Source organism: Falco rusticolus, chromosome 10 (assembly GCF_015220075.1).
Source record: "Falco rusticolus isolate bFalRus1 chromosome 10, bFalRus1.pri, whole genome shotgun sequence".
NCBI lineage: Eukaryota > Metazoa > Chordata > Aves > Falconiformes > Falconidae > Falco > Falco rusticolus.
The window spans coordinates 26,231,970-26,304,058 of record NC_051196.1 but is presented as its reverse complement, the minus strand read 5'-3'; the positions used below and the strand labels follow the sequence as shown (position 1 = coordinate 26,304,058).

General features: G+C 39.8%; 2 protein-coding genes across 2 annotated transcripts in view; both read left to right on the top strand.

Annotated features, from left to right (window-relative positions):
* Positions 1-19,333: 19,333 nt before the first annotated feature.
* ZNF831 (zinc finger protein 831) lies at positions 19,334-34,853 on the top strand. The gene is made up of 6 exons (XM_037403367.1): positions 19,334-19,417; positions 23,897-28,175; positions 29,050-29,192; positions 30,858-31,021; positions 31,697-31,848; positions 33,097-34,853. The coding sequence occupies exons 2-6, from the start codon at positions 23,901-23,903 to the stop codon at positions 33,952-33,954; spliced, it is 5,592 nt and encodes a 1,863-aa protein (XP_037259264.1). The 5' UTR covers positions 19,334-19,417; positions 23,897-23,900; the 3' UTR covers positions 33,955-34,853.
* Positions 34,854-61,285: 26,432 nt separating this feature from the next.
* The window catches only part of EDN3 (endothelin 3), a 16,323-nt gene continuing 5,519 nt past the window's right edge, over positions 61,286-72,089 (top strand). The window contains exons 1-2 of the mRNA XM_037402633.1: positions 61,286-61,596; positions 61,998-62,235. Coding sequence (XP_037258530.1) covers positions 61,545-61,596; positions 61,998-62,235 — 290 coding nt within the window. The 5' untranslated portion in view covers positions 61,286-61,544. The remainder of the gene's footprint in view (positions 61,597-61,997; positions 62,236-72,089) is intronic.

Sequence of the window (72,089 nt, the reverse complement as noted above, 5' to 3'; positions counted from 1 at the left end):
AGCTGAATTTTCTCTCTCCAGTCAAAAAAGAGCCAGTGCTACCAAGGTGATACTTTTTAAAGAGTATTTCTAAGCAGCCAACTTGAACGCATCGTTTGATAATTGTTTTTGAAGAAACATTTACTTTTTTCCCCCTCTATTCATAAGTATATGATTCCTGTCTCAAAGGATTGCCTTAAGCTAAAATAAACACCACTCTCTATGGCGGAATGTGTTGTCTCTGTATTCCACTCTCTATACGCAATGCTTCACGTACTCCAGAACAGTCTTTTAGACTTCAGTTTCCAGAAGCCCTCACCTATGATGACATAGCTTTTCTTTCCTTTGAAGATACTTGTCATAACATATGCAATTCTACTCATAACTCTCCGTGACGTGATTTAAATAAAGCATATACAATGTCTCAGGTAAAGGCAGACTGAGATTTCAAGACAGAAAAACCTGAGAAAAACCTAGAGTACAAGCTTCTACTACAGCATCCTGGTGTAGACCTGTGCATTAAATGTCAGATAAAGAGTGTTTGGTACCTTAAGTATGGAAATAGTGAAGTATGTCTAGATAGCATTCACAGAATGTAATTTAGTAAGTTCTTCACAGAAGGTGATGCATATTTCAAAAAGATTTATAGTCTTTGGTTGAAGAGAAAATGGGCTCTTTGTCTTGACCATGGAATTGGCTTTTTTTTGGAGAAGCTCTGAAAGGCAGAATTGCAGTCAGAAACTGTATATGAAAGAGATATATAGATGTAAAATCTTCCATCAGATTCTACCCTGGATCTCCCACAGTACTCACAGAGGGGATGACACACCCCAGGGAACCCCTTTTTAAATTTACAGGATATTCTGACCAAATGTCACAGGATCAGTAAGCAAATCCATTTACTATTCCACTCACACTTGAAGTCATTCTTGACAAGTGAAAAATGAAAAAAATTGTGATAAGATCTTCAGAAACCTGTGGCCATCTGACTGTGAGAGAATAGTGTGGTACATGAGCAGCCGATTGACGATACTGCTACACCACTGTTAATGGGCAGTCATATTTAGCTAACTGAAGCTAAGAACATCAAGGAGAAACTGAATTTTTGTTACCTAGCATTTAATGTCTCTCCCCAAAATAACCACCACACCTTGAAAAAAAACCACCAAACCCCACCAATATCCCCCACATCACACCAAAAAAAACCCCAACCACCCAAACCAAAAAACCCTCAACAAATCCAGACATTATCTTTGCTTCAGAACATTTACTTTAAGTTAGGGTATATTAAAAATGTGCATTTAATAGAATGATCTGGCACTAGCCCTAGAACAAACATTAGATTTTCAGATCCCTTTTATTTTATTCTTCTGCCATAAAATGTCCTCAGAGGCTCAAAGCTGCACACCTTCAGAGTACTGTTGCCTCATATGCAAAACTGGCCAAACACCTTCCTTATCGAGCACGTGACACATCTCCTGCAGTTGTGAAGCACACTGTCTAACACTGGCTACACTAACCAGCCTCTAATACTGTTTATATAATTTGAATGCAAATAATTATTTTTCTTATCAGCTTTTTCTCCCAGCTGACAGCTACAAAATGTAAAACCCATAAATGCACACACTGGCCATCTCATTGCCTCGTACCGGCTACTCTTCAGGTTAGGTCTTGCACCTGCTGTCTGTAGTGTTTTGTTTTAACATACTCAACTTGCCGTAGTGAAATGATCTACCATTTTATACAGGTGCACTTGTATTTATATTTATGTGTATTTATGTCTTAACAGGTAGTATGTGGCCCTCAAATGCCTTTTGGCTAGTGAATGATTTGCTTTCAATCTAAAACCTGACTCAACATTTGTAACAAGATGACTGTATGACTTGATAGAACCATGGATTTTGACTTTTTTTTTTTAATTTATTTTTTTTTAATTGTGAAATTTCCTTGACTTCCGTAGTTCAGGGAGCTTGATTATGGCTATACAAACAGTTCCATCTCGTCTGTGTCATTAATGGGAGCAGCAGCTGCCACCGGGTGTTTGACTTAAGTGCAGATACACAACGGCGTGCAGTTCATGGATGCAATATGACTATTCTGTTGTCTGGGAAACAGTCTTTTAAGCTCTGCATAATATGACAGTTACCAGCCAGATAATGTTTTTTCTTGCAAGCATCACAAATGTGCATGTGATCAAGTAGGCAGATGATAATCACATGTTATCACCCACAACTCATGAGCAAGCACAGTAACAGCACAATTAAAGACAAAACTACATATTTTAAAGTACTTTGAAATTGCTGGTGATTTTGTGTTGTTTGGAAATAATCATGGTTTTCCCTACATCAGATCCTTGTTTAATTCTAAAGAAGACAGCATTTCTTATAAACACACACCGTGCTATCAAACATTTGTTGAATGCAACTTCCTAATGCAAAACTTTGAAGAACCAGTGGTGACAGGTTGTGGTCATGACATACTACATGTTAAATCACAAACGTAAGTCATGGTCTTCAAACCTTGCTCCTGTATTCAAAATTTGCATAAAGCTCTTTATTTCAGAAATCTTTTACTCAGTCAGCTATCTTTTGACATGGTTTAAAGAAATTGCAACCTGGAAATAAAACTTGAGAACTCTTCATACACAAACTACTGCATGAAAGTGGCTACTTAGTCATCAGTGCTGACATCTTAACTGTCACAGAGACAACTATCAGATCAATTATACATCAAACAGTTTTGAGACACCTCTAGCTGTCAGTGGCTGACCACAGAGCCATAATGAAGGCAAGTCATTAAATATTTTTTTTTTCAGTTTTGTGGGCCAGAGAACAGGTAGATCCTGGATTTAAGGCTACTTACACCGTCCTTAGCACTGGCATTGTATGTGCCATCTCTTGGGGAGGAGCAGGATCCATTCTCAGAGATTAAGAGCACAAGACCTCATCTCCCGGGCTACAGTCCTTGGCTCCTTAATAGTAACCGCAATTGAAGGCTCATTCCCAGTCTTCTCAGCTGGGCTTGACAGCAGGAATTCCCAGCTCCGAGCTGAGCAGACATTCTGGTGTTTTGATGGAACTGACAATCCACAGGGAAACAGCTGGCCCGAAAGTCAAAAACTGCACCAGAAAATGGCCCTTCCCCTTCTGGGGATGAGGGACGAAACAGTTCAGAGGTTTTGCTGTCTTACCAGGCCAGTGGTCGTTTCCCATTTGTAGCTTCATCAAAAAGGCCCACCTTTTCCAAGCAGTCTTTTGAAGGTTTTTCATGAGTTTATTTCATCCAACCTAAAACAAATTTAAAAATATTAATCAAATAGGAGAGTTTAAGATGGAAACATAATGCAAGTATCCTCTATGCAAATAAAGTAATAGAATACGCTTCATGTACAGCTGGGGCACAAGTATTTTCTTTCATGATATTCTCTAATAGACTTTTTAAACTAATAAACAGATCCCATAAAATTATCATTGTTGTAAAAATAATAGATTTCCATTTAGGAAAGACCAAAGGCAACAAGATGGTGTGATCAAAATTAAGTGGCAGAGTCCAGCTAGATAAAATGCCTGAATCTGCACTGTACTGTAACCACTGTCTGACACTACAGGCTATGGATGGTTTTTTATGTACTTAACTGTGAAATATTGTAACACTTAAAGAAAATGAAAGGAATATGTGGAAAAGTTATAATCTTGGAATTCCTGTGAAAGAACTCCACTATATCCTCTAGGACTGACCTCGTGCAAAGCCAAACACATTTAACAGGCTTGTACAAGCCTAGTAAACACACAATAAGAAAATCTGAGTAAAATTTATGCAACAACTTAAAAAGGATCTAAGAATTTAATTAAGTATTACGAGGACATACAAGCTGTTAAAAATACATGTACAGAACAGTACTTGAAGCGTTGCACTTTGTGAAGGACACCAAGTTAATGTTATCACAGCCTTAACTTCTACCCATGTGTCGTTTACCCGAAAAACCATACACTTGGTTTTCTCTGTACTGTTACACGTTACTCTGTACCAAGGATGGAAAGGGTTCAGCACACATGACAAATACGGAATTTAGTCATGGAAACTCAGGCTTTTCTAGGCCTTTCCCCACCCCCGTTACTGTTGTTAATTTGTGCAGCTTCATTAGTGATGATTAGTTAGAGAGCACGTTGGGAGACAAAAGCTTTTTCATCATTGTACTACCTATACAATGTGATGCTGAAACTAAGCTGTATACTAATCTGTCTGCAACTTAGTGCTTCAGCAAAAGCAATAATTAAAGGAATAAACAACATGTAGAAATGAAAAAAGTGTTAAATTCAAAGCACTGAGAAAGCATTAAACTTACCATAGTATGATTAAGCCAACTTGGATTAATGCCATCCATCTCTTCAGGATATACATACATTCTCTGTTATGTGTGTATAGAGTCCAACACATTAACAGCCACAAACTGAAGTTAAAAATATTTTAACAAGGAATAAATATTTGCAAAAAGTCATTTTAACAGTGACTAGTCTTCTCACAAAACAACCATTTAAAATGTAATTTTTCATATCTAGTTCTTGCATAGTGTACATTGAAACACTTCCTTACTAGCTGCCTTAATTTATTTTTCTCTCTAAACTTGAGTCATGTAAGAACTACTTCAAGTTGATGCACAAGTGAATAATATTTATATCAGTTCTGCACTAAATCAATAAGATATGCATTATTTTTCCTGCAGGTTCATAACTAATAAGATGGCAAAACTGGAGCTTGGCCTTCTTGGTTATTGTCAGTGTATGTTTTTTATGCTCAGAAATAAGAATAGTTTTTATATACACTTTCTACTGGTAAATTCTGAGCATACAGCACCTCTCTGAAGTATAAAATACTGTAAATCAGTAATTATTAAAAATTAAGGTTTACAAAAGGGTAAGATGAAGAGTACAAGAGCTACAGCAGCTTTTCTTTTTAATCAAGATATGCATACTATGTATCTTCTAAGTAAGGCGCTCCCAAACGTACAGTGGTATGAGTATCATAGGAACAGAAAAAACAAACACTGTCTGAACAGCTGAACACCCCCCTGAGCATATGGACTCAAACAGGGACGGGTGCTGCCAGATACATTTGCAAGACAAGTTCTAAGTAAAACTATGATATTAATAAAAAAACCTCCACAAAGCTTCGTTAAACACAGAACTTGGAAACAACCCAGTATCAGAAGCAACTAAAACTTACTTAACTTGGTTACTCCAAAATCAGTGTTTGTTCCTTTTATAAATGTGTATATCAGTGTGTCATATACATCTCTCTCTTAATCCTCGCTGATAATACTTAAAATTAGAGGACTGCTTTTGAAACCATCTGAACACTCATACAAGGGATCTGCACAGATTTAAACAAAAGTTAACTACAACTACCTGAAAGACCCTTCTTTAGAAAAGTGATGGTGAACATTCTTTTTAGTTCAATAATTATGAATCTGATCATTTAAATAATTGTGAGGATCAAAAACATGAAAAAAATGTCTGCAGAGCTAGGACTTGGGCGAAACTCGGATGTCGAACCTCTTCTGTGCTCACTTAGAGAAGATTTTCTTCAAAAAGTAATTCCTACCTCATCTGCTTGTAGGCTTTATTTTAAGGCCTATATTGAGAGTATGGGATGTTGTCTGGTTTTAATTGCTGTATTTTATTGTTCCCTTTTAGAGAATCTAGTCAGCATGGGCCTGCATTCCAAAAACTGAAATGCTAATAAATAAATACCAGAGAATATGTTTTCTGAAAAACATGTCTATAAATGGAGAGGAGAACAACTGTTAGCCTCACTAACGCAGAATTTTTGGAAGATCACACCTGTCAGCTTTGTTAGTTAAATTGAGCACATCAATTTATTCTGTCTCTTCAGAAATAACATGAGAAAGCACTGAGAGCTCTGAGGGTTCATAGAGACTCCTTACTGAGCCCACAGGGAATACCAGCACTGCAAAGATAAAATCTTTCACAGGTAACAGTCAGGATAACAAACCCTTCTCTTTGGCAGTTGGGAATATAAGAACAAAATAAATTATGACACATATCCCAAACAACAAAGTGTGCAGAATCTAAACAGTTAAAGAAAATGTTAAGATATTTTTTTTTCCCCCTAGTACTTTATTTTTGCTGTATTGATTTTCCAAGGTAAAAATGTGAAAGTACCTAGCAATTGCTTGTCCTGGAAATAACCGACATTCCTTTTCACTTGACTTAAATCTACTTAAACATTTTCCAGATTTTGGCACATTAATTTACTAATATTAGAGAGGCTGTAAATATTTTGAAGGGGGAAAAAAATATAATTCTCTGTGTTGACATCTTAATTGGCTTGTTACATATCCCAAGAGTGGAATGCCGAGTTTCCCATCGACTGAGGGTTTTAATGTGAGTTTAGCACTGGTCTCTGAGCTGCACCAGCCCTGACAGCCCCTCACCCCTTTGGCTGTGCTCTCGGGCTGCAGAGAGTCACCTCTGTGCCCACAGCAGTGCAAGAGCTGATTTCCAGACCTTTTTTTGGGGATTCAGCAGACTCATTTTTAATGTTCTTTAAGCCAAATTCAAGAACACAGTCTTTAGTGGTCTGGTTTAGGAAAGGAAAAGTGTCTATGGAGTCAAATTCATGGCTAAATTAGAAGGACCTAACAAGAACATTATTGCATTTAAATGATGGTAAGACTATTGCTGAGGTATTATTGCATTACTGGCTTTATGAGGGGAAATTATCTGGGTTTCAAAATTGATGTTTCTGAGTAATTTTTGTTTTCCTGCTTCCCTGAAGCTCAGTGGAGGTACTTGAAATTTTCCAGTGAATCCATTATGCTTGGATGTTTTCTTTATACACGTTAAAATGCTACCTGTAATTAATATTTTTTCAGATTTTCAGTGTTAGGAAATGTTCCCATTACCAGCCTTAGCAACTAGTACTTAGTGCAGGGATATAGAGGTGGGATATAACCTTCTTGGTACAAATGATTTTGATTAAAAAAAAAAAAGACAGAGGTAAAAGTTAAAAGATAAAAAGTGTGCATTTACAGTCTTAATTTACAATAACTAAATAGTATAATCAATATAATTAGCCAGGAAGCTATTTACATCTGATAAATTAAGTGACAAATTACCACTAACTCAAACAAAACATTATAATTGTGTCACAGATTCTTCAATGGCTTTATTCAAGAAAATAAATAAATACTTATACCCGTAGAACTGTAGTAAAGTAAGTAAGTAGTAGTATCTCGGAAGTTACAAATATGAAAATATTGAGAAGATTTTCTCAAAGCTCTAGGATCAGCTAAGGACTCAATTCCCAGGAAGAAATTAGTGGGAGTTGAGCTTCCAACTCACATGTATCTTTTTCAAGATCTGTCTTAAATGGTTTTTCCAAGTCAGAAGAATCGTTCATCTTGGATTAAAATGTAAGAATTCATAGTTCCCGGTTCAGTCAACTAAGGCACATTTTCTCACTGTACCTTCTTATGTTTTTTCTTTCATTTCCATGCATGCATGTACATAGCATGTGTGCACAAAGAAGTCCACAGAAAACAGAACACACAGCTTAAAAATTTGCTTTCCTGAAGTAGTTTTACTAATGATTGTTGGGGAAGACAGACTATCTTTTTCCCCAAATTTTTGCAGACGCTAGAGATTTGGAAAGGCAGGTAATTATTGAAAGGGCACTGTAATTTTAATATACATTTAATAATTTAATATACTTTGTTGTTCCAATGCTGTATTTTTAATTTGGAGCAGCCTTCAGGTATTTATTAAATTGCTAAATACTTCAGAGACATAGTTTTTATTAAAATGAATCCTGAAAGGATAGTTCAGTAATGGATCTTTACAAACACAATAATTGAAATATATAACATGAGGACAGCTGTTAAAGATGACTGTTTCCATAACAGCACACATCTACAGTGAGGTCCACAATGACACAGGATACTGTTTCTATGGTAATAGAATGCCTTAGCCTCAAGGATGCGCCGAAATCCATTATGAAAAGTAGGAACTGCTATTTTAGATTAAAGGGACTTCCTTGTCTGTACTTATTTGTTGTCACCTTTTTCTATACCTAGATTGTAAACTTTTTAGGTTGGTGACTCTCTTTAGCTTGTTTTTCTAAAAAGAGAGGTGATACCTAGCCATTCTGTCTGTCCTCCTCTTACAACATTTTAAAGTGGTAGTTAATTTTAGTCAAGCTAGACTGTGGGACTGCTCTGTGTCTACTGACTGGGACTCAGCAGTCAGAGTGCAGAAGCCCCGAGTGGTGACACCACCGGTGGGAAGTCCGTACGGTGAATTCAGTGGCTTTCTGCCAGGCCCCAACTGGGGATGCCTCCGAGTTAGGGGATGTGGGACAAGCCGTGCTGAGGCTGAGGCCAGGAGGAACTGGAGATACCAGAAATGAAGGGTATAGCACCTGCACTTATGGTGCTTTGTAGACACTTCAAAGAGGCAATTAAGTCAGAAGTGTTAGAAGATGGCGTAGGAACAATTTCAGCACGGTAGCAGCGTGCGCACAGACAGACAGGCACACGGATGAGCCTGTCTAGGAGTTTCAGTTTTTGTCTTAAGAAAATGTGAGTTATGCCCCCTGCTAAGCAATACCCATTCTTAGCAACACTGGTGCTCTCAATTAATTGTGTTTTCTCCGTGTTCCTGTGTCCTGAGTTGGCTACGTATTTAGCTGTAAAAATTCTCCCAGATTATTCTTCTGGGGTCAAATTTAAAAAGGATCAGTAGTATGTTAGATGTTAGGGTTAACACCGAGCAGATTCACAATAGAACCTCTGCACTTCTTTGCAGATGCCCATCAGAAATTAAAACTAACGCAACTAAAAAGCAGAAAGTTTTCGACAATTTCAGCCCATATTGTGTGCCAAGATGAAGATATTTTGGGACAGGTGTTTGGAAATTTAGTTTGTGCCAAACAGATGCTCTTTCAGTAAAGAGTAAAGAGCTCTCTTTGTTACCACCCTATTGCCTGGTACTTTAGAAGAAAAGCATGGTCAGGGAAACTTCCAATTAAAAGTTAACTGTCACATTTCATTGTGGTTATTTAAGGAATCTCTAGTAACTTGTAACAGAAGAACAAACAGACTATATCTTCACAGTTTTGCATTTAACTTAGCATGGACAGAAAAAACATGTTTAAATATAACAACACATTGCCCATTCCTGTTAAGAACTCAATGACTTAAGTTACGGTACCAAGTAGAGTCTGAGCCTGGGTGCAGCGATGCTGTTTGGATGCTGAAGACTTCGCGTGTACCCAGTAGTTCAGGACAAGGAGATAACAAATGTTAATAGCTGAAAAACTGCTGATACAGTTTTGGTGTCTGCTTTTGAAAATCGGAGCCATTAATGGTGTCAATAAATTACAGAAAGTCATGGTAATCCAATTACTGCTATTTTAAAACACTAAGGTTCCTTTGTAGCTATGGAAACAAAAATGCAGACATTAATGAGCAAGGGGGGAAAAAAACCTGGTGTTTCCTTGACAACAGATAAAAAACGTAGCTCCATGAAACCCAAAGGAGAGAATGTCAGAAATACCTTTCCTCATGACATACAACTGAAATACAAGCCCAGTACAATAATATAGCTCACTGCCAGGAAGCTCCACGTACGCTTTCCACGCGACCACATCCCGTCTTTACGCTGAAGTTACCCCGTAGCGTGAGGCGTTCTGTATGTTTCACTGATCATCTGCATGAGGGTAAGAATTAAAATGGCATGTTAAAGCCTGTGATAAGAACTGAAACGCTTTTGTGGCGTGCATGGAGCAGAGTGTTGTATATAGCATGCTGAAAGGACTTGTCAGAGGAGAGGCACGCGAGGTGCAAGGGGACAGGCGCCAGCCCTGAGACTGACCTTGTGCTCTGCAGCGTGGGTGTGAGCAGCGTGCTCCACGGCGAGCTAACCAGCGCAGGGGGGACACTATTCCTACACAGCCAGGTGTTGAAAAGCAGTCGTTTCCTGGAGCGATGCACACATTCTATGTACATACACCTATAATTATACATATAGTACCTCTTTTCCCAGAAAAAAACTGGATAAATATTAGGTGAGATTATGACACAGAAAGGGATAGAAGGAGTGTGCAACTTTCAATTATTATCACTTGAAATTTAGCTGGCATCTCTCACATAAGCCAAAAACATTTTTGTAGAGGAACTCAACATTATTCAATGACAATAAAATGAGAGGAATTGTGATAGAGGGAAAACAGAGGACACCAGTAAGATTACGGGGCTATTTTTCAGTGGATAGCATAGGGCATAATAGAATATTGATATGTAAAGTAATTTATTAAAATTGATAAATAGAAGAGTTAATTGGCAAATTTCCCATAGGCATTTTGGAAGAACTGAATCTTCAAAAAAAGGCTTTCCTTCAGCTCTACCTAGCTGATGGTATCAAGAGCATCCCTTTGTAGTGGGAAGGAAAGTATATCAATCAGTTCAAAATTTTAAATTATTTTGTGTCTATAGCAATAAAGAGCTGGATACTAAGCTACAAGAATGCAGGGTTTCCTTGACAACATGTTGAGAAAAAACATAACTACATAAAAACTTATGGGGAAAATAAAAAAAACCCAAACCATAGATGAGTTGGCTGAATGGTGTGGCACATGGGTTTAGGGATGTGACTGGTACTGGGCTGAGGTCACAGTGACGGGAACGCTGTCTTTCATCAGTTCTAGTTACTGATGCTTCCTTTTACTGTTTTTGACATTGATCTGAAAGTGTGTTCAAGTGATCAGTGACCCTGTCAAATTCCAGTCTCTTCTTCTGTACATTTAAGGTAGTGTAGCTGGAGCTTTTTAGAACATTTCTGAATACTACCAGAAGTTCTGAAGTTACTTGTTTTTCTATGACAAATAAGAAAGAGATGAAAAAATGAGTATGACTATACACTAGTTTGTGCATGTGTAAAAAACACCTAACCTTGCTGACTTGAGCTGAAGCAACTGTTCCTCTGAAAGCTAAATTGCTTTTAAGTGCATCATAATTGTAATTACCCATATTTATGATGCGATATGCCTGAAAATACTATAGCTTATTACTCCAGAAGGATAAAACACCTGGAAAGACCCTTCATATTCCTCCTGCAAAACATCTGTTTTGTAGAAGAGGCACCATAACACCCTCTGCTTTTTAACCTTTCAACTGTCAGCAAAAGAGTGACTTGAGCAAGGAGGAGGAGTTGGAGCTCTCTTCATCACCTCCCTATCACCTGGTACTTCAGAAGCAAAGCTAGAATCGTGTCTGCTTTTTCTCTCAGATGTCTAAGTTTTTTCTTGGGTTGCAGACTATTCTTGTGAATTAATTTATAAAACAGTCTTTCACTAGGCCTGCTTACGGTGAATTAATACTAAAAAGCCAAACCAAATAAAACCCAAAATCAACCCTGTATGATGATTCAGCATTTAGAGTCTTACCTGAAACACATTAAATCTAAATTTGGAAAAAAGATCTGTCGGATTTTAATGGAAGATGGTTTGAGGCTAGCTTTTTCTTTCTTTCTTTTTTTTTTTTTTTTTTTTTTCTCCTCCTTTGGGTGAGTGTCTATGTGTGCAGCTCTGCTGTTGGGGTGTGAAAATAATCCAAGCACTTTAAAGAAGAAAATAAATTCTTAGTGAAACACTTAGGTTGTATGCACAACCAGCTGAACCTTTCAGTTTTTCTGATTACCTTACCATTTTCTCAGCAGCCCTTGAGTCTTTTCCCTATGGGATCCATTAGTTTTGCCTTATGTTTAAGTTTTTTCCCTTGTACTGGGTTTTCTTTGGCAAGTAGATCTGTGTTTGCTTCTAATGAAGCTGTGCCTCTCCCTTTTGTTGTTCAAGCATGTATTTGTCTTTAAGTTCTTTTCTCTTGGACGTTTTTTTTTTCTCAGTATGGCCTAAGGGTTATGCTCTTCTTTAGGGTGGTGGTTCTTGCTGTCTTGAGAAATAGATGAAAATTGCCCTGTGGATCTTCGCAGTTGTTATGTAGTATTGATATGAGGGTAATAGTTGGCTGTCCAATTTACTAGTATGATTTAATTCCTCCTGCTTTGAATATTTTTTTTATATTCAAATTTTTCCAAATTTTTAATACTTGCTTTAAGAAGTCTGTCAATTTACAGAGCTGTGATCTTTGGGGGAAAAAATACCATGTTATGTACCATAGTTGAAATGTGCCTTTGGTTGAATGAAAGTTGTGTAGGCAGCCACGGGTTCTGTACATTCAAACTTAAGAGTTCACATCTATAAAAGAAATATTGGTATTTGTGATAACCAATCGCAATATTATGTAATGATTCTTCATGGGAATTAGTCCTCAGAGGAGCATTAGGTGCGTTTAGAGATTCCAGATGTGACTTTATCTGCACCAAAGTGGCCAGCACCAAGGCAGAAACGCTGAATGCTGCAGTGACTTGGAAACAAGAGCACTGCAGAGTCACTGGACATAGTTGTCCATGACATACTGAGACAAAAATGAGCAACATATATACCTTTCAGAATTACTGCTTCAGGCTATGTGTTTATTACACTTCAAACTGGGTCAAGAAAACTGTCATTTTTTTTAGAAATATGAATTACAGTAACAGATTCAAATGATACCACTCATTAATAATTCACAGGGTTTCACTGGGCAAAAAGTGTCTCCACTGCGCAGAAAGTACACAAAGTTTAATTCAGAGTTTGGAGAAAGACAAAGTAATAAATAAGGTAAAAATCTGTCTTTTTTACTTCTATACACACAACAAAATTACAATGCTAGGAAAATTACCAGTTTTACTGAACTGATTTAAGCAATTTCAGTTTGCAGTCTACATCATGTTGTACAATTACACTCAGTCTGCTTGAAAGTAACCCTGTGGGGAGCCATTTCTTTTCTCTCGAAATAGGCACTTTTCTGTATCAGCTGAGGCCACAGACATTTCTCTGGCAAAACTTTCCTGGAGCTGACCTCAGCTGTTAGTTTATACATGAAAGAAGAATTTAAGCTTCTACTGTGGTTAGTAGCCAGACCCCACTTAATACCAAGTCAGCCTGTACGTCTGTGTGTTAGAGGTAATATCTCTTTGATGGTTTTACTGGACAGATACAGAACTGAAGATCCTCTTTCATTCACCGTAGTGTGATTCATTGTTTAACTACCTTTATCGGATTAGCAGTCTGAGGTCCTCAAGTCCAGTCTTGCTGGTTTTACTCACACGCTGAATGCTGCTGGTTTGGCATTCAGCTCAGGATCCTTGGGACCGGGCTGCTTGCCTCACGCTGTGGCCGGGAGATGGGGTGAGGAACTGCCCACTGTGCACTAAATAGCAATATGGGCATCACCACGTGTCTCCTCTCTTTCCCACCCCCCTCTGCTTATGCATCCAGTTGCCCTGCTTTTTATTGGCGGCACAACACCAAATGCAATATAAATCCTGTTTGATTTGGGGCTTATTTGAATGTTTGAAAAAGTACACACCTAAACCATCACAATCGAGAATGCATGTGCTTTGTGTCCAAGCACATCATCTTCAAGCTGGATGTCTTCTGTCATCCATACATGAAGATAAGCATTTAACAGGTACTGGTCCCTTCCTATCATGGGCCAGCCAAGTCATAAAGGTTCCCTGAAGTTTTCAAGCTCCGTTCTAAAACTTCTCTCTGTTTCACTCTTTGTGGCCGTGTTTGAGAAGTGTTCTTGCTTCTCTAACAAAGAACTTCCACCTGTCCCCACAATGAGAGTGTATTCGCAACCATTTATATTCACCTTTTCTTGTGCCAGCAATTATACTTGAGCTTAAACAGCATTTTCAATCTCATTTCCTGATATTATAGCCCCTTTTGCCCTTCCTTGCCCCTTTGTCTCGCTCCTGCTGGTCTCCTTTCTATCTACTGGTTACAGCAAACATTCAGGTCTGTTCTCTGTCCAGCTGGGATTGGTGAGCCTGATGCACTGCTAGATGCTGTACAAAAACGGGCTGCCAGGGTGTCCCGGGTTTTCTTGGCTGTGTTTTGTGGAATATTCAAGGGAATAGTCATGGTCTAAGATTTCCTACCTGGCCAGCTGTGGAGTGGCTGCTATGTCTTATTGTACCATGCTACTCTGTGCTGCTGAGATTTGTGTACCTATTTAGCATGTTCAAAGGCAGAAATACAGGTGTCCTCTGAAGACTTCTACTGTGGAAATCTGGATGCCTTTCGAAGTACAAGGTCTTGTAGGTTAATTAAAAAATAGCAAAAATCAGAACAAAATGTTCACACTATGTAAAATCAAAACCCATCCTAAATACTTAATTTACCTTTTTTAATTTAGAGGCTGAGGAAGAAACTTGACTGGATTACATCTGTTGAGTTGAAAAAAATAAAAACAACATACAAACCTTAGAAAAAGATAAAAGAAAAAAAAAAGTAATAATTTTTCATTTGTGCCTGATGGGGTTGTGTTGTGTTTTTTTTTAACTGTTTGCAAATCTTCAGTGTAATGGTTTGAAACCCAGTCGTGTCATTTCTTTACGCCCACACACAGAGCTGCAGTAGTGCAGACACTGTAGCAGGCAAACCATATTACCAGCATCGGCCATTAAAACTCTTCCTACACCAAGCGTGGGCTGACTTCACCCCCTCCTCTCTTTGCACACACCCCACCACCCACCCTTCAATTTTCAAATGCTTAAAAAAAAAGAGAAGAGAAAGACACTGAAAAAAGAAAACAGGATGCTTCTTTTGTTTCAACGCTGTTCCAGGGACCCGAACCTCTCCACCTGCCTGTGAATTGGCCACCTAAAGGTTAGCAAGTGTTTTGTTATCATTTTATATAGACAGAGATATAACTAAATTTTAGGTGGTAAGAGAGAAATTTTAAACTTATAATTCTTTCAATGTGGTGGTTCTTTCAGTTAGCAATGAGCAAGATTTTTTCCTAAAACACAAAGCATTTTAGTACTGGCCCCACTTCTGTTTTTAAGAGGGCTTTAATCAGTATTTTTTCACCATTTAGTCTAACCTCCTAAACTTTAAAAGATGGATTAGGGTTATTATTTTTCTGTTAGAGCAACCTGTTGATTACAGACTGCTGGCTGGAGGTTGTTAACTCTTTCCTAACAAGGGAAATGCACAGGATCAAATTAGATGAAAGGACAAAAGAATGGAAATCCTTTGAGATTTTTAGATTTTTTTAAGCACTAACAATCCTAATTTTTTCACTGTGAAGCCAATAACAGTGTTACAAAACCAACAGATATGTTAAATATGTTTCTTTTTAGAAAGAAGTGAGGTAAATTTAAAATAAAGACATAGAATAAATCAGAAAGCATTTCTTATGACTGAAGCTGAGAAAAGTAGCAGCATGAGAAGTAGAATAGGAAATGTTCTCTGAAACAAATTGCATGAAGAGATCAAAAAAGCCAATACAATGTTTACTTACACACTATAATATATTTTAGCTAACAGTGTTCTTACTGATTTAAGCCTTTTGAATGTTTTCATTTATGGATATTCAAGAAAAGGAGAATCAAAAAGATAGAAAACTGTATAATAATGATCAAAATGGTGCTATTCTAGAATGAAGGAAAGGTATTACCGATCACATTCCTCTTAAAAGGTTTTAACACTGCATTCTGGTACAGTGTTTACAAAAATAAAAAATAAAACAATTTCTCTGATATTATGTAATTGTGGAAGTACAGTGTCAAACATATTTGTCCTCAGGGATGGCACAAGAATTTCAAAGTTCAATCAGCACGTTTTCTAGTTTTTTTGCACTTTTATAACATAGGAAGCAGAGCAAAACTTCAGGAACAATGACTTCTTAACAAGCAGCAAGATTTCCCAAAGTCAGAATCTGAGCAAGAATTGCTATCATTGAAAGATTATGAGCGTTTCAGAAAATCAGGGAATTATATATTTTCAGTCTAATTTTGCATGGCACTAAGGCTCTCACCTTGGCCAGTAAGGTTATAAGCAGCCTGCACACTGGTGGTGGAACTTGCCTTCTTGTAAGATCAGACACATCCCTTAAGAACAAGTGAAAAGGTGGAGTCAGTACTTCTGTTATGAGACATTTCAAAGTATGAAGTCAAATTGAGAAAAGAGCAAAGGCAGAAATAGTTTTTAAGTAAAACAAGATTAACAGTCATTTCTGGGCTAATCAGGAAAGGTGTCAGTTCCATTTTGCTAATTTGAATTGAGGACTAGAAAGCACCAGCATTAAGGTACACTCATAAACACTTAGGTCAAACAAGTAGTTTAAACTGCCTGCCCAAAATTTATTTCAGACCCTATGGTTCACTATTACTTTATTGTACTAATATTTAAGTAGAAGTTTTGTCTAGTCAATCAAGGGAGTTCTTCGTACACACTGGCACGCTGTGCTAGCCACCAGTGGTAGACTAGCGACTGGAAATGCTAATTCCAGGATCTGTATCTTCTGCTGACAGTGAGATATTGTGTGCTGTTCTCAGCAGCATTGGCCTCATAAGAAAAATTAATAGTTAACGATCCTATAAGATACTTTCTTTTCATTTAAGGTTGCAAGGTACTGTAAGGTACTTTAAACCATGTAGTTGGCAGGATCTTTGAAGTCTATCATTAGTATATTAGTATATTAGAAATCCTTATTAGTATAGGTATTACTCAATTGCACCTTTGACTAAAAATGACACCTGGAGGTGTCTTTGAAGGATGCAGGGTTTCAGACCCCTGGGAGGGAGCTCTTCCCGCAGATTCCTGGAACCTAGAAATGTATACCAATGGTCTGTGGGTCTGTCGTCTCAAATCCTGATTGAGACATGAATTGAGAGTGAAGTGCCCTGTAGCACCACATACTCCCTTGCTGTGTAGTACCTGACAGTACGCTTATCTTCACACATAGTTAAAATAGATATTTTGCTGTATATTGAGCCAACTGAAGTTAATTGATTTTTTCTGAGCAGGATAATATTTTTGACTTAACTGAATGTAAGTAATCTTTCATAGAGATTCCAGCTTAGGAAGTGACACCCAAAAATAGATCAGTTGAAAAGAGAAAGCAAAAATCACTTAAATTTCAAATAGAACTAATGCAGCGTAATACTGGTCCTCTGTGTTAAGTGTACAGTTCAAATTACTTTCAGCCACTGCAGCAACCTGTTCATCCATACAAATGGGAAGGATCACAGGATGCTGTGGAGTCAGTCTGGCTCCAGAGTCACTTATTCAAGATTTTAGATCATGCTTCAAGAGATTCTGCTAAGCCCTGAAACCTGTCTGATAGTGGCAAACATTCATGCAGTCACTTGCTCTAGTTGTAACTTGCTATATTTAGGTAATGCCTCTAACTCAGGAGAAGTCTGCAGTTTTAGCCTTTAGAATTTGGTATGTTACTGAGTATTCTAAATAATGATTTAAAAAACTTAAATATGTTTATATAAGTTGTTACTTAGTTCCAGCATACTGCTGGGACTATTAGTACTGTTTAAAACAAGTGTCCCTTTTAAGTAAGTTCACCTTATCTTCAGATAATAATAGTCTCAAAGTGGAATAAATTATAATGGACTTCAGGTATGTGATAAAACTGAAGAGAAACTGATTTTGACTGGTTACTTAAAATGCCCGTAATCATGTTTGTATGGTTTGATTCGTGCCAGGATTCTGTTCTAAGACGTGCATCTTTTTGTCTCCATTAGTTTGTTGATTGTAGCATGCAATAATCTTCCAGAAGATCTCACCTATATATAAGAATCCATTCCTTTAGGAAAGTGTCTCCCAGCAGAGCTGACACTAGTTGCTGCATATAGTTTTACCCATATGGACAGAAGGAATCTGCAGATCAGCAGCATGAGTCATTGAAAAGCAGTTCACAGTGTCAAGTAGTTTTCTAGATTGGCTGATGTTAAGCATTTGCAGTGCCATTACCAATTACTGGGAGCATTTCAGGGAATAATAGAAACTCGAAGGATTTTAATTAACAATACTAGGCCCTGTTAAGAGCTTTTTTGCCCCCTGAATAACTAAATAACAGGCAGGAAAGACAGGAACAATAAGAAATATTTCTACACCTCCAAAATTAGGTGCCTACTAAAGCAGGGTCCAGGAACAAACTGAAAGCAATACAAACAACGGGCAAAACTCTCCAAGATCAATAAAGCCGTGCAGGATGAAAATCCATCGACACCTCTGGTGTTAGTCCATCATCTGAATTACTACAAGAAAGGCCTCCACTGCAGCAGGTATCGGACAGTCATTGCGTTACAGTTTCCCCACTACCCGGTTTACACCACACAGGCTCCAGCTGTCTGAACTGGGCAGGTGCTCCCCACAGCCAGATCAAAAGCCACACCTTCCAAAATGCAGTGTGCCTAAGGAATTTTTACAGGCCAGATATGCTGATTTTGTAATATTATAGGGAATGCATATTCCACTTTGCGATTTACCTGGTCTCATAACAGTGGAGGAAGTAGCCATCCCAGTCCATGTTGTAAAGAGGTGTAAAGATGTAAAAAGCATCCTGTGATCCTTCCCATTTGTGTGGATGAACAGGTTGCTGCAGTGGCTGAAAGTAATTTGAACTGTACACTTAACACAGAGGACCAGTATTACGCTGCATTAGTTCTATTTGAAATTTAAGTGATTTTTGCTTTCTCTTTTCAACTGATCTATTTTTGGGTGTCACTTCCTAAGCTGGAATCTCTATGCAAGCATAAGGAACTGCTGTGCCCCACCCCCCCACCCCTGTCCACCCTGGCTCTGCTGACTGCTTTACCTGAAGGCTCTTCATGAAGCCAACCCACAAACAGCATCTCTTAAAAAGATCTTTTTACTTCTCTTGACTGTCCCCTATGCTGTTCTCCCTACAGCTTTTAACAACTTTAGGGAGGTTTGTTGAGCGTGACCTAAACACTTGTAACATTCCTGAAGTATTTTCCCTGCTGGTTACTGCTTTCCACCCCACCGCAGGGCACTGTTAGAAGCAGCTGGTGGGTAATACCCATGCTGGGTAAGTTTAACATTTCATATGTAGCAAGTATCTTCTCTCCACCACTGTTTTCTTTTCCAACACATTTTAAGAGAGAGCTTTACTCTAAAGTTATAATCAAATTACCCTTAGGGGTATAAAGAAAAAATTCTACCATTGCGTCAGCGTATGTCACTGAATGGCACAACATAATGCAGTGTACGAAACACCTGCGTTTCAAAGGCAGCTGATTCTGCTTGTAGGTTCCTACATGAATACTGATACAGGATACGAAGAGACTGAAATGCTACTTCATTTTCTTCTGTTTCATCTCTTCCTGTTTTTTGAAGGTTGTTACTGTGACACCAATGTAAAAAAAAAAAAAAGAGAAACCCAACTTCCTACTTCTAATCTGTTTCAAGTCTTTGTCCTTGTTTCTGCTTGCATCAAGTATTGACAGAAATGAGACTTTTGCTGAAATGCCTGGCTCAATAAAAGGTACGTGAGCTAAAATTATTTACAGACTAGAGGATTCCACTTCTGTATGCTTTCTGGCATTACATTTAAGGTAGGGACTTCTAGTATAATATACCATAATTATGTATGTTCAGAATGTTGAAAGGCTGCTTCTGTGTGGTACAAAAATAAACTCACTCTGCCATGTCTACAGATGATACCTGGAGACCAAGCCAGGGGATTGAGCACTGCATCTGCTTAAAAACAATGGTGCTCCTCTCAATGGTGTGTCAAAAAATTCTATGTAAGTGCAGGAAATAAGTAGTTACATGTTTAATGATTTTATTAACAATGATGGAGAGTTGCCAGTGCCTTTATACATGCCATGCAGAAGACAAAAATCTTTAGCTTGTATAATCCAAGATTATTATAATAGTGCTGATAAAATGAAGCAAGTTTTAGAAAATGTATTTGGAATTCAGGAAAAAAATTATATAGAAAAAGAGGAACACATTGGATTTAAAATGAGTTTCTACACCACCCCCTTTTATAAGAATACTTTATATTTGCATATAGAATAAGACAGTCTCTGCTACACTGATTTGTTGTCTGACACTACTCCACTTTTTGACTTTTCAGTGTTCCACACACTTACCTATGGCGTGTACCTGAAAGTATAATTTAAACCAGGAGCATAAGAATTGTATTTAAATGAAATTTTTGTTGACCAGTTTTGATAGCTAAAGAAACTAATTCAGAAAATGTTGGACTGGCCAAATCCTGGTTTTAGTTTAATTTATTGGAAATTTTTCCTTATCTAATTAGGATAAAGTTTTTATACTAGTAGTTCGATGCCACAAGTTACAAATTGAGCTCAGGACATCAGATTGATGCTCAGTACCACAGCCTGGGGGGTAACCAACAAAAGAAGTTTTTCTACTTCAGGCAAGTACTTCCCAGAATTAGCCTTGGGGTAGAATTACTTTGAGAGAAGCTATTTTTGTCAATGTACAATGAAATACAGTGGCTTTTTTTGGTAGAAAACAACAGATGTGAAAAGTATGATCGTATTTGCCAGAGTAGAATACAAGCCACAGAAGTTTCACTTGGGAAGAAAGTATCCTTTGTTTGCTGTGAAAAGCAGCAAACTACCACAGCTGGTAGAAATGTATCATTAAACTCTTAAAAGCAATGAGCTTGTGTATCACCATTTAGTTTAATTGTTGAGCATTCGTTAAAACTTTCCTTTAAATTTTCTGTAATCAATTAGGTATTTTCTTTGTAGAACATTACACAGCACTGAAATGATTCTCAGAATAACACTGTATTTTGGGCCCTAGAAACTTAATAGTATAAGCAAAATTACACAGAGAGTCTGGTAATTTGGAACTACAGGATTCGTATTAAAAACATCTGTCCACCACTAGTCCTACTAACTTACAGGCTGGCCTTGAAGGGCCCAGCAACTCTGCATGCACATGAGGAGATTCAAAGAGAGAACATCATTTGTGACACTGCAGCAGGCTTATCGAGGTGGAAATATAAATTCTGTGTTTCCACATTTTTCTTTGGGGGAAGGAGGGGAGCATAGATACTGTGACTTGTTTCGTATGATGTGGTGCTTGTTCGATGTTCTAGCTCTGTGGTATTCAGACTTCACTTCTCTTCTTTGAGCCTTGTCTCTGTAGCATATTTTTGTCCCCTTGACACTTCTTTATTTGCACATCTTTGGACAAACTACTGCATGCTTAATATCATTGGCTTATGTCTTATCACTTGCTGCTGTTTTCATTGCATGCTGTGTTTAAATTGCTGTAAATTAAGGTGACTGTATAGCTTAAGAACCATCTTAAATGGACTTGAAATGTCTATAACCTCACTTTGCAAATTAGAGAAATCTACTTTTATCCCACAGTGCTAACCACACTGCATAATATAGATCATAATTCCTTTAACAAACCATATTCTTTTAACATTCTTTCATCAGTATAGTCAACACCTGTATTATAAAGCCACTTAAGTCATCATTCCATATAGAAACGTCTGAAGTGGACAAGAGAAGTGCATGCTTGATAACAGTTTTATTTATAAAATTAATGAGAAAAGAGGACAGGCAAAATCTAACACATTGCTGTGCTCAGATCAGGTCTTTTTATGGGTTGTTTTCTGGGATTTTTATTACACTCAAATCTTCGGGTGAAGGCAAAGAATCCCACCAGGCACTGATACCTTTCCCATAAACGGCCCAGCCCTGAGATCCCTGCAGTTGGTAGCAAGTTTCTCGGTTTCCTCAGTGGCTCCTCAGCAGTTTTGCTGACACATGTAATGCACGCAGAGAAGCTAATGGCCTTGCTCATGACCAGAAGGAAAGTCAGAGAACACATCCCAGGGACTGCATTGCTGATGTTTTCTCCACTTTTCCAATTCTTGGAATAAGCAAAGCAGATCAGAGACAAACTGGAAGAAACCTTAGCTGTGAAACAGAAGTTGCCAGCCAGCCACAGAACTTCCAGAAGTGGTGCAGTGAGAAGTGCAGAGTAATAGCTACTGGGTTCTTGGTACATTACTTTTCTGTTGCTCAAGGAGCCAGTTATTTACAGTTGCATTGTGAACTACATGTAGGGATGAAATAATCAGTCAGATTAAAGGCAATACCCTAATATACAAAACTTTTTCCTTTGCAGAAGACTGACAACCAAGAGGGTTGCTTTATCTTTCAGTTTCATTTTTTCCCCCAATATACTTAATATGAAAACTACCTGAATTCCTAGTCTATTTGTTAAGATGCTAATTACATTTAGTACTGAGCATGTAACTTATTGACCTCAACCTATTCCATTTGATCATTAATAGAAAGTTATTTTCCCATTTTTTCATGTGATGTAGGTCACTTGTTTTTAGCTGTGAAGTAACAGAACTTTGCTTGAATCTCCATCCAACTTTATATCAACTTACCAGCTTTATTAGCTGCTCTAACAGTAACTGAGGAATACTCAAAAACAATTGCATGTATTATTTCAAAAATTCTCAGTAACTACAAGCAACAGAGATTTTGCTTTGAAGACCAGTAACATTGTGTGTGTGTGTGTGATATGGTACCCGTCCAAATATCAAACAACATTTATAAATAATTTTTTTACTGTTGTTCAGTAATGATTACCTGTTAAAATGGTCCATGGAAGGTACAGAAGCACCACTACAGATTATGCAGTGAGGCAACAAATTGCAGATTTCACACTTAGCCACTGATTATTATATTGCAGACAGGGTTTTTATGACGGTTTGCACAAGAACCGCCTATTATTCATAACAGCCAATGGATACAGAGCTGTGAGAATAGCTGAGTAAGAATGTGAATAAACATTCACATATCTCCTACTTTTCACCCAAACTATAATTACAAGAGGTTATGCTGATGCCTCTATCCACTCTTCCAAAGATAATTTTAAACTACCTTATTTTAATAGCTTCCTAGTTTGTTTCTAAGAAAGAAAAAGACAAAACAAATTTTTGTTAAAATAAGTAGTCTGTACCAGCACCAACCCTGAATGTATTTGGACAGATTTCATAAGAATAGGTTCACTTTTTCCAAACGCTGTGTCTACAAAATGTTTTCATCTGGCATCAAAAGCATCTAAAAATTAGCAGTATACCATAATACTGCCTTTAATTAGACAAAATTCATTAGGGCTGCACAAAAGACAGCTTTAATTTATTCCATTATTTTCCTATGATACCATCTTTTCTGCTTTGTCCATATTTATGTAAATCTCACTTGTAAAACATCAGTTTCATTTTGTTCACCTACTTTCATTTTGCATCACTTATTGCAATGTGTTTAGTCTTAGCCCATTTAAATTGGGGAAACACAGATAATAACACAGCCATGTTTAATGTCCTGTGTTTGGAACAGGTTGCTCAAAGAAGCTGTGAAGTTTTTATCCTCAGAAGTTTTAAAAACCAGACTGGATAGCACCCTGAGCAGCCTCACCTGACCTCAGTGCTAACTCTGCTTTGAGCAGGTGTTTGGGCTAGAGAGACCTCCTGTGGTCCCTTCTAACCCTGATTGTTCTCTGTATCTATATTAACATTTATAAAGGTAAATTCTTAAATTAAAAAACATGGTACAAATATGGAATGGGAATATGGTTCAAGAAAATGAAACAAAATCAAAATCAGAAAAAAGAAATCAAGAAATGAAACAAATATTATTTTTGGGATGCTGAGAGCCTCCACTTGCAACTCTGATACTCAGATGTAGTTTTAATACTTAGTACTTATTGTAGGTTTTAAGTGCAATGTTTAATGTTCTTTACACTGTACCAAATTTTAATTCCTAGCTAAGAATTGAAAGATGAATCAATTTAATTGGAAAATGTATTATTGTCTGTACAATGCCTGTATACAAGATACATCATATTATTAACTGCTAGCTTTCCCAGTCCAGCAGTTTTTGAAAGTATTTTTGTTTTATTTTGCTATCTGAAGTTTCCTACTTGTTTTGTTTCCCCTGCCTTACAGATACATGAGCATATGGCAGATAACTCTTGAAATGGAGGCACAGAAGCAGCCTGGCTTTACAGCTGCACTAGCAGATCGACCAGTCCCAACCTCTTCCCTTCAGCCTGTGCAGGGTTCTTCAGATCTCAGTCAAGGCAGTGTGATTCCTCAGCAGGAACAAGCTCTGTCCCAACCTGTGTACCTAAAAGCCCTTACCATACCGCTGTACCAGCCCGTCCAGGCAGGATGCTTTCAGCCAAACAGTCAGTTAGTGACTGGCAGGAGCTGTGTGAATCTCGACAGCAGTAACATACCTCTAATCCTGAACCGACTTGTTCCTTCAGAAGGCACAGATCAGCCTCAGCCCGTTTTTCAGAAACAACTTGGGCAAACGCTAACACTGAACATAGTGAGCATGTTACCAATTTTATCATCGCCCAATTCTTGTGTAAATGCATCTTTTGGAAGCCCAGGAAAATCAAAAAAAGCTGGGAAATATATCTGCAAACACTGTGGACGAGATTGTTTGAAGCCAAGTGTCCTTGAGAAACACATTCGCTCGCACACAGGAGAAAGGCCCTTTCCATGCACCACCTGTGGTATTGCATTTAAAACTCAAAGCAATTTGTATAAACACCGAAGAACTCAAACACATGTCAACAATACCAGACTTCCCTCAGACTCTGACAACAGTGGTGTGTTGGAGCAAAATGAGAAATCAACAGAGAGCATCACCTCACAGCAAGGCAGCAAACTACTTAGTAGCACCTGTGAAGACAAGGGGATGCAGATGAAGCAAAGGAGTTCAGAGACCAGTGCTGTAACAGACACCAAGAGACTTCATGACCTTTCACCACCAGCAACAAGCAATTCACCATTTGCTTCAGAAAATCAAGAAACAACAAATCAGTCCCTTAGTTCAAAGGCTAATCAGGGGGTTCCTGAAAGAGAACCTCAAAGTTTATCATCTCCAGGAGCTTTGCCAAATGGTCAGTGCCAGAGAGAGAAGACACAGGAGCAAAGAATTGCAACTGCCAATAAGCATATTCAGTTGCAAAGGCAGCAGGCAACCTCTTGGGAAAAACAGTGGGATTATAAGCCATTTGACTGCAAGCTAAAGAAGTGTGAGAGCACTGACTCAGGGTATCTGTCACGCTCTGATAGTACAGAACAACAGATGGCATCATCCAGCCCGTTGCATAGTCTCTATGAACACAGCACTGAACTGGAAAATGAAAACGCCTTCAGCAGCTTAAGGTGTGCCTTCAGAAGCAGCGCCAAGCCAGAGGCAGCTGAGAAAGCTACAGCCTTGATGCTCGAGAAAAAGAGGCTGGAAGAACACATTTCAAAACTTATCTCTCATAACAAAAGTGTGGTGGATGATACCCAGTTAGACAACGTCAGGCCCAGAAAAACGGTCCTTTCGAAACAGGGCAGCATTGACCTGCCAATGCCGTATACATACAAAGACTCTTTCCATTTTGACATCAGAACTTGTGATGTAAATAGGAAAAAGAATCTTTTCCTTTGTTCAGCAAAATCTACCTTTGCACCCCTAGAAAAAGGCAAGCCAATGTTTTTTCATTCCGTTCCCACCCAGTTCTCCACAACGATAGACACCACACCAGTTACACGGAGCAACTCCTTGCCAGTTGTGGAGGGCACAAGAATGGTCCGTGACAAAGCAGGTTGCTCAAAGCCTCCTTCTCTTACTAAGCAGTCTGTAAATACAGGCACTGCTGGTTTGCTGCCTAGCAACAATCTTGCTGCAAATTCGGTGGATTTTCCTAATAGCCATCCCCGAGCTCTAGTCAGACAAACAGCAGTGGATGATGTGCCACTAAGTAATGTGGCTGATCATCCTCCTCTGTCAGAGGAGTTGCAAGGAAGTCAAAAGCTTGGGGCTGGAGAGGTAATCAGTGCTAAAAATAAGAAACCCAGTCAAAGGAAGTTAAAGATGTTCTCTCAAGAAAAATGGCAAATGTATGGAGATGAAACGTTTAAGAAAATCTACCAAAAAATGAAAAGCAGTCAAAATGCCAAGAAAATTAAACAAAGGGGGAATAAGATTACAGATATTACAAGCTTCACTCCTGATTCAAAGGAATCAGTCAGCAGTACTGAAATTACTGAGGAAAGAGATGGCAGGAGCTCTGTCACTGACAGTCTCTCCTCCCTTGTGACGACAGGTTTAAACACTGGTAAATCAGAAACCTGTGGTAACAGTAATCGTATCCTACAGAATGTGTCCCCCAGGAAAACTGCAGAGAGCTTAACCTACCTAATGGAGACATCACATTCGGTAAATGCTAGTGCACGTACCGTAACGAGCAAAACTTCTAAAGAGCTTGGTGGCAGTGACACGGAGAAGTACACAGCTGGCAGCAGCACAGTGCTAGCTCCAAGCAGTTGCGAGCTCAGGCTTCAAAATGTTCAGTGTCAGCTGAACACTAACAGCAGGAACAATGACTGCTTGCCAGTACAGAGTACCAAATGGGAAAAACCAAGCCCTGGGAAAGAATCCAGTCCATTGGAATCAGATTGTGAGAGCACATCAAACAATTATGGAAACCATAGCAGGAATAAGGAAACGGGCCAGCATGCCCTGATGCCCCTGTGGGTCCATTGCAACAACACAGAAGCTGCAGGGAAATCCCAGACTTTACCGTCAGAAAGAAAAAAGCTGAAATTTGAAGTGGAGAAGACACAAAACATTATTTCAAAGTCTTGCCCTAGTCCCAGCAGCAAAAACAATGCAGAAACTGATGCAGACAGAGTCTATTGCACTAGCACTCAGTGTCTTCCCGCAGCACCGGTGAAATTCTCCAGAACTGCAGAAGAGCAAAAATTAAGCAAAGGAATTAATGAATCCACTGGAGGCACTGAGAATGTAGAGTATATGAAAACAAGCGAACTCTCCACAAAAGCTCTTAATTATAGTGATATTAACCTTCTTTCACATGCAGCAGGTATCTCAAAAGCTTCATTTGTGGCATTTTTAGGGCCTGAATTAAGGGGAAGTGATTGCAGCTCTTTTGCCTTGCACAATGCAACAGATGAAGATGTCAAAACCTGTCTTAAGAAAACAGGAGCGAAAGTACCATTTTCCAATGACAATGCTGTTGACCTGCCTTCTAAAATTCATCATCTGCAATCTGGTCATTTAAATTCAGTCCCACAACAAAATGCCTTTTCTCCAAAATATATCCTTAAATTGCCGCAAGACAGGAGAGCCTCAGATGTGTCACTTGTGCTTAGTTCAGAACAGAAGTTTACACCTTGCACATCTGTGACAGACGCTTTAAGGAACACCCCCTGCTCTTCCAGCAGTGGATCACTCAGTTCTCCTTCTAATGATGTGTTTTGGTCTCCTTCAAAAGTTGAAGTGAGACAAAAGGCCAGCAAAGGAGAGCTACGATGGAATGTACATGCAAACTGGAAAACTCCAGTATTTTGTTCACCAGTCAAGTCAGAAACAACAAATACCTTAACCACAGCAGATAACAGCTTTTATAACCAAACCTGCAGGCAGCAGGATATTGTAAGAGATGCTTGGAAAAACAAACAGAACAAAAATAGATTAAATTATCAAAGGCAAACAGAAGAGAAGTGGATGAGCATAACTACTTCCTCTACACAGACCCCAAAGAAGAAAATATGCTTTACTTCTCTGTATACAAGTAGTTTTTTAATATCAGCTGACATTAAAGAAGAGAGAAAGGTTTTACATCATCTTTGCTCAGGAAGTGACTCTTTGATAATGACATCAGCTTCTAGCGAGGGTGCGGAGCCAACCGTCATGGGAGGGGACACAGGTGGAAGTCCATTCATCCTTAAGGACATTTCACCAACACTGCAGGACATGCAGCATTTTCAGAGCTCAACAGACAACCCCACTTATTTTTGCCATTCCTTCGGCACTTATTATTGCCACACTCTCACCACTCACTGTAAAGAATTCCCAGTGCTACCCCACAATAATCTGACTTGCTACTCTGGAGGTTTAACAGTATCAAGCATGAAGAGCACCTTCCCATCACTAAATGCTGAACCTCGATTAACTTGGTGTTGTTTAACAAGAAGCCTTCCTCTGCCTGCTGAGCAGAAGGGGAGTGCGGACTCTGCTTATTCCTCCATGCACACCTGCCACAAGGAATCTAGCAATGAATGCACACTGTCAAAGTACGATATTTCTATTTTCAAAATGAAAAATATTAGCAAGACTGTGGCATACGGCTTAACAAACAGGAGTTTAAAGACATTGATTTCATCCCTTTCTAAAGGACAACAGGTGCAGGAGGTAATGTCAATAACCCTATTTCCTTTCTCAAGAGGGTAATTGTCTGACACCCCCCACCCCCCCCACCCCCTTAGAAAAATAAAAGAACTATCTAAACTATATTTATGGACATTTACAGACATTTTTTGATACAGAATTAACAATTTAGTTTTTTATAAGAGAAGTTACATTCATTCAATGCATGAAAAATACATGCTTTTGTGCAAATATTTGTTTCTTTCACTTGAGAACTTCAGTAGGAATGCTGTCTAGTGAGAAAAGTGTATTTCTATTTCTTGATTTTTCCCCTTATGAGTATACTTTATATTCTTCTGTATTTATATCCTTCTGTAACAGCGTATATATCTCACTGTTTTAATTTTAAATGAATATTTGAATTAGAGTAGGACTGAAGTAGACCGTTAATGTCAAGACTTCATTATGCTTGGAGGTACTTGGAGTCAAAGACAGACTATGTACTGGATCTCTTATCTTTTAGATACACTGAAATGTCAACCAAAATTGCATTAATATCCTGTAAAGTGTTTAAGGCTTGGAAGGTGTTTTAGGTAAGTGGAGGTAGACTGGTCTATCTGTACAGATCCTAGAACAGCTGTAAGACTAAGCTTATTTTTTATATAGGAACAAGAACACAAAAGAACATACACTATTTCTATATAGATCCACAAAAGCAGTGAGTTGTTTGATTTTATAAAAGTAGATGGACAAATCGATTAGAAAAAACTAACAGACAAATTCTAGGAAAAAATCAGAGTTGTGCTATTTAACTGCTATGTTATTCAGTGCTATTTAAAAAGAGTGTAGATTTCCAATCTCTCAGTTAATGTGATTCACAATTTTCATGTACTTAACTTTTTCCCAATATTTTCAACAGTTAAGCTCGGCAGCTCCTGGTGGTGCTTTCAAAAATATTTCAGAGCAAAAGCAGAAAACAGTTGTTTGCAAAAAGGAAAAAGTCTCAACAAAAAAACTCAAGAGGAGCCACAAACAGAAAAAGATTAAAGTCACCCCAAAATGGTAAGGAATATGGTTTTCAGCTTGCCTAGATACAGACATGATTTTGCTAAAAGGGTGTAAAAAGTCCAATATGAAGTCACCCCCAAAATCCAACCTTGTCAAAATGAGGGGAAAAAATAAATTTCAGAAAGAGCTATTCCCAGACTGCAAAGGTTCCACAAAGGTGAACTATAAAACACGTCAATATATTGTGTATTATCAGGAACAGACTTTTCTAAGCAGACCAGACATATACCAAAGAAAGATGATGACTGGCCAGTTGACTCTTATTATGCTTGAGATATGATTCTTATCTGTCAAAACTGTCAGCAATTACTTTTGTTTGAAGGGAACCAAAATACTTCAGTTTTTAATCCTGTTACAGCTAAAAGCAGTGTGCGAGAAGACCCTTTTGTCCTCAGAAGATCTATATCTTGAACTTGTATTCACAAGAGAATGCAGAATAAATATCAGGTTCTGAGACAATCTAACAAACCCATCTAGTTTAAAGGATCATTTGGTTTAAATAAAAAGCAGGAAGAATTTGAGTATAACACTGTCAAAGGCACATTGTATCAATCAGTGCAGTTTCTCCTTGTTTAATGGGAGATCGTATCAGTGGAAGATTTAGCCTCTAGTCTTTCAGGAGTGTGGGGCAGCAGAATGTCTGATTAATTGCTTCAAGAAGAAACACGTTGTGTGCATACAACCTTCTGATTTTATTTCATGACCAGAATCAGACAGAGTGCCTTCCTTGTGGACAAACCAGTGTCAGTAACTTAATCACCATGACGAGTTTGGCAAGCAGTACTGCAATTTTGAAGAATCGTAAGAACAAAAATAGAAGACTCGGGTCTATGTTGTTCAGTCTAGTGACATTCTTCTATGACTTTTTTCTGGTTTGGTTTTTGGGTGTTCTTTTTATTTCATCATTGGTTTTTGGTTTTTTTTCCCCTGCTGCTCTCACAGTTTCTTTATTTGCTATAGCAAATAAGGACAGGGACTCAATTAAGAACAGGGTCCTGAAAGCTCAGGTCATACATATTAGTAGCTAACTGGCCAAACTGTTAATTATGAAATGTAATATATTTTTCTCATACACCAAACACCCGAATAAGCATGCCTTTTTAGATTTAGTCATTACTCTGTCTATAGTGACTGATTCTATTGATGTAGGAATGGGACCTGCCAATGTACTTTGGTCTCAGTCATGAAGAGTAAGATCTAGCTAGAGTAGAAAACAAAGCAGAGTTGGATTAGTCAGTGCCAGTTCCCTAAATAATTGAAATAGTTATGTTGTTCATTAGTGATAATGAATAGGTGGCACATAAGAAGTGAAAAGTAAAAAAGCCAACAACAGTGCAATCTCGGGTGATTCCTGTGCGATTCAGGTCTTTACGAAATACGTTATTTTAAAATTCCAGGTATAGGAAAAAGGATCTATTATTGCTGAACCCTTTTCTCTTAGCAAACCATGGATTTACTGAATCCTACCAAGGAAAAAAAATAATTAAATAATTGTGCGTCTCTTGCCTAAAATCCTGATTTTTTTTTTCAGTCAACGTAAACATCTTCACAGTAGTAAATTGCTATTAGACTTAAACCTGATGATGTGTTATTGTTCTACTCTGGCTGCTTTTAAATCACACGTACTTGTTTACCCATTCAATGCCATTGGCAATGCAGGTACAGAGGGAGGCACGTGCATGGATATGCTCAGTTGAAAATGAGCCAACTAAGCAAGCGGCATTGTTTTCCAAATGGAACACTGGATGCTTTGAAAAAGGGCTGTTCATCACAACCCTGTAAATTTAGTAAGAAGTGCCATTCTCCTCAACCAAAGGTACAAGGTAAGTATTTTGGATATTTTTTAATGTATTGAATGTTTAATTTGTAAGAGAATGAACGCTAGCAGTATCTCTGATATAAACCTGTTCCACATGGAACTGCAAAACCACTTTTGTCCTTTAGCATGTTCCGTGAATAAAAATACAATAATCTTGCACATTTTCAGAACTGAATGCACCGTGACACTTCATACACATCGGTGAATTTGACAGTTAGGAGGTTTTGAAAAACACATAACCTTCCACTAGAAGCCTAGACAGTTTTAAGATGGATCTTTATCAGTTTTTGAAACAAGACAGTATGTTTGCAGTATAAAACAAGTTTGGTGTGATGACTTGCTTTCTGTGTTTCAATGACCAGCCCCCCATTTAAGTAGCAGTATTAACACAAATGATGTTTATGCCACAACCATCTTGGAAGCGGGCACAGTACCTTGGGCTTGTTCATAGCAGATATGAATAGCCGTTACTTTGCAGGACAGTAATGGCCAATAAAAAAACACCCCAAACCAAACACATAGAAATAAATGAGAAAATCTATCAGGCTTTGAATAAAGATTTATAGAAAAAATAAAAACATAGAAGCTAGTCCAGTGATATGTTGTGAAATTTAGTAAGGTCTAGCATGGGGGGGAAGTAAATATCAAAGTAAAAGTTTCTTCAACTTCTTTTCAATAGAAAATTACCTACACCAGCAAAAAGACACACCTTGTTCCACCTCAGACAAGCCACTTTGCAGAAGGAAAAAAGAAGGAAAGAATAACTCAGGAATATCTTCCCATACTGAAAATCTAAACCATGTTAAACAAAAAGACAAAATGGATAAAAAAGTAGGTATTGTACCTTAATTCATGTATTACTTTCTGTTGAAAGAAAAGATATTGGTGAAACTTGAATTATATTCAGCTGGTTTGAAGTTTAATTTGAGACTACTTTGTGTCACAGCGTTTGTTTAAAGATGTGTTAAAGTTTTTTGGGGGTTAAAATATAATTAAAACTTACTTATGTTAGAATTAGCTTTTTTAAAAGAACAATTAAACTTGCATCAATCGAAAAGGATATTTCTTGTCCTTATTGTCAGAGGACTGATTAGCACTGATGTTGGGGGTGCCAGTAGATGCAGCGCAGTGTCCTGAGACAGAGACAGTAAGCTTGAAATCAGAAAAGTGAGGAGGGTGGTAATGGCCACACAACGGTGGGAAGAGCGTGTATCCAGCATCACAACTGAATTTCTTTAGCCCTTTTGGAAGGCAGTGCTGCTGTGGTTTGAATGCTACCAACAGCTGCATTAGTGAGAGGGGTCCTTAGACACATCTGCATGTGCTGCAAATGATGCTGTTGTGTGCAGTGTCAGCACAGCTCATGGCAGCATTCTGTGCTTATCCTAATTATACTTTTCCCTGGACTTCTGCCGGCTGCACTTGAAGACACAAAGTACTGAGCCAGACTGCTGTTATGTAGCATGAGCACTGGTACTTCATGTAGCAGAAGCAGTATCATATTTAGGAATGTAATAAGTGATTTTATTTCCTGCATCTCTTGCCAATCCTCAGACATTGCAATATTTCTTACATATTCATCACAAAGACTTTCCCCTACACTGCACAAACACCATCACAATATGTATATTAAAATATCTTAATGAAAAGAACATCATCCTGGACAATACATAAGAATGCAGCTTGAAACCCCTAAGTCCTATAATCTATAAATTATTGGCATGGTCTGTCACCTACCCAAAGGGAAAAAAAAACAACCCCAAACCTAAGGAAAAAAATACATCCTTTACTACGCCTCCCACAGACATTGGGAGAAAAAAATAGTTTTCTCATCAAAAGAGGGGTGAGTAACTTGGTCTGAAGAAAAAAAATAAATAAAAAGAGTACAAATATAATCAAAGTTGTATAAATAAAGGTTGATATTATGCTTAATTACTCAGTTGATGTGAGTTATAGTAGAGGTAAATTTTTTCTACTGATATAGTCAGCTTAGTTACCATTGCACTTTTATGAAGGATGGAATTTCTCTGGATTGAAATACTTAAATGTAAATTTTTTCCCCCTCCCTAATTTCTACAGGACATTTCTGGGCAAATCAGGAAACACACAAGAACAAACTTCTCATTTCAGAACATTACAGCTCCCCTGGAAATCTCTGTGACAGCTCATTCCTTTTCACCCACCGTCAATACAGCCGTGCAGCAAGTCAGCAGCGATGTGGAAATCTGCTGTTTAGTGACACAACCGCTTGTGCACCAGCGATCAGTACCAGGGGAGTCACAGCTAAATGTTCACAGTGACTCAATGGCATCTTCTTTTTGGTCTTGCCCTTCTGATTTTACAAATTCAGGCACAGGTGACAAACTTGACAGCACAAACTCAGAGACTACTGGTCCTCTTTCCTTACATCTAGAAACAAGCCAGGAAAACATACTAAATGTAGAGTCAGAGAGTCAAAGATTGGGTATGTTAGACGCGGTGATCCAGGCCTCGGGAAATGAGAAACCTCCAGCTGAAGAAAACACATATTCGCCTCCAAAAGAAAACTCAGCTCCCGGTTCCCAGCCTGCATGTTCACATTTATTTGGCTCAAAAGCTGAGTCTCTCCCTGAGTCAGTCCCAAGGGCTGCATTACCCAGTACTGCATGCACAGAGCGGGCAAACTTTTCTCAAAACATCCTTGACCTTCACGGCAGTGCAGACAAGAATGGAACCCACTTGCAGTCCAACAGCTCCAGAAAGCCACACAGTACAGCTACTACTACCACCTTTAAAAAGCCCCCAATTACTCCCAGGTCCCCGGAGTTCAAGACTTGCTCTGCAACGCCTTCCAAGACGTACAAAAAGAGAGGTTTAGAGATGATGAGGAAGCAAACCAGAGTTGAGTACGATGACACTAGCAGTGATGACGAAGATAGGCTTGTTATAGAAATATAGCAGATAGGCTGCTAACAAGATGTTTATATGATGGCCCATTACAGAAGGAAGTACCACGGATGTTTGATCTGTATTTCTGAAGCACCTTACAATCAGAAAAGCCATTCCTCTGTGCAATAGGCAGCATTCTCTTCTGAGGAGTCCTTTCTTTCAAGGACTCAAACTTTTTCAAAAAAGCTTATTTGAAGCAAAGAGGGAGCTGGCATCACACATTTAAGTGCAAGTGGTAAACTTGTGTTTATGAGGGGTTTCCAGCATTGTTAACATTCTTACCAGTCGTGTGTAATTCCCACAAGTGCTAGCTGCCAGTGGCTATATTATTAAAAGGCTGCAGTGTGTTTATTTACTACCAACAATACAATAGCAGCAGCGTCCTCAGTACATGAGCTAAGATTTCCTGGAAGGCTATGGATGTATTCTCTTCTAGATACTCTTTTTTTTTTTTTTTTTTTTTCCAGTCACTGCCATCTGTACTGGGAGTGACACACTGGCATTAAGGGGAAGATCTGTTCCCTAAGTATCTGTGATATTGGAAGAGTCTGGAAAAATGCTGACCTTTTTCCATGTTGCACAAATGTTAATGCTTTTTTGTGACAAATGACACAAGCATGCTTTGCTTTGTGTTTTGTGCCTTTTATGCCAAGATTTGCTCAAATATTCTTGATTTCTAGTCGGAGAATATGGGTGTTAGCTATTGATATCTCCTTGTAAAATTTCTGACAAGGATTTTCACATTATATTCATCACATTGTGCTCCAACTGATGTAATCTGGAATGTTCCATTTTTATTGTAATCTTAAATTTAACTGCAATGATGCTATTTTATTGAGAGTAAAGAAGCTATATGGCATAGATTGCTTTCTTTTTTTAACAGAAAGTTTTGTGCTACGAATTCTAAAATTTACTGGTTTCTATGTGAATAAATAATGAGATATTTTAATTTGACCAAGTCTACTCACTTGCTTGATTAAACTGATCAACATTAAAAACATGCCACTTCTACATTATAGTCACATTCCATACTTCTTATATTGTGAGTTATACATAGGGTTTTAAAGATTAACCTACATGGGATATTTGGAATTGCTTTTATTTTAAACATGCACAGGTAAGCTTATATAGCTCATGCTTACAAAGAAATCTAGTATACTACATGAGAAAAATAAATGCATATGTGCAAAAAGATGCCAAAACAGCTAACAGAGATAGAACAAGTCCCATGCAGTTCTTGTGTTTTCAGATGTCTTACAAACGTGCCAAGACTTGAGGTTGTCCATACAGAGCTTCACCTTTAGCCTCAAATTATTTTCATAATTTTATTGTTGGTACAGAATACAAAAATCATGATCAAAATACCAATTCCCCATTCTAATGTGTAAAAAAAACCCAAACCAACAAACTTAGGAAAAAAACCCCTATCTTCCACAATAAAGGATAAATCATGAAAGATATTTTTCCTTTTCTAAAGAAGTTACAATATTACATCAATTACACCAATAATTGGTATCAGGACTGCAAGGAAAAAAATTGAGGAATACTAGCTTAAGGAATTGTGCATTTTTATTCTCCTACTTTACTTCTCTTTTACCAAGTGCTGGGGCTTTATAACAATGGTATTACAACCAATCTGTTGGGTTATGGTGAGAATTTGCAGCTCAGACATACAGAACCCTGTGAATCTGTTCTTTTGCTACACTTGACGGTAAAACTGAGGTTTACAGAAGTCTGTCTGTCTCCACACACCGCACAATGAGGGGCTAAGGTGAGGTAGTGGCCTCCTGAGCTGGAGAAGTTTAGTATTCAGTGCTCAGCAAGAACAGGCATATAGGCACCAGCGACGGTGGACCACAAGGCTGTGTGAATTCTGTATTTTGTTGATTGACATAGAGATGAACAGAATGATACAGCTGTAAATTGTTCTTATATTAGACTTTTCTCCTTATCCTGTTAAATTATTTTATCTTAATAAAGATGAAACATGAAGATCTTGGTGCATGCACTAGTATATAGTTCAAGCATACTACCATTTACTGATTCTTAATAGCAATTACGCTAAATTTCTTAAGTCTTCCTCAAACCTTAGCAGAAGAACTAACATGTTACTCTGGAAACTTCTGAGTTAGATTACTAGCAAGAAAAATGCTGATAACATTACTAATACGGTAAGTTTCACTAGGTCTGGTATCACAAGGACAAGAAATGTCAAAGAAAAAACTCTTGAAATCTTTTTTGCTCTGTAGTATTTGTGCTCCAAGACAAACTGGAGAGGTATTTGGGTGAATCCAAGGCTCAAGAATTTAAACAATGTGAATACAAAGAAGTACACTATTATATCTCCAAACTGGGAGAAAAAGAGGAAGAAAAGAGGAAGGAGGAAGGCGGAGGACATGCCATTAATATAGCCACAATATTGAATCATTCAGTTTTGGAACTTTTTTTTGACAGAATCACTCAAGGTTACACCTGGATTCTGAATCTGTAGAAAAGGCAGGAACAAAGGAAATGCACTGTTTACAGAGATATCCGAGTCATGGTGTTCCCAGAAATACCGTTGGCCAAGCTTTACTGAAGGCTGTGTGACTGCTGTCGCACAGGTACTCGCATGAGTATGTTCATTAGATAATCATATTAACAACAAAGCATATGCCTGGTTTCAGCTGTTTTAGCTTCAGATCTTTTCCATCTTCATTTTCCAGCTCCCTATATATCTTTTAACAGTAGTATGGATGACATGAAAGTGGGGGTTTTCAATTTTTAATCAGAATTTTCAACTCTCTGACATTCCATCAAAAAAATTGACAAAGCAAAATTTCAGAATGTTCAAAGTTCTGAAAAGTCTCTTAAAAATTTATAGTATTTTAAAGCTAATGGAAAATTTCCATACTTATTAAATCTATCTGATCCAGCTGTAAAGAAAAGCTTCGACAGCAACCTTTAGAAAGCACAGTACAAGAAAGCCATTGCATCAAACCACACCAGCAGCCTCCACAGCTGTATTCACCTCTTGCTTGTGCAAAAATTTTATTATTGTAATGTGTGGACATGTGATGAATATGCTATATGAAGTTTTTTGCATAATGTTTGTGGCTAAATGTTGCATTTTAAAGTGGAGTTTCTAAATCAGTAATTTAGAAATATTTTAATGACAGATGCAGAAGTGCTGTGCATAGAAACATTTATCCTGTGTATATTTTACAGCATTAAATATAGATATTTCTTTGTCATACTACAGCTGTAGCTGGAAGAAAAATGGGACAATTTGAGGTTAGCTGTGAAAGTACATTTAAAACTCTATTTCCTGACAGAAGTAATTTGTGATATTTTAGCTGAGTATACAATATAAAAATCTGACCTAATGTTAGAGTCAAACCAAAAAATCGTAGTTCTTTACAAGCACCAACAGGTCTATGGCAGCATTTTTAACAGTATTGCTACAGAAGGTTGTGACTTTAGCACAACTCCTTTTAGCCTTAACAGCCCTTGGAAGAGTAAGGTCTGAATCACATATGTCAGTGTGTGAGGATTGTGAGAAATGTTCTTGGTTTAAGTTAGGGAGCTCAAGGATTTCACACATCCAAATCCAACTGGCCATATGGCAAACAGTGTATTTTGGCTTTCCAGAAGATGCTGTAGCCACAGAAGAACAGACAAGGCTATACAGGCAAATCATTCCCCACCTTTTACACAGCAAAAGTGTCAGCCATGCAGCGATGTCTTCAATTAATTTGCAAGAAGCTGAACATCAAAGCCACATGAGGGCACCAGGCACAGAGGAAAATCTGTGTTTCTTTATCCTTCAAAGTCAGAGCAGTTCTGATGGATCATTGCTTTGCTATAAGCAAATTTGAAATTCCTTTGCACATGAATGCATCTCACCAACTTTTTTCTTCATCAAAGACAGCAAATGAATAAGGACTGCTGATCACTAAGATCTATATTCAACACCTACATGTACTCAAATAGACTTCACATCAGTGGAAGTTTCCGATTCTTCCTCTTTAGATATGAACAAACTGATCCTTACTGTTTCAAACTTTTATATTAGATCTTATTAATTATCAATACTTCAGTGATTTGCCTGGCAAACCCCAACTCGTACACAAGGGGGGGTGAGAGGGGTGGGAACCAACCAGATCAAGCCCAGAGATCACCAACAAATATAAAGATATGCCTTAAATACACAATTTATGAGAAAAGATAACAAGACCTGGCCAACTATCAGAAGCGAAAAATAAGGGAATATGCATAAAAAAGTTCAGTAGGGAGGACTATTGTAGTCATCTGTCTTCCATATCCATTCTGGGAGGACATGAAATGATGGGCTTAATTTGCAGCTTATAAACCAGATATTAAGAAAAGGTTCCCATTTAAGGAGTAACCAAGCATGTAACTTAGTTTTTCTTATTATAGGTACATGGGGTGGGCTGACCCTGGCTGGCGGCCCCGCGCCCCCCAGCCGCTCTGTCCCTGCCCCCCTCAGCCCGGCAGGGACAGAACGTACAGCGACAGGCCCGTGGGTCGGGGTCAGGGCAGGGAGAGCTCTCAGCCATCACTGTCACGGGCAAAACGGGCTCCACTGGGGGAAATGAGTTTAACTTACTGCCAATCAAATCCGAGTAGGATAATGAGAAATAAAAACGAAATCTTAAAAGGCCTTCCTCCCATCCCTCCCTTCTTGGTCTTCACTTCACTTCGGATTTTCCCTCCCCACCAGCAGCACAGGGAGGGGGACAGGGCTGGGGTCAGTCCCTCACAGCTGTCCCTGCGGCTCCTTCCCCCGCACAGGGAGGGCTCCCACACCGCCCTGCCCCAGCGCGGGGTCCCTCCCGCGGGGGACAGTCCTCCAGACAGTCCTCCACACGCTGCCGCAGCGGGAGCCCTTCCCGGGGGCTGCGGTTCCTCACACGCCGCCCCAGCGCGGGTCCCTCCGTGGGCCCTGCCGGGAGCTGCCCCAGCGCGGGTCCCACGGGTCACGGCTCCTTTGGGCACCCCCTGCCCTGGCGTGGGGCCCTCCCCGGGCTGGGGGGGGGGATCTGCTCCCCCGTGGGCTCCGTGGGCTGGGGGCACGGCCTGCCCTGCCAGGGGCTTCACCACGGGCTGCCGGGGAATGGCTGCTCCGGTGCCTGGAGCCCCCCCGCCTCTGTCCTCACTGACCTGGGGGCTGCAGGGCTGCTGCTCTCACACCGCCTCAGCCCTCTCTTCTGCTGCAATTTTGTGTCGCACAGATATTTCCCCTTCTTAAATCTCCTACCCCAGCGGCGCTGCCACCGTGGCCGATGGGCTCAGCCGTGGCCAGTGACAGGTCCAGCTGGGAGCCGGCTGGCACGGGCTCCACTGGGGCATGGGGGAAACTTCTGGCACCTTCTCACAGAAGCCGCCCCTGCAGCCCCCCCGCTACCAAAACCTCTCCATACAAACCCACTAGAGTATAATATTATTCTGATATTAATAAATTCTTGTTTGTCAATAGCCTCCCCAAAACACAATGCCTGAAATATTTAGTACTTCTGTGGCGGCACACACGCCCTGACGCACACAGAGCGGTGCCCAAACACAGTTGGTTTGCGTTACTCGCAAATTGTATAGCTGGGTTTGTATGCTGCCTATGTTTTATATACACAACCAAATTTGTTCCCATTCACGAGTGTTTATATTATAATTTTCATGTAGTTAAGTAGCTTTGTTAAACTGTTAATTTTACCTTAAGGATTTGTATGGAATGATGACTGCAGATTAAGACTCCTAGCTTGTATTTTTCATTTACCATTAGTATTCCACAAAAGTTGCATGGATGAAAATGCCAATTTTTTTTTTTTTTTTTTACTTTAAATACTATGAGATTTTAACAGCACATTTAAAGTGTTCTGATGAAACCAGATAAATGTCAGGTAGAAGCACATAACTTAAAAACTCTATCTTCCAGGGAACTGTCATGTTACCATAGTTTGGTTATAAACCATTCTCTTAAGCTTAAACAGTACTCAAATGTAAAAAAGTAGTTTTCTTTCTCACAGGCAAAATCAATGTACGTATTGACTACTCATGACAACTGCTTAAATATGACCTGTATTTATTTAATGCTTAAGTTTAGAATAATTACAAGAGCAAATTAAACAAGGTATGGACTCACTTGAGCATATTTGTGGGTGCTTTGCAAAGTAGTCAAAAAGGATTCTTGTGCCATGGGTGTATAGACTGTTTTGGCTTTCAAAAACCCACTATGTAAGTCTCATTATCACTCCCTAACAATTGTTAGGGTTTAAAAACCAAAACAAAACAAGGTGTTTCTAATACAGTCAAATAGTTAATCCATAATCCAGTTTTTTACGCATCACAGGTTTTGTGTATATGCATTTGTAGCATGTTTTTGTTTCACTGATTGACAAAACAAGCAATTCTAAGTACCACACTGGATATAATATCAGGAGTTTGTACTTAATCCAGCAATGACTGGAAGTGTTTCAGAGTGAGCTAGTTCAGATATACTGGACTCTGATTCTCTTCAAAGATTCTTATGTCATTAACAGAACGAGCAATTGGATGAAAGCCATGGGAGCTGTGTTTCATAACCTACTGTGCTCGTTTGCCAGATGTCTTTGAATGCTACTTAGGTTCAGTAGTACTGCTAATGAGGTCAGTCATTCTAGACAAACATAGACAGCTGAACCTTTATGGAGTCAGGCTTCAATGTATCTTTCTGAATTATACTTAACCTATTCAAAGCAAAGCCTCTTACACATTACAGAGGTATTCATGTGGCAAAATTAAGGTCACATCAACAGCCCTCTCCACCCTTTTTATACTGATAGAGCTATAGTCAGTGTTGATATCTAAAAATCTTTCTATAATTTATCATTCTTCATTATACATATCATATTCAGATTTTTCTTGAAAACATCCTTCTCATTTCATGGTACATTCCTAAATAAAGCATTTTGTCTCAAATACATGGCTGAGAGTATGACAGGGTCATTCAGATGAGCTGCTGTTGTCATCTCACCTCTGTAAAAAGGAGCCGTTACAGAAACCTCCCCCTCTCCATCAAAATGGTTAAGGCAAAAAGAAAGGAACACAATTTATTTCCGTAGCATGCTTTGGCAGCAACCTAGGTTAGCAATTAAATAGGGGAAAGGGAGCCAGGGTTGTTCCTACCTATGTTAGGAAACCAGTCTGAGAGAGGAATACTTTACTGGGAAGCTAAGCCAGGGCTATAATAGCTCAGATCTTGAAACCTGTATGTACCAATGCAATTATGAGATTGGCACAACCAGCAATTTAGATAGTTATATGCACATACACGTTTATGTGTGTTGGCTGGAAGGAGGAACAGGGAAAATTAAACCTCTTAAAAAGTAATTTGACCACTAACTCTACAATGCCTCTTAATATTCCCATTGCTTACAGAGAGTAATTTGCATTGAGCTCCTCAAGTGGAAGGCAATATGGGCATAAAACATATCACCACAGCCTCTGCAGCCTAAGAGTGGTTTTTATTCCAACTCGTCCCTCTTATGAAGAGGTTTTGCATAACTTTTTTGATTCTAGTTATGGGCTATGCTAGCTCCAAATGGAGCAAAAATTCAAAAGGGAAATGATACAAAGGTCTCAGACCTCAAATCACTAGTCGTCCAGAAGCAAGAAAGTAAATACAGCTAAGCAAAACATAAAAAAGCAGCCTTATCCTGTGCAATATTATAAAGCTTAAGAGATTATATAAAAAGGATTTTTTTGATTTGGAACTTTGATTTGAAAATAAGAACAAAGGCAGGATGGTCATTATTACATGTTTGATATGAAAAGCACAAAAACTTTTTTTTATTTGTACCAGATGTGAACTGTTGGACAATAGTCAGAGAAGTGGAATTAGGGAAATATCCATAATTAATAACATGCCTGAGGAAATATGTTCTGTGCTTCAAAAAGAATTCAGGTGCTATCAGAACTGGAAGAACCTCCTTACCCTGAAGATGTTGACAAATTTGAAGAAACCCAACTGATCAGGGAAATAGATTATTTATGCTGAAAGATTAAAGGAATCAGTCTTCTGCTCTCAATTACAGTGATGTGGTCCAACTAAATTCAGTGATGATGTACTAAAATAACCAGAAGAAAAGCTTGACTGAAACATATGATATGAAGAATTTGCTTAGAAATGTTCAGATGAAGAATTCCCTCTAGGAAGGAAAAGAAATGGTAAAATATTTTAGGCAAACAATAGGTCCTATATTAAGATTTAAACTGAAAAGAAGGAAAACACAGCCAGAGAATGTGCCACTGCCGTTAACATCTACTACATACCTCTGGGATGTTTAACATGAAGCTAGAACAGCCACTCATTGTACAAAATAATTATACACAGGAGGTCGCCAGAGAATGCGAACAGGCAGTTCTTCTCTTAGAAATCCCTGTCATTCATAGAATAAGACACAATGTCTACATTCATTGTTTCTATGCCTACATCCATTATTTCTCTTCACCTTAATTCACATAGTAGTGACTAATGCATTATGACAATTTATCCAAGCTGAATCAGTTAAAAAAAATATGTAATCGTACTGCCTTTATGTGCTAAGTCTACCAGATGCTCCATCTTGTATTAATCAAGAACACACTGTGTTAGAGAAGCTCCTCAATAAAACCCCAACCAAACAACGCCCCCACCCCAAATCACCACTCTTGGTTTAATTACAATGACACTGCAAAAAAATGGGGCCAGAAGGAGAGCAATCTTATCACTTTACCCCCGCCTCCTAGACAGTATGATCAAGAGTGAGTTTCTAAGATAGATCTGAAAATACATATATTTGCTGGCATTTTGCTTTTGGAAACAACAATGCTTGCCAGTATTTTAATTTACTAACCACTAGGCAAAGAGATTCAGAGCATGTGCACTGATGCCCAAAATGCATCAAAAATCTGCAAGTGAGAATACAGATAGAAATACAAAAGGCAGTAAAATGTTTGCAGACATTCATATTACTGTCGTGTTCAAGATTAACAATGGGAAATTTAGCCTCATTGTAAAAAGTACCCAGGCAGCAATCACCTAAACCTATTGTTCATGATTAAAAGTATCTGCCAAATCTCTGAAATTAGTCAGTCACAGTTCAGACTTGTGACTACATTCTTGGCTGTATTCTTCCGCTTCCAACTTCCCACTTTCCCCCTTAGGATTCCGTCCTCCTGTCTGACAACTAAAATCTCTGTCCAGCCCAATATTCCAGCCATTCTTTGCGTCCACCTAGCATTTCACCTGTCTACACTAACGTCCCGAGTAGGATGCAAAGATGCCATGGGAGACCATGTCAAAAGTCTTGCTAAAGTTAAGGCAAACAATATCTGCTGCAATTCCCGCATCCACAGATGTAGACATTTCATCAGAGAAGGCAATGAATCCATGCTGACTATTCGCAATCATGACCCTTTTCATGTGTCCAGGAATTTCTTCAGGATACGGCTGAGATTCACATGCTGAGTAAGAGATGTGCTTTACTCATCTCAGGAAAAAAAACCCGTGAAAGATGTAGATCTGCTATTGTTTAAGTGGAACAAAGAAAACAAGCAGCAAGTTGGCTTGGTGCTAGCTGTATAGGAGCATCCACATTGCATGATTTGGAATTCCAGAAGCGCCGTGTTCATTGTACTTTTTATTCAGCTCACCTGAAACAAAGCTAGACTAATACCAAACATTTAAAAAAATTATGTGTCTTAGTCTACATGCAAAGCACATGTTGCATGCCAAGTTGCTTGAGCCATTCAGATGACTGTGCTGCCTGCCCACCTCTGCAACTCTATAATGTTTCTGGCTTCAAAAATCACTAGAAATCTTAAGCCAAAAAAATAACAAAACCAAATTTGGTCTTTATCATAGTGAAGAATCCATCTAAAATTAAATGGGATTTAGTTAGCCTCCCAAGCTCTAGGTGTGACAAATTTCAGAACAATGAGATATGAAACATTTAGAATTCAGTACTCAAAATAGCATTTCTGATGGAAAGATTCCAGATTGGTCTGTAGCAACAGTAACTATGTTGCAGTAAGGCCAAGTCTAAAAAAGCCACTAAGATATACAAAGAGAGAAAGCCATTTCTTCACACTTCCTCACATGCATGTCCACCACCCTTGATCCCATGCTGCGTGATAATAAGAAAAAAGAGTGCTTGAGTCAACAGAAAACTATTTAGTTGACTATCCCTAAGCTCTTTACATAGCTTGTATTGCTTTAAATATCTTTGCCCCCTGAAAAGTTAAATTCATCCTACATTCTTTTGGAAAGACTCAGGGCTAGCGTTCCAACGTTAACTTGGATGTTGAATTCCTTCTTTTTAAGTGTGTCAGATAATTTTGTTGAAAAAAAGAGTATGTTTAAATTACCTATGAATGGATCTTTCTGTTACTTCCTATACTCTACATAAATGATAGCACAGTAGCAAGCTACATGTCTTGTTTCAAACATCTGAAAAGAAAACCAAAAAAAGCAGTTATGTGCAATAGTTATTTAACTAGTGCCTGACTTTTGCTTTAAAAAAACAAAAAGTCTTTTTAATATGTGCGCACCAGTTGCAGAACATGCTTATAGCTTGCTCTTCTGTTGTCTCACTATATGCATTCTACTATAAAATCTGCTATTTGGCATTTTAATAAAGTAGTTTCATCAGAGACAGCCAAAACATTTATTACTAAATACAAACATAAAACCTAGCAACTTTTTCTCAAGCAGTCTGTTCACAGCAACTACTGCATCTTCTGGGACAGCTTTTCAGGAACATGTTGATTTCTTACTACCGTGTGTCCTTCCACTTCATTTCATTGTTTTCACTTCCCTCGGCTCCATTTCCGTGCGTTTTCTCCATTTCCATGCTGGGTGGACATTCCTACATGCCTTTGAGTTCAGGAAGAACTAAGCTGGCTCTGTCCAAACTCTCCCAACTCAGGTTAATACTGGAACTATGGAAGATCAGAACAGACATATCAAGTTGGCTTGAAGTAAACTGATTCAAGAGTCAAGTCATGCTTAGGGGAGCTGCACCTAAGCCAGTAAGGCCTGTTGAGAAGCCCTGGAACTTCCACAAATGATAAAAGAAGGAATTTCAAAGCATTTAATGAATCGCTGTGTCAGACTGCTTCTAAAATATCCTTGAAGACTGGTTTCAATGCAACATATTTCAGGCCTGAGTATGTTTTCAGTCTACTCACAAAATATCTAATTCACCAGGTCCATCTTCACTTGCCGAGTTACCATACTTGAGAGAACTGAAGAAAACACAGCAGGGGGACCCAGTCAGAGTTTTAACTCATTTGTTGGTTCTTTATTTCCAAATTCATAATGGGTGAGGAGGGAACTGGCTAGGCTGCGGCTCATTGTGGAAAAAATATCAGAGGAAGGATGGCAACAACCATCTGCCAGAAGACAACTCTGTTCTTCAAGTGAGCAAGGAGAAGCAGCATCACTCGGCAGTACAGGAGTTCAGGACAGGAAACGAAGCACAAGAATGCAACAGCAGTGGGATGCTGAAGGGAGACTGGATATAGCCGCAGAGCAAAGTTCAGATAGAAAAACGTACTCAGCCATGGATATAGTTTAGGTAGTTAACGCTGAAGAGCTACATTTTAGGGCAAAGAGACCTCTCTGGTGATTTCCCTTGCTCTGAAAGATGGTAGAGGCTCAGGGGATCAGCTGATGAGCAGGTGCTAAAACCGACAGACATAACGGCCCGAAAAACAAGCACGGGAGTGAGATCAGCAGCAAATAAAGGAAAGCCATGAACATGAATTAGGAATGACATTTCCCAGACACATGGGGAAGTGTAGGTTTGTGAAGCTTCTCTCTCGGCAGCAGTACAAGCAGTGTCAGGAAGAAGCTCAGAGCACCACGGCAATGTCAGAGCAACAAGATAAGACCTTCCTCCATCTCCCACAGGACTGAGTGGCATATATGAGCAGCCATTTGCATACAGCACCTAAGAGGAGCATTCTTAAATGCATTCACAGGTACTTTGCCTTCCTCCACCAAGTGAGAAATCAAAATTATGCAATGCAGGGAGAATTAACATCATTTGGGAGACGAAGGCTTCATAGGACAGCACAACTTAAAACAGACCACAAGTCTGCATTTAACACACTCAACTAAAAAAAAATTAAAAAAAAATACAGAAAGCAGTAAATTGCTCCAAGCGTTCCTAAGCCTATGGGTCTTTTTTTTTTTCCTTTCTTTTCTTTTTTTTTTTTTCCTGGTGAGAGAACATTAGCTATTCTGCAAAGAAGCAGAAATAAAAAGAAGTCCTAAATGCAATGAAATCCTAATAGTAAGGATTAAAATTCTTGCACTAAATGAATCAAGTCATAAGATTAATTAAAAAAACCCATACTTTACCAATGATAGTTTGCAGGATTGTATGAGCCTGCCAAACCTAAACGTTGTAGTCAATGAAAACAGGACTTGTTCTTCCACTTCAAGCCACAGATCTGATCATGCTTCAGGTTGTTTGTAGGGCTGGTGTGTTCTGGTATGTTTTAGAAGAAAGTGAGTCTGAATGTAAGAGCACAGGCTTACAAAATTGAACATTACTTGCAAATCATGATTTAGTGAAAACTGCTGTTTTCAAGTTTTCTAATAGTTTTTAGCCAAGATAGTGAATTTAGCATAACACTTTCCTCTAAGCACTGTCTGAAGGGGGTTACGAGATACAAACAAATGTGTATGGAAAGATTTTCAGGCAGGAAAGGTACTTTTCCATGTAACCTATAATTACTTTACCAGATCTCACCTCGCTGGGATTGCACAGAAGTCCCGGCTCCCTGAAAAGATCTCAATGTGTTGGAAAGGTGTAACTAGTTAATATCTTCACTCTGCCAATGCAACTTAGGCTTCACCAGTTTAGGTGGCACATTCACAGTATATTTGATGTACTCTGCCTGTTTTCTATTATATTCACCTTATACAAAAAGGAAATACTCTGCTACACTTCTTTCCCCTAAATGGGGATGAAAAGGAACTCTGGCAACAGCACATTTCAACAGAAAATGTAAACTCCATTGCTTGTGAATATTAGTAACCCAGTTTGTCCAACAGTGGAGCAGAAATGTGTTAGTCATTGCAGCTAAACCACTTCATAACTGGCCTAGTCAAAACTGATAAGAAATCAACTCCTTGTGCCAGCTGCATAATTTCATTCACAATTAAACTTCACCTTTTAAGTAATCTCAAAAGCCCTCAGGCCCTCCCCAGATGCAGAAAGAAGGAAGGCTGCGTTATTTTATTTTGAGGATATCCTCAATTTCTAGTCCAATTTAACACGTTATGGATTTCTATATATCCTGGTTTTTTAGGCTGCCATTGCAAAGCAGGTACTTTTACTCATAGAACAAAATTACCTCCTGCCATGCAGGACATCTGACTTGCATGTCAGGGTGCAGAGTAATTTTAAAATTTTCCATAAATATTTCTTTACTGTACAAACTTTTATTTCAGGTAATGCTGTGTGCAGATTGGCTATAGCCAGTAGCATTTGCAGTGTTTTTATTTACTAAATGAGCATTTCGAGTTCTAACACTGGATTCTCCTTCCACGGACAGTTCATGTTACATGTGTTAGTTCATAAGTTTCATCTTTATCTTAGTCATACAGGCCTTAGCATCTTCTGTGAAATTTTATTACATGGGAAGAATATGATCCCTTATGAAAAATATAAATTACTTAATCCTTAATTCTAGAGCTATTAATGTGCTAAGAAAGCATGCTCTTTGAAGTGGCATAAAGGTTTTAGGCTTCTTTAAAGGATAAAACAAAAAACCCTAGCATGACATAACTACAGTACTGTCCAACAATTCACACACAAACCACAAGTTTCCAGTTTTCTGTTGATAGAGAACAGCCATCCACAGTGCTAAAAAAACAGTTTCCCCATTAGGTTCTCTCACAAAGTTTTCAAACTATTGAAACACAGAAGCATAAATCAAGAAAACAACTCTGGTGCAAGATGTTACATGTAAGTTATACTAAGACGTTAAAGAAAACCATCTGGGCGTAAAATGTAAATACAGCCAGCAAACAAAAATTAAGAGGAAAATAAAACCAACCACACATTTCAAACGCCCCAAATATAGAGCCTTTATTCTGTAAGACCACTGAATTTTAATTCCAAACATCCATCTCAAACAAAACATTCAGCTTGCAAATTATCACTGAAACAGAATACTAAAGCTTATGCAAGATGCAGCTTTTTTTCAACTTTTTGGGTTATTTAGGATATGTTTCTTTAAGATGGGGAATAATCAGCATATCTTCAGTGGTAGTTATGAATCAAAGCTGGAGCTTACTAGTACCATTACTTATTTTATATTTCAGTTGTACTTAGGAGTCAAAATGCAAACAGCAAGGCAGCATTCACACCAAGGATGAGGAGAATTTGCCTCAAACAGCTTAACCTGAATAGACAGGCCTGAAGGACACCACTTGTCCAGCTTGTAAAACACTACCAGAAGAGATTGTGACTTTCTAAAGCATAATGGGAGATTTCTATCAGAATTAAACCTGAAAGGCTTGGTTTCCCTTCCTATGTTGCTGTATCTTCAGTTTCTGAATGGTAGAGCAACCCAGATAAGCTTTACAGACCCAAGAGATTATGAGTAATCCTGAAAAAACAGAAAGAAAGAGAAAAAAAAGCAAATGCCCAGATACACACCCCAAAGACAGAAGGAAGCTGCAGTATTGGAGGAAGATTAGAAAATAAACCTCAAAAGGCACTATATCTGCAAAGCGACTCTTTTTCAGAGGCATCTAAACCAAACCAAAACAAAAAAACCTTTTTAAAACCAAACCCTAGATTTTAAGGGAATAAAATAGCAGAACTCTGGACTTTTCATGCTGACTTAGTTCAGATCACTTGCATAAGCAACATACTTGAGATTTGATTACATAGCTAGATATTTTGTTTATTTATTTACTTTTAAACAGGATGCTTGCTTCGGTTTAACTTAGTTTGGGGAAAGGGAAGCAGGGAAGATTCTGAAAACAAACAAATGACTGACAAACAGACAAGTTAAAAAAAAATCTGTTATGCCAAAGCCCTCCCTCCCTCCAGAGGCTGGTACCTTTGGATCCTCAGCACGTTTCCCTTCCCTCTGAGCTAACGTACTAACTGGTAGTGACCAGCAGTCTCACCCTTGCCAGAGCCCAGCTCACAGATGATGAGACTCAGTTGGTTGCTGCTTTCTGAGATAATTATCAAGATAGGGAATCCTGGCTACAGTTCCCGATTCAAGAAGGGAGTACGTGATCCCAATTATAAACCATACTGTGAGCAGCAAACGATGTCTTAACAGCATTTATAGCTGAAGTTTAAAATACTCACGCAGTTTGTATAAAACAGATGGGAATTTTCAAACTAAACAATGGATTTTTACTAAGAGGAAAGAAGTTGAAGCAAGGAGGAAAGCACTGTGTCCTCCTCTGCTTCTGAGGAATCAAAAAGTGAGCGATGGTTCTCTGACAGCTAAAGTTTAAATTTTCCCGCTGATCTGTTTTTATTCTCTTTTTGCAAACAGATTTTTCCTATTCTGCTTTTCATATTTCTAGGAAATTCTAGCTATATATGACTTTGTGAAAAATTCTCTTCTGTTTATTTAAAAATATATGGGTTTTTTTCCCCACAGATAATGATTTTTTTTAATTACAGTCTTCTGTGTTGAAGTTATTGTCCCAGATCTTGTATTTACTTGGGCCTTTTGCCTAGAACCTGCATCCTTTCTTAACCCATCTGTAGGAGCCCTGATGTATCTATAGTAGGATCTGAAATCACCAATGTGCTAAGTTTTTATCTCTCTGCTCTCCTAGACCATGCAATGTGTAATAGCCTGGGCCATATCCTCGAAAGACTGTATGTTCTAGTGGATAGATCAGTTTCTGGATTTAATTTCACTTGGCTTCCTTATGCTTTGTGTAATAAAGAGGGACTGCTAGAGACAGTTCATATTGAACATGTTCTGTATATAAAAAAGGTATTGTCAGTTATTTATTCTATCTGATGTTAGGCAAACGTGTTTCACTGTATTTTCCTTTTTTAGTCAATCTTTTGAAAATCATCTGACCTGTCACTGCCTTCAGTTTTCCAACTGTGCAAACCTACTGTCTTGACCAAGAAGAATTAGAATGGAGGAGGTGAGAACTGCTTCTTATGCACGTGCGGTGCATCTAGCAATAAGATCCTTCTTCTGTTTTGGCTCTTTAGGTTGAGGCTACAAACCAAACATAAAATAAAATTAAAAAAAATAAACAGCTTCATGTAATTTTCAGGGAGGCCTGTGTAGCTGAATGACCTTACAGTCTGTTCTTTAACTCTGAAAAAAATATCCTGAAAAATTTGTACTGATCACTATTTAGCTCTGAAGTCATGGTGAGCGTCAGGAAGGCAAGAGCAACAAAATAAAACAAGTGTTCACTGAAAACTGGCAGCTAAATCTAAATCTTAATAGAAAACCACAGAGTTAGAGCAGACTTTTCTTTATGCATTAGAAAGAAAACAGTCTTAATTAATTAAAGCTTAACAAGTTTCTGCCAAAGGATTGATATGAATACACGCAGAAAGTACAAGATTTCCAGTGCCTGATGTGGCATTGCCTTGAGCAATATGGGACTGGAAGAAGGATTTTTTTAGAAACAATTTGAACTGTGACCCAAAACTTTTCATGAATGACAGTCTCAATAGGTTGAGACATTCTAAAATTACAGGAACTGTTTGTCTGAAAAACTATCCAAAATATCAGGAAAAAGAGTTTTATTTTTTTGAAAAATACACAAGGAGTAACAATGACACAGTGCCATGGTACCAGAACTCTGCAAAGTAAGAGTGCATTCAATTTACTCAGCATCCAACCCCCTACCCCCCCAAACCCACAAAAAATGGCTTCTGATTGTTGTAATAAATAATCATGGAGGATTTACTACATATGAGAAGCATACTGAGTTTAAACACCATTACGCCCTTTATCCCACTGCAAATATCTGGACATTTGGCATAGCTGCTGTCCCTGTGTGTACTCACAGTTCAGTAACAAGAACCACAAACAATACGTCGGACAACTGTAAATTTGTTACATTATTTGTGTTGCTGCCTCATAACTTCACCTCCTTGATCTTGCTTTCTTTACTCATTTTACTGGCAGTAAAACTCAGCAGATTAATAATGCAATTAATGCTTTTCTCTGTCAGATCTTCTTGGGTGGCCAGTTTCCAGCAGTAGAACTCTCTTTACTTGCTCACATCTCCTTATTCTGGATGCCAATGCTTTTAAACATTTTTATTATATTCTGCAAGTTAAGTTCCCAGTGCATTTTCAGAACCCCAAATACAAACTATTCAAAGCAAATACATTAAAGCAATAGTTAGCTACAATTTATTAGTAATTCATGCATCTTTTCATCTAGTAACTAAAAGCAAATAAAGCTATCTGAATGAGTCTCTATCTGATCAGACAGCTTTTAGATTCAGTGAAATACTGTTCAATGAAAAACTGACAATCATTACTCAATTCATATTTTATGCTATTGAACTGGAGCCTATAATCATCCTCATCATCCTTTTTGCAGCTACTTTAGAATAAGATGGTGAATTTCTGCCCATTGCTATTATCACAATGATGGGCATATAAAATCCACATTCCCAGATTCTGATTCATCATAAAATGAGTAAGAGTCCTGCATCCTCTTCAGGATATCATATGGATATAAGTATATCATTACGACACATAGTCACTATCAGTCTAACTTTAACTGGTACAGACATTAGGTCAGTCTTTGCTTGCAGAATTGCAATTATCTCTATTCTTAGTCTGAGAAAATACAGATCAGTAAAAGAGAAAAATGTCAAAACAATAATAAATTATTTCAGAGCCCGGGACAATAAATTTCATTATGGCCCTTCTAATGTGTGAAGCACTGTTACTCAAAACTCAAAAGGCATGGAAACAATTGCACTTCAGAGTGAGAAAGTATGATCACAACTCCTTTGTTCTAGTACAAACACATGTACACACATGCAACCCTTGCTAACAGCTGTGATGCATTCTGTCTCATTAGTTCAGCAAGGTATATCCAGAATTTAGAAAACAGCTTGAAGCGTCATTGTTTCTTTGGAAGTGAAAGTCAATAAAAATACTGACAAAGGAATGCAGCCAGACTGTTAACAGAGTTGTACAAATTCAGGTCCTTCTTCATTCCCTCCCTCATCAAGTCTTTCAATCAATAAAATAGCTTTTTGAACTTGCCTGTTCCTCTAGTTTGCCTAGGTAGCCTTTTCCATGCTTGCCACAATGTATCTTCTAAAATATATTAAAAGTAACCCTGTACTAAGAATTGTAGTCTTACTCAGATTGCCTCTTTTCTCCATGCCCTTAACAACACTATCATGGCCTGAAAATGTTTGCAGCTGAAGAATTTTGGCCAGGGAAATGGCATAATACCTAGGAAGCTCAAATGACAATCAACTAATCTAAACAGCCTGGTGCCTGGTTAGCTATTTGCTTTAAAGAAGCACTCAGAGGCAAAAAACAGAAGCAAAGTTCTAGCCACACTGACTGGTAGGGGGATATACTTGACCCCTGGAAAGAGATTAGCATCTCATTTTCTTCCTCTATCCTGTTTTTTTATTCCTTTTCTCTACTTCCCCCGTTAAGTCTCCTATTGTTTTGGCTTTTTTTAAAAACTTTTTATTTCTCCTCCTTTTGTTGTCTTTATATAGAAAAGAATTCCTTGAAAAGTGAGTTAATTGCCTTTCTCTTTTCCCTTTCCTTTGCCTATTGTTTTCCCCCATTATCTTTCCTATTTTCCCACAAAACACTGCTACCTTCGTTGTCCTGTTTTGGTTAATGCCTCAACATTCTTCCCTAGCAGCTAGGGGAGAATGTTCTTTAGGCACCCACTCTTTTCTTATAAACTGACTTGCTAGCACTTTCTTTACCAACCCTGATAAGGTAGGGTGAATTGCAGTAGTGGAAAATATGAGAAAGGGAAAAGCTATATCAGCTGCAGTCAAAATTCACATGCAGGCTGTATGGCACACTTCATCTTCCTCTGCCTCTCTTCCTATCCTGATGCTTCAACCACAGAGAAGATAATATATGTACTTAAATGTACAAAATGTGAAGAACTCCTGCTGTATCTAAAGTACTGCATTGCTAATATTCTCAGGCTTATGTTATTAAACTGAATGCAAGCTCAAGACCCTCCAGAGTAAGTACAATCATGTCAATGAGAACAGCTAAATAGATAAGAATTCCCATGTTCTATTAGGCTTATGTTCATTTTGTAACTGTATGCTTATTTTGCATACTCCTGCCTCTTCTAGAAAGAGCATTTCCTTTGGAACCATTCAGAACAATACTGCCAACTCTTGTTCTTCCAACAAATCAGACTAAACACAACATAGATACAGACATGAATTTCACAACTATGAGTACCTTGGGTATCTGTGTTGTCTGTTATTTACCAACAGTATCTCAAGCTGAAAATGACCTGGTAACCTGGATCTGAATGGCAATTATCACTTTGCCATAAGATGTGCTAGGCCCAAGTGGATTTTTAGAATGCACAAAAATAGCTGTGCAGCCTGTATGCACTGCAGAAAGGGTTAGAGCACAGCACATACACTTTGACAATGCAGGAGCTTCCTTAACATCACTTAGTTAAACCTGCACCAGCCCTAGGCCACACAACCTGAGCAGATGGTCTGCAGTTGTTACCCCAGATTTCATGCTACAGACTCGGGATCCCCACACAGAGTCTTTCTTGGTACTAGAATGATTTAACCTGCTCAGCCTCTGCACCAAACTTGAACACTCTGAACAAACTTGAAGACAGAGTGTCAGATCACTCACAACATTGATACCCAACTTGGCCTTGTCTTTGTGTTTGGAAGTTTGTGTGATATCATCCCAACAAAAGACCTGAAGAAAATCTGGAGGATTATAATACCATACTATTGCAAAATGTAATGTATTCACAAAGCTTGGTTCAGTAACTAAAGGTTCAGGTTCAATCAAAGCTTATCAACAAAGAAAGCTGCTTTCAGAGGGCTAGGTGTGAGCAGCACTTGCAGTTTGTCATGTCACACTGTTTAAATAATAAAGGTTCATTTTTCATTTTATTTTGCCTTTACTAGTTCATACAGGCAGACACTTGTTTATTTCTCTCTGAAAGTCTTTTCTTAGTGAGAGATAAGTTACTCGGGGAGAGGAAAGGTTATATATTCAAACATGGTGTCAAGGTTGTTGCTAGACTGATGAGACTCAGCTGTGGATCCTCCAGAAAAATAAATTGTCAGACTTGTACTCGTCTTTAAAATTGGATTCACCAAGAAGTTGCAATATGGAGACACTAACTTCATTAGTAGTTGGTAACTGCAGCAGGACTATTTATGCTATTCTACAAGGCAGCACCAGAAACATTAATCTCTTACTAATGGTGCTAAGTACAGATTTGAAGAGGAGGTTTGCCACAGAATAAAAGTAGTTATGACCAGCTTGTTTGATTGTCATATAGGTGAATAAATTATTATCACATGGTATACTGACTGCTGCATGTACATGAACAGCCTTGTCCACCTTGGGACATCATAGAAAATCAGTTTGGGTTTGGTTATTGATGTGCGCACTTTTTGCTACCGCACATTGTATTGAGCTTTGTTCCAGACTTGACCTTATATGTGTAACAGGTCTGGCTGTTAGAAGATACCTATGTCATCAACAGCTTTGTAGAAAGATGTTCCTGCCTATCAGTGGTCCAACACAGGGTTTTTTAAACAACTGCAATCACCTGCATGTCACACCACAAAGCCACACTAAGAGAAAAGGCCTCAAAACTGCTTAACTAGTCAAACAGCAATGGCCACCACACACAGAGGCCAACCACTTCTGCAAAATCCATGCTCTTTTAAAATCCAGCAGATGTTGTAAAACTCCCTTCACAGCCAGAAGGGCTACAAAACCACATGATTTGCAACCCAAGCTTTAGGCTTTCATTCCATCCAAGCTGCTACATTGCTGGACAAAGGAAGCTGTAAACAGAAGCATTACTGCAGTGCCCCAGCGCACTTCTTGTTGCTCCATCCCACTCCTAGGAGCACAGCAATGGCAATGGCAGGCACTCACCTCTCCAGTTGTCCAGTGTATCCCTCCCTGCAGACTCTGCTTCAGACAGGACAGCTGATTCAGAGTTTCTGGACCTTTGGCTTTCCAGCAAATGTCCTCTTCAAGGGCATCCAGGCAGGCTTCAGCTCAGTGCACTCCAAGAAGGGGAGCTCTCAAGGAAGTGCTGTCAGAGAAGGACATGAATTTCACTGTCTGTATTAGCCTGAGGGCCAGCCACAGTCTTCAGGACATACCTAGTCTCTAGTCACCTTCCTCCAGCTAATCTCTACACCTCCCTTTCCTCCCAGGACTACCGACTTCCCCAGACACTCACACTACAAACAACTGACCACAAGTTTCCTACCAGGCTGCTGAGGAAGGAAAACCAGGCCAGAACCCAGATCCTTACACATGCACACCACTCCCTCCCCTCTTCTCATCACCCTCCAGATTGGCTCCTGCCCAAAGTGATTTGTTTTGGTACTCGTGTTTTTTTCCTCCTGCCAGTGCACCTCCAGAAACAAGCTGTCCCTCCCAAGTGGTCTGCCTCTCTGCCTAATTAATTTTTAAATGTGCCAAGTTCTTTTGGCAGGACAGGCACCTCAGTTTTCCACCTCCAGCTTGTTATTTGCTGGCAGCTCTCTGTCCATTCTTTACAAACACAAGAAGTGCTCAGATTGATCATATTTTGATATGGAATTCTCTTTGTTCAGTAACATGCCCAAACCTGAATATATGTCGATAATAATAATAATTTCACATAATAATTACAAAAAATTCTCTTCCTGTAAAATCCTGTTATTTTCACAAAGACAGAGATTGTTTGGATCCAGGAAGTGAGGTCAGGTTCAGATCCTGGGGAGAGTGGTGTGTAGTGATAATAACACTTAGGATTTTTGCAGCATTCCTTATCCAGAGATCTGAGCCCTGTCTCCAGTATATTACAACAGCAGGATATGTTATCTTATGCAAACTCCTTCCTAAATTTCACAATAGCTGAAACAAGCAGGAATCATTAAATTTGTGTGCTATTGCTCTACAGCTATGAAGGCTGAAAAACAGCCATACAGTTCCTTATTTACTTTGGTTTTATCACAATACACTGTGATACGGTCAGAGCAGAGGCATGTGTCCTCTTCACTGTTTACCAAGTATCTAGATTACTTTTGATGGTACATGTATATTAAAATAACAAAAAGAATGAGAAAACAGAAATAGGTGACAGAACTCTCCTCCTTTAAGTAAGTTACCCAATTGCAACCCCTACAAAACGCTCAGTTGCCCTTTTACTACATCTAGTTCAAAGGCCACTAAAAATGGGATTCTTTGCACTAACATCAAAGGGCTCTGAACAGAGCTGTCTGTAACAGGAGGGGAGAAAAGATTAACTTCAGCTTTCTGGCTATAGAACTCAAGCAAAAAGTAACAAATAATAATCAGAAGATAAGGTTTTCCTGAGAACCTACTGATTTCAGCACATTTTTTCAAACATCAGCTACCATCTATTAAGTTGCTTGCTTTGTGAGAGCGATGCAGAATGTGCTATCAAATGCAGTGTTTGCAGCGTAATAGGATCTTTTCTTTCAATAACGCTAAATAATTATTGTGATTAAGAAGGAAGCAAGAGAGTGGGAAAAGAGATACAAATGGTTTATAAACATAACAAATAGATTGGTTACCTTTACTTAGTATCATACCTGCATTGATCAGGCTTTCCTCAGCCTGCTGTGAAGCTGTAAGAATAGATACCAGTGCCAAAAAAATCTCCACTGCTGCCAAAACCCTACTGTACCTTTCAAATACAGGCTTTATTACTAGTATAAATATATCCTAGAAGGTTAGCTTTTTAAGTGGTTTGTCTCGGTAACCAACCTTATTTAAACACATCTGGAATGTCTTTATAACTCATAACTATTTGTGTAGCCACCTGTATGATGAAGGTTAAATGCTGTGGAATTACTGCTAGGATCTCTGATTGCTTCACAATCACAAGTGTATTTATAAAATAGGGATACAAGGGGCAGAGAAGCACTAAACAGAACCAAGATTATGTTCCTAATTGAAATGGCAGTCCAAGGTTTTCAAATATAAAATCTGGAATCTGAGCTTACTTTTCTTAACGTCATCTGTTTCAGCTGCTCCATATTCCAGGTCTCTTTCAGCCTTGACCTCATCTCTAAGATATATTCTCCCTTCAGTCAATTAGAAGTTCTCAAATATACAATATTTACACCCAGCAACAGGGCAGATCTGCTGACTGTCTTCCTTAAGCTGCCTGGGTGGCCCTAGGAATGAGGAAGTGTCCTGGCACAGGGGAATTCCCATGGTGTGTGGCTGGAGCTGGCTCCTACAGCACTGAGGCTCCTGCAGCAGGGCAGGAGGTGGGAACACTGGAAACTGTGAAGGGAAGGAGTAACTCCGCTCATTTTCTCCAGATTTTTGCAAAGTACCCATCCACTCTAAAGATCTGGCAACTGAAATAGAAAAAGGAGCCTACGAAGGTAAAACAGTTTGAAAGGAAAAGCTGTAAAATAATATGAATTGGATCTCTTGGCTTCTGATCTATGCCAGCTACCTCAATAGCTGCTACTCTTTTTCTTTTTCTTTCTTTTTTTTTTAACCAAAATAAAATATAATCCTTAAATAGATTTACAAAACCATTTTGCATCCCATGTTAATATCACTGATGTGCAGACATCATTTATTCCTACCCCAACTCAAAATGGACGTTGAATTTTTAAAATTTATTTGTTGCTACTCACTTAACAAGCATTCTAGGTTTCTGTGACTGCTACATTTATTAAATAAAAAAGTCTCAAGTCATTAGGCAATATGTGACACAAATAACTGGGTAATCAATGTAAATGAGAATCAGGCCCACAATGCCCAGAAGTATTAATTCCTTTGATGAGAGTCTCTTTCTTCCTGTAGAGTCTACGTCTTATCTTTTTTTGAAGCTTACCTGAGGTCATTTGACCAAAACCTTGCCCTTCTTATTTCTGAACCCTGATAGCTAATTTCAGAATATTTTTTATTACTTCTTTTGTTTACACAGTACTCGGTATCAGTGCTGATATGGCCTCTCCTGGCTTTTCAGAGGTTAAACAGCACATGGAAGAAAAAGTAAAGCAATGTAGAAGAGGCCTCCAAAATATAATTAGAAAAAAATAGAACAATATTTTGTAGGGAAGTGTGGTTAAATCAATTCACAACACATGACCTTCTTTTGCCATAACAAAACTATATGTATAACACAGTTATATATAATTAATTGTAAACTTTTTGTTACTATAACAATTTTACATCATTATTAAAAAAAAGTTGCAATGGAGAAAATTAAATTCGTAAATCAGAATTTGGGCTCATGTCATTGCTACTTATCACATCAGCAACATATAAACAGTACTTCCTACTTGCTGCAGTGGAGAGCTCTGTTTGACAGCAACTGTGTAATAAATCTCTACTTTTTTCTTTTTTCAAGTAAATTAAAATGCAGCCATAAGCATTTGTCAAAATCAGTCCTGTATCCAATGGTATTGGAGCACAGCAGCTAGAACTTCCTCACCAAAGCAATTGATTTTTCTACTTATATAAGAAATGGAAATAACTTCAAAACCATTCTTTTTTTTCAGAGATGTTTTGTCACAATATTTTTCAAAATAGCAGCAGCTCTATAACTATGAAGCCTAACTGTAACTCTGCTGATGCTTGGAGAGCATGGCTTTAACATACACAAACCCACAATCCAGCAAAGCAAGCTATAAAAACATTCAAGTCGCTGCAGTTACTCATCCTTAAAGTTAGGTAAGCACTTTCCTAGATCAAACTTCAATATAATGCTAAGTTCAGTAATTTACATGGGATCTATTTTCCCTCCACCATATTAGTTATGAGAACATTAGTGACTGCAGTGAAAAATTAGCAGAACTAAAATCAATGAGGTACTTTCACAGTTCTGTTTCAGTACTTGAATATTTTCAGTACCTGAGCAAACTACTTGCAGTTATGTCCTCATGAACCGCACTCACTGCAGTGGGTACAAACCTTAGAAATTTATGAAATCTTGTCTTTCCTAACCGGGTTTTGGAGACAGGGCATGATTAATGCTTCTGACATTTCGATTCTGTATTGCAAAGGCTTGTCGTTTGCTCAGACTGCAAAACAAGAGGAATTTAGGTTTCCACAGAGAGCCATGGTCTCGGCAAAACTTGAGAAAAAGGAACTTTTTAGCTATTACCCCATCTTTGAGGACCATCGTGCTTTTGTTATTAGCCGGCAATATGGTCAACTAAAGTTTTCCCACAAAACTCTCAATCTTTTGAAGCTGACAAAAGGCAAAAGGCAAGGTTTGAGAAACTGACAAACATGACATCTTAATGAGGGTTTTTTTCTGTCAGAGTTGTTACTGAATAGTCCACGCCAGAAGCTGGAATTGGGGGCAGGGCTGGAGAAGAATGTGATGCAGTAGAGAAGTGTTCCTCCTTTGGATAATACAACCTGAGTGATCCTGCACCTAAGTTTTCTACTCACAAAACATATATTAGTAAATATGTCAAATTGGCACAATACATAAAAGCAATTTTGGCTGCAGCTCTTTCTGTTAGTACTGAAACATTCTTAAATAAAACATTGTGTTTTGATTTAATATACCCACAATTAAAATTTCCAATCTTTTTTCCATGTGCTATCTACAACATGTTTCCTATCTATATTACACATGCTACTGTAAGAAAAGATAGAGCCAATTCCCTTAGACCCTTACCTGTTATCACTTAATAACTGATATTATGATAGCAAACGGGGTCATATGCAGGAGTGTTTTTCTAGGCACAAGCATCAGGTATTTCATACAGTGTGAAATCCCCTTTTATCTTAAATTTTGCACTCTAGGTAGGTTTGTCCGCAAAGAGGTGTTCATAATTAAGTGGGGAAAAAGAAAATGTTAATAAAGTGGTGACGTAATTTCACCTGGAAAATCACTGGCAGTCCTGAAAGAAAAAGCCCCAAACAATTCCCAAACCTGTAGCCCTGAAGTGAGTCAAAACTTTGCACTTTTATCGCAGGAGCAATCCTGGGTCCTGCTGGAATTACACGCAGAACGACAGGACCTGCTCACCTAAAAGCGACGAACCGAGAGCAGCACCAGCAGCACAGAGGGGCCGCGCTGGCTGCCCTTCCCGGGGGGGATGCGCTGCCGTACCCCGGCCTCCCACCTGCCGGCGTGGGGAGCGGCCGTGCCTCCCCGGGGCACGCAGGGGCTGCCCGCGGGTGGGAGCAGGAGCTGCCCGCGGGTGGGAGCCAGGCAGGGGCTGCCCGCGGGTGGAGGCAGGCAGGGGCTGCCCGCGGGTGGGAGCAGGAGCTGCCCGCGGGTGGAGGCAGGCAGGGGCTGCCCGCGGGTGGGAGCCAGGCAGGGGCTGCCCGCGGGTGGGAGCAGGAGCTGCCCGCGGGTGGGAGGCAGGCAGGGGCTGCCCGCGGGTGGGAGCCAGGCAGGGGCTGCCCGCGGGTGGGAGCAGGAGCTGCCCGCGGGTGGAGGCAGGCAGGGGCTGCCCGCGGGTGGGAGCCAGGCAGGAGCTGCCCGCGGGTGGAGGCAGGCAGGGGCTGCTCGCGGGTGGGAGCAGGAGCTGCCCGCGGGTGGAGGCAGGCAGGGGCTGCCCGCGGGTGGAGCCAGGCAGGGGCTGCCCGCGGGTGGGAGCCAGGCAGGGGCTGCCCGCGGGTGGGAGCAGGAGCTGCCCGCGGGTGGGAGGCAGGCAGGGGCTGCCCGCGGGTGGGAGCCAGGCAGGGGCTGCCCGCGGGTGGGAGCAGGAGCTGCCCGCGGGTGGAGGCAGGCAGGGGCTGCCCGCGGGTGGGAGCCAGGCAGGAGCTGCCCGCGGGTGGAGGCAGGCAGGGGCTGCTCGCGGGTGGGAGCAGGAGCTGCCCGCGGGTGGAGGCAGGCAGGGGCTGCCCGCGGGTGGAGCCAGGCAGGGGCTGCCCGCGGGTGGGAGCCAGGCAGGGGCTGCCCGCGGGTGGAGGCAGGCAGGGGCTGCCCGCGGGTGGGAGCAGGAGCTGCCCGCGGGTGGGAGCAGGAGCTGCCCGCGGGTGGGAGCCAGGCAGGGGCTGCCCGCGGGTGGAGGCAGGCAGGCAGGCAGCTGTCCGCGGGTGGGAGGTGTCTGCAGCTGGAAAACAGCAGCTCCGGTTTCTGATCGGATTTGGGGGTGGGGTGGGAGGTGTGTGTGGGAAAAGCCAAGCGATGGATCTTCCCTTCTTTTGTCAACGCTCTCCCCCTCAGGACTAAGTCTGCACTGGAGGAAATAACTGCGAGGGGGAACCACTAATCACACCTCCGCGTGGGAGCTGGCTCCGGGGAGCAGCGTGTGCCGCCAGCCCCGGGATATTCCCTGCCTCCAACCTGAACTGATTCGTCCTGGAACGGTTCAGTCGCCCCTGCAGTTCACCTTTGCCAGCAGTTAACAAGCGTTCAATTTGGTTTTAATGGAGCTGGGTTTATTGTTCCTCTTTGGACTTACAATTACGTCGACTTCAGGTAACGCGAATTTCTTTCTTTCTTTGCCACTTCCACGCATGCACACAAAGAAAGGCTGGGTTTTGGTTGGGTTTGGGTTTTTTTTCCCTTTCCCTCCTTCTTCCAAAAGGCTGTAAGCAACAGCCCACTCCGGTGCGCGGTGAGCAACTAGACGCCGGGGACCTACATCATTTGGCGTACGTGGGTTTAAAAAGAGACCCCCTCGCTAGCGGTGCAGCCCCAGGCTGCCGGGGCTGCGGGTGCCCCCCAACCGCGCCGCGGTGAATATAAACATAACGGTGCTCCGAGCAGCCCCGACCCCCCGGAGGCCGGCGCGGTTCGGGCCCCGTTCCGGAGGGCCGGGGGGCGCCGGGGAGGGGGCGCTGGGCGCTGAGCGCTGCTCTTGCCTTCCCGCGGTGCAGGGTCCGCGCTGCCCCGGCCCCGCGCCCTGCCGCTGCCGGCCGGCGGTGAGCCGCGCTGGGCGGCGCCGGGGCAGCGGGAGCGGCAGCTGAGCGAGGCGGCGGCGCTACCGGCCGGCAGGGCCAGGGCGGACGGCGGGGCGCAGCGGCACCGGGCCCGGCGCTGCACTTGCTACACCTACAAGGACAAGGAGTGCGTCTACTACTGCCACCTCGACATCATCTGGATCAACACCCCCGAGTGAGTGAGTGCGGGCGGCGCGACGCGAAATGGCGGGCCGGGCCGGGCGGCGGAGGGCGCGACCCCCGCGGGCAGGGGGAGGCGCGGGGGCCGGCGGGGCTGCGCGGCCTCTGCCACGGGCCGGTAACGGGCTGGGCTCCCGCCCGCCCCCGGGAGGCCGAGTGCGCTGCGGGCGGAGCCGGCTCCCGCCGGCGTCGGGGTGGGGGTGGGCGAGGGGCCGGCGGGTCCCGCTGCCGGGGCGGGCTGTGCCGCGGGGCCTCCCCCCCGCCACCCCGCCACCTGCCGGGGGAGCCCCGGGCACAGGCCCCGGCGCGGTGAGCTCCGGCTGGGGGGCACGGCGGGCCCCGCTGTGCGCGGCCGGGGGCTGCGGGGGCGGCCGGGCGAAGCCCCTCACGGGGGAAGCAGCCCCCTGGCAGGAGCGAGCTGTGCCCCGCAAAGCCGCGTTGGGAAGGGGAGAGCCGTGTGTGCGCAGCTGTGCTGGTCTTGGTAAAAATCCACGTGGGAAAAATACTTACGACGTTAAAAGACTTAACTTTTGAAAAACTCAATAGACCAGATTTAAAATGTTACAAAAGAACATCTCTGACAATTACGCTTTATGGGAATGGCAGACATGACTTTTTGTTTCAACTCATGAGAAAAAGAAATTTTGAAACCATTTCCCACGAACTAAAAATTCTGTGTTCCACGCGGGTCAGCGGGGGCGCGGCACGCGTGCAGAAAGGCAGGGTCGGTACTAGCAGTACTGAATGAAAAGAACCCACCCAGGAAGATTCCCTGCGTCCCAAAGGTTAGAGGCTGCCTTTTCCTACCCCGCAGTATATAGCCTGTCTCTCTGAGTAACTGACAGTCTCAAGGATTTGTGAAGATTTACGTAGGCTAGTAGGTTTCAGTCCCGCAGCAGCCACAGCAATCGCTTCTTGAAAAATAATCAGATCAGGTGAATCTAAACCCAGATTTCTTTTGATGAACTTCAAGAATGAATGATCTGACTGCGTGGATGTGAACTACACACACCAAGTACTCCGCTGACTGCAGTTACGAACAGTTGTACTAACTTGGATCTGCCTTTGAATCAATTGCAAAGCTTTTAAGCAGATTAAAATAACAAAAGGAATATAAAAATTGAAAGTAGCAGTAAAATAAGTTATGTCAGATGGGGTTTAGGGTGCTTAATTTGTAAATTCATGTGTGTGTCCTGGCTAGAGGCCATGTCTGATGACGAGTCTTTTGAACTTCTACCAACCCGTAAGTATCATGTATTCACACAAGGCATTCAGTTCCTTGGGTTCCATACCTGTGCTAATCCACCACAGGATTACTTAGAATTATTTTAGCTAAATATTTATGACTCTATTTATGTCAGAGCTTCATCAGTGAAAATGAAGGAATGACATTCCTTTGCCCCTACACACTGAATAAATAGAATTCTGCTAATTTTAAACACACACCCACTTCTTTTTTTTTTTTTTTTCTTTAAGGATATCCTGTTTTAAGTCTACAGGAATTATAACTTTCATTCCAATGGCAAAAATATTTGGTGTGCGTTAATAGTGTGGAGTAAATTCAGTGATGTGGAGAATTTTTGTCCTACATGAATGTTTTGTGCAAGCATCACCAATGAAAGAATAAAAACCCAGAGAACAGAGAGAGATGTAACTTTCTCATGATGCATATTGCGTTGGGGCCATAAGTCTCTGCTTTCTTAACAGAAGTCAGTTGTACATAACAGCAAATCTCAGGTATGTGAAGTCTGCCTCCATGGTCTAGTGTATAGATTAGCCTGGAACCATTCGACCTGAGGTCTAGGAAAGTGTGACTGGACATTTCTGTACAAGCTATAGAATGAATATATTCAATTTGAATATTAAATACTCGCATAGAACAATACATTTTAGCTACTGTGATCCAAATACATGAACCTGTATAACCTAATAACACTGCTGGAACTAGGTTAATCGGGATGCTGAGGGCCCTCTGGGGTTGATAAATAGTGAGTGGATAACAGTGGACGTTAGGGGAATTAGTCCAGTAGGAACTGAATTTTCTGGAATCTGTAAGTGCTCATTAGAACTGGAGAAAGGAGGTCCTCTCAAAATTGGCTGGCTGCAGTGCCTAGAGCGTGGTGCCCTTTGGCTGGAAGAGCCAGGTGTCTGAAAGGGGCTGTTTGCTGTCCTGCTCCTCTCGCTGTTCCTTGAGGCTTACCTGGTCTGAGCTAGAAAGGTGAGCAATGAAAGGAAAAGCTCTGTTTACAGGTGAGGTAGATGTACAGATCTTTCTCTAAGCTGAAAGAGCGCAGTCTCGATTTTCAAAATTCCTTGGACTCTTTCTAGGAATGTCTCTGTATATGAGGGCAGAGGTAGTCGCTGAAATAAGTATGCATGGAGGTATTACACATTTTGGACCATGTTCAGTGCAACAGAAGCTGGATTTAAGATTTCATGTTGCATGGCTGTAATTCTGGCCTGGTGTCCTACCTGGAACGGTATCTCAGTCAGTCAAAAGGTGCTTCTGGATGTGAATGAGAGAACTCGGGCTTGCTTGTGCAATCTAATATCCCATGCACGTTATGCTGCTGCTTTTTAAATGGAAGTAACCACTGGATCTGTACAGACTGGTGGTTTGTAAATGGGGCTTTTATGTTGCTGTTGTATGCATGTTGTTGAAAGTTTTTCTATTTACTAAAAATCTGGCTCAAATGCAACTTTGAGGACCATACGCACAATGGGAGGCCAGAGAGATGGTGTTAAAGACTGGAGAAGTTTTCCTGACATCCGTTGATTCTGCTATTTTTCTTGCTTATTTACTTATCATCTTTTTTTTGGTTTTATTTCCTACATCAAACACTACAGTTGCTTTTTATTATTTTTTTCTTTTTTATTTCCCCTGACTTACGTCCTTTACATTATCATTTCTTATTCCCATCACAAATTCCTTAATATTTTCTCTTTCCAGGTTACTCTCTCCTCGATACTTCAAAGACAAACTTTACTTCCTCCTCTGGTTTCTTCCCCCTGCTCTTCCCAACAGAAGAAGCTGTTAAGCATTGTTGTAATACATTCAAAACAAATTTTGGTCATGGCCTCTTCTGGAAAACCAAATGAAGTTTTTATTGAAACTGTTGGAGGCAGAGCGATGATAGAGGGTCTGTTCCTACCATGCTGAGAAACCACTTAGATCAGCAGGGTGACAGTTGTAGAAAAGCACAAAATAACAGGATATGCAGCCTCTGATTCTTTGCAGCTATTACCAATTAAATGAGAAATTACCTCTGCACAAATGTTTGAGTATTGCTTTATACTTGTTCATGAACCACTGCTGTTAGTCCAAACTAGTAAGCACACCAGTGTTGTTTTGACATAGTGAATCTTTTATCCTGGGAACAGTGGGACCCTTAAGTGGAAAACAAGACCTAAAGAAAGTCAAGTCAGTCAGGATAGAATAATGCAATTATATGATGTAGGCAAAGGTTGCGTAACAAAGGTAATTAAAAGCTGGTAAATTATTCTCACTGATAAGATTGATTACTTAGGAATTAGTTTGCAATGTATCTTTTTTGTCAAGTGATTCATTATGCTTATCTTGATCTATAGCTACAGACATATCTTAAAGAAGAAAGAATTAATTCTTTTAAACAGTACCCACTGGTGTAGTACAGCCACAACTTGATGCTTAATTATGTAAGTTAAGGGAGAAAATACAGGCAAGACTTCTTTTAGATAGGCACTTCTTCAAAGAATATTTCAATATGAGCTGAACTTGTGCTTCGACAGCAAAATAATGGTTCAATTAATAATAATGTTGCTGTGTGAAGCATTAGAGATGCTGGGAATGATTAGTGAAAGATTAAAAGGTGACAACTATAAGAAAGTCATACTGTCATGAGGACACAGTACCAGATACTCAAGTGGACTCAATTCTGAAATAAAATTGTAATGAGAATTTATGGCAATAATCCAGACTCTTTCAAAAGAGTTAGTATAAATCCACACTGGTAAAGTTATTTCCTCAAACTAAGCACTAGAAATAATAATTTCTTGAAGTGTCTAAATCAAAAAAACCCTATTTTTTTGTAGATGACATGTCTTATTTCAGTATTTGCTGTTACGCTCAAAAGATGAGTTACTGAATGAGATTCTGCGACCGTGATATAGAGAACAGCTTACATGATGATCTAAGAGTTCTGCCTGCCAATTACATCAATTTCTGAATCGGGAGAACTGGGTGGACAAAGTGAAAGGAAGAACTGGATCTAACTTTGTGTTTGCTGCTCTGATCCTCTGTATTTACGTTCTGTTTCCCCCATGGAAGAGCATGCACTGACTTGCATTCTGTTGCTTTGCTCTGTGGGATGTACTGATGGATGTATGGTGACTGTTTCACGGTGTGTGCTCACATGGTGACACCACAAGGATGTGATATTTTGTCACTTCAATAGAGAAGAAATTTGTTTCTGTAACACACCAAGTCAGATATTCCTTAGCACTAGGTTGTCTCCAGATAGTTCCCCTGTGCGAATCTGTTTTCCTGACCTAATGTGACCAGCCATTAGGGTGAGAAAGGCTTTTCATACACTTCCATTTTTTTGGTCTTCCCTGAAAGCGATGACAAATGGGTTTCTTAGGGGTCCAGGAATTGTCAAGCTGAACAGACAACAGCAGCTGATTCCACGTGTTGTCAGCTCTCTAACAGTTGTAAGTTAATGATCTTTGCTCATTACTGGCTAAGGTTACCATCAGAAAGTCATTTTAGAATGGAAAAAATTTGTACCCTATCATCACTTCACTCATAGCTTTGGTCATATAAAGAGAGGAAGTGATGGCTTGGGGGGGTTGTTACAAAAGAGAAGACTTAAGACAACCAACTGGATACTCTTGTTCTAACTGTATGCTCTGCTGGCTGATTTTGCCTTCGTAACATCTTCGTTGAATGGAAGCCCACATAACAATTTTACATGCTTTTCATCCTTATGGATATTAAGTTGTATTATAAAGTATTAAAATTACTCCACTTTTTGAGAATTATTTTCATAATTAGGTAAGTTCAGATGATGTCCTGTATATTACTGGAAATAAAAGTACACAGCTAAAGATCTCTTGCTCAGCAGAACAACTAAGCATGTGCTTAGAATTTTAACAGATTGGACTGAAAATACCTGCTAGCCAAAGGCAAGATGATAAAACAGTGGCTGCGAGCCAGGCAGTTCAAATAAGGAAGCTGATCTGTTGGTTAAACACTGCATATGGTTAACCATCAGAATCGAGTGCCAAAAGTGAAGTGATGAATATCCTGTTGAGTTGCTTTTATTTTTCTAAATGAAGTTTGCCCTGCATTTTGCAGACTTTACTATCTACATGTTCACCGAAATCTATTTGGCTTGTATACATGGATGCTACCAAGATTAGACTACATATATACGCCGTATGTCCTGATGTATTCTGAATGTTGAAGATAAAAAGAAAAATCTTAACAAGCTAGTAACTGAAATAACTCAAGCTATGGAACCTGTGGTCATACTGATAGGAAAAAATACCAAGCATAAAGCAGATAAAAGAAATTGATGGAGATAAGGAAGAGTAACTTCCTGTTTTTTTTTTTTTAGTTACAAATTTTTGTGCAAATTGAAATGACAGGGTAAATAGCTCTAATCCTAAAAACTGGAGGATCTTTGGTGTTAAAAAGCTGCACAGATCCTCACATCAAATGGAGAGTGTTTCAGATGGATTTACTGAATGTACTAACAGGCTTCTGCTGTTACTGTTATGTTTTATCATGGACAAACTGACTGGATTTTTAGGCTTGTTATTCAAACATAGTTAATTCTTGTTGCATGTTTAAGTCGTGTGTTGACTTCACACTTTCAGTGCCTTACTGTCTGAAACGTGCACAGCTTGCATGTCCTCCACAGTCTAAAAGCAGAGTATATCCTCGCAGTCTTCCTGTAAAGCTTATTTACAGTACACACAATATTGATGTTTTAGCAGCAGTATCCTCTGAAAGACTTGAAATGACTTGGCTCTGCAGGCTAAAATCCCATGTCACTGCAGGAGCTGGCCCCACAGAAGATGGGGTCAGGGATGAGGCACTAATAGCTCGTGTCTGAAACTTCGCTACTGCTGCTCATGTTGATCTCATTCTAAGAATAAATAGTCTTGTGGGCTGTCAAACCACAGTCACTTTCATCTGTCTTGAGTTTTAACACCATGCGTTTATTTTCCCCTAGGTTTTTGTTTTATTTGTTTTAAAACCAGCAGTGGGTTTTGAACTATATACACTGTGGAGAGTGGTAGAAATAGGGGTTGGAGCGTGTGTTCTTTGTGCGCGCCGGTATGGTGGCTTCAAAAGCTAGCAATAAGTACTCCGAATTTTAGTTTGAAAAAGCTACCATTTGAGACATAAATATGGATGAAAGTAATCAAATTTCCAGCTGCTCTGCCTTTTGGGATTTACCTCAGTGTATTTGTCTTAGAACCAGCCCACTTAGTAATAATACTCCAGCCAGTCAGAGGAAGGAAAAAGAATAATGGGAGTCTGGGCCTCACGAACAGAAAATGCTGCACTGGATTTTATTTATTTAAACCAAGAATCATATATCTTGCCACAAAACTGGGAGCAGATTGGGATTGGTATGAGGTACTGAAGGATTTTAGCAGTGTTGTTTCAAGAGAGGTATTTTTGTGAAACTGACTGAGTTTATTAGGTCAGGTGAGCTCTACCCAGCCTCTCTGAGTATTTGGGGTGTTAATGGAAAAATACCCACCCCCACCCTCCATGCTTCCTTCAGATTGCTTACCTCAAGAAATGTATCCCAGCTTTTCACTCAGCTCGGATATTTTTCTGTTCATGTTTGAAGAAGAAAACATCTAACACTGTTTTGACAGCTACAGGAGGAGGAGGACTAGTGGTAAACCCCCTTCATATTCGCTCACAGTCCTGTACTTGGGTACCATAAAGTCCCAGCAGGAGGGAAATCAAAGAACTCATGTGATCAGTGAAACTGGATGATGAAGGCGATGTGTGCAATCCTTGGCTCATTACCTGAATTAGGTATAACTAAGAAACTACAACTAATTTGGGTCCTCACAAATTAACAAGTATTAATTGAAGAATAAGACTGGGAAAAAAATTGAAGGTTAAACCAAATAAGCAAGGTCATGGAGGTGCATCTTTTTTGGATAACATTAGCCTAATTAGGTATCTAGGAATACTGACTACTACTAAATTGAGGATGTGCAAATGAAGGTGTGGCTATAAAGAATAAAAGTTTGTTTCCTCTGAAATGATTTTAACTGCAAAAAGCTACTCAAAACGAGTAGCGCTTCTGTGAATGGAGCACGTGGTTAGAATGGCAGAAGACCAGCAAGTCAAGCACTTTGAGGAAGATGTTTTACTTAAATGAGGAGGAAAAGGAAAGGGTGATACGAGAGGTACACCTATTGTGAACTTCTCTGTTAGAAAACACGCCTGTTACAGAAAGAGTTGTAGCCAGCTTTCAGAGCAGCCAACGATCTCTTCATCTACAGCTACACAATGTTACTGCAGGAGCTTTGTATGAAGTATCTGTTATTTGCCCCAAGCATCCTTCATTCTAGAGACATGTTGTTTCACTTGGAGGTTGTTAAATTTTGCTACTTCTCCACATTTTTTTTTCTCAGTGGTCCTTACAGGGATCTCATACATTTTAAGATTGTCTGAAAACACTGGAGACTGTTAGGAGCCTTGCTGGCCTGGGTGCATGCCAGAAAATATATTGCTGAATACTGAAATCACAGCATCTAAGATGATTGCTGCAACCCCCTCATCCCTTTGTTTTGCCTGAAACTCTCAAGTGCCCTGGAGCTATCTGCTGTGTGTAAGTGGCTGGGAAAGTAGAAAATAATAGCTGCTCACAGGTCAATTATAACATAGCCTGAGAAACTCAGCCACATGTTATAAAAATTAAAATAAACCAATTGGATTTATCTGCCTGAATTCTGAACACTCACTATAGTATAAATGATTGACAGCAGGACTTAGGCAAATCATACTTCCCTTGAAGTATGATTCTTCCACACAGACATGCAGGTAGTAGTCGTTCAATGAGCAGGTTATTTTTCTGTGGGAAATTTCCACTGATGCCACTGGTTCAGAATAACTGTTTCACTACTGCTCAGTACTACTTGTCTTTTTCAACAAACAAATGCCTGTTTCTGTTAATGTAATGGCAAAAACTTGCTTCAAGAGCTAGCTGACTTTCAGGGGAGAGCTTTTATGACTGTGTTCTGTGGACACAAAGTACAGAAATAATCTCGGTTATTTCAGCATCTGAGTGTCCAGTCTGCAAATCTATACTTTCGTTCTTTTAAATTTCTAGGAGAAATACTAGCTGACCTAAAGATTGCTGTGTATTCCTTTTCATTGCAGAAATCAAAAGTATGTTTCAAATGAAAAAGGCACCCTGTGCTTTCTTTGATCAGCTTCGCGCTGCTCTATATTATGCATGGACTTATCTTTAGTTAACAGCTCTGTGGCACTGACTAATTGTAATTTCATCATATGGAATAATTCCAGGTACTGGAGAGTTGTGTTAGCATCTTCTTTTTTTTGCATACAGAATAAAGAAAAAACAGCTTATACTAAAGAAGAAGTTATTTCCTTAAACTCAGGCCTTCTGTAATTTAGAAGGTGCTTTAAAACTGAGCATGCAGGCTTCTATGCACCCACTTGCTGGCTGCAGCAATCATACTGGTAACTGAACTCCACAACAGAGGGTCACTTCCACGTAAATTCCAGGTTGTATGTTGGCACACAGATACCAGTTCAAAGTAGTACCTTGGAAAGGCTGATCCAGAATTGCTTAGGTTTGCTTGTTCCCCAGTTTGTAGAGAGGAAAGGCATAAAGGACACCCAGTACATGGTAGCTCTTAAACATGTGGAAACCTGATTCACTGTTTCAGGAGAATTTTGTTCTCCTAAAGGAAGAAACTATGCATACTGAGTTTGAGGTCAGAAACTAAAATTTCCTTTGAATTGTAAATGTTAAAAAAAAATTACAAATCTATGGATTTTGTGTAGAAATTTCCAAAACGTTTGTAAATGGCTCTTAGACAGTACTTTGGCCAGGGACCCGGTCATAACTGCAAGGAGCAGAGTGTAAGGGAGCTGGTTGTTCAGGATCCCTAGAAGCCTAGCAGATGGCTAGCCAACAAATCTGCCTCTGCCTAGGTCAGCTGCTGCACATCTTTACTGGGGAGACACAAACTGCCATGCATATACTAAAGTCAGCAAGCTTTCACTAAAGAAAACGGATGCCTCACCTGAAATGCAAAGCAAAGGGACTTCTTAGCAACACAAATCCTTGGTGACAATTGCATCTTGACAATAATTCCCATTCAGTGTGTAGAAATTGTGACTCTGCGCACCTCGTTTTGAACCTGAGTATTGCAGCACCATTTGTTAATCACATGCAACAATCTAAGATTAAGCATGCTGCTAGGCAAATGCTTCTGATACTTGTTCAACTGAATCTCTTCAGCATTTCCTCTCACTTCTGAAGTGCTGAGAAAGAGGCATGAGCTAACTTGAAATACTATCATTTTCTGGAGTGATAACCATACACACTACCATTTGCTTAAATGTGATTTATGAGTTGCATCAGAGTAACTGACAGGCAAGAAAACATCTGCTATATTTTTTAGCTTTTTCTGAATACTGTTGGAAAGACACTGGGTTGCTATTGAACTTTATCTGGGGTTTGGATTTTTGGATTAGAAATCAAACTCAGGCACATTGGGATACCTAGTTACACTTTTACATACATCAGTGTATGTAAAAATTTTTGCTTGAGTGTTCTAGTTAAAATTCTTACACTTGAA

Excerpts from the sequence above, each read along its gene's own strand:
- ZNF831 (XM_037403367.1), top strand. The coding sequence starts at position 23,901 with ATGAGCATATGGCAGATAACTCTTGAAATGGAGGCACAGAAGCAGCCT. Across the intron at positions 29,193-30,857 it reads ATTAAAGTCACCCCAAAATG|GTACAGAGGGAGGCACGTGC; the intron begins GTAAGGAATATG and ends TTGGCAATGCAG. Across the intron at positions 31,022-31,696 it reads TCCTCAACCAAAGGTACAAG|AAAATTACCTACACCAGCAA; the intron begins GTAAGTATTTTG and ends TCTTTTCAATAG.